Source organism: Suncus etruscus, chromosome 1, assembly GCF_024139225.1.
Source record: "Suncus etruscus isolate mSunEtr1 chromosome 1, mSunEtr1.pri.cur, whole genome shotgun sequence".
Lineage (NCBI taxonomy): Eukaryota > Metazoa > Chordata > Mammalia > Eulipotyphla > Soricidae > Suncus > Suncus etruscus.
The window spans coordinates 65506554-65578642 of NC_064848.1; the positions used below are offsets into that span (position 1 = coordinate 65506554).

General features: G+C 40.7%; 1 protein-coding gene, 1 long non-coding RNA gene, 2 other non-coding genes and 1 pseudogene across 4 annotated transcripts; 2 read left to right on the forward strand and 3 right to left on the reverse strand.

The window, feature by feature from the left end:
• Window positions 1–4066: 4066 nt before the first annotated feature.
• On the reverse strand, window positions 4067–57532 carry RCL1 (RNA terminal phosphate cyclase like 1). Its single transcript, XM_049773735.1, has 9 exons — window positions 57290–57532; window positions 44818–44889; window positions 39750–39925; window positions 35735–35809; window positions 34891–35015; window positions 27930–28055; window positions 25292–25448; window positions 21830–21933; window positions 4067–4283 (listed from the first exon to the last, which is right to left on the reverse strand). The coding sequence occupies exons 1-9, from the start codon at window positions 57423–57425 to the stop codon at window positions 4136–4138; spliced, it is 1119 nt and encodes a 372-aa protein (XP_049629692.1). The 5' UTR covers window positions 57426–57532; the 3' UTR covers window positions 4067–4135.
• Window positions 7798–8464, forward strand: LOC126012593 (ribulose-phosphate 3-epimerase-like; annotated as a pseudogene).
• Window positions 13555–13661, forward strand: LOC126029958 (U6 spliceosomal RNA). The gene has a single exon (XR_007503062.1). It is a non-coding gene; the product is annotated as a U6 spliceosomal RNA (small nuclear RNA).
• On the reverse strand, window positions 25560–25666 carry LOC125995964 (U6 spliceosomal RNA). The gene has a single exon (XR_007491192.1). It is a non-coding gene; the product is annotated as a U6 spliceosomal RNA (small nuclear RNA).
• LOC126010097 (uncharacterized) lies at window positions 28050–33403 on the reverse strand. Its single transcript, XR_007496238.1, has 3 exons — window positions 33231–33403; window positions 29326–29485; window positions 28050–28082 (listed from the first exon to the last, which is right to left on the reverse strand). It is a non-coding gene; the product is annotated as an uncharacterized LOC126010097 (long non-coding RNA).
• Window positions 57533–72089: the final 14557 nt, after the last annotated feature.

Genomic DNA, 72089 nt, shown 5'->3' on the forward strand with positions numbered 1-72089 from the left:
CCTTTCCCTTGTTTAGCACTCATCTAATATTCATTCATTATCTGAGCACGGGAAGACCTGGGATCAAACATTAGCAACATCACCTAAGACAGCAACATATGTAAGAGACAGAATTCTAATATGACTGTCAAAGATTCCCATTGACAGTCAATGGGAATTCAATCCCATTGGCTATTCAGTGTTCGCTATAATCTGTTGACCTCAATATAAGGAGATTATCCAGGTCATATCACTATGATGTATGTCACTGAAAAGCAGTATATCCCAACTGGCACCTCAAAAGGATGTCAGATTCAAGCATTTAGTACTCTAGAGCAGTGTCAGCAACCTGCGGCTCGCGAGCCACATGTGGCTCTTTATACTTTTTTTTTTTTGGGCCACACCCGGTAACGCTCAGGGGTTACTCCTGGCTATGCGCTCAGAAGTCGCTCCTGGCTTGGGGGACCATATGGGACACCGCGGGATCGAACCAAGGTCCGTCTCCTAGGCTAGCGCAGGTAAGTCAGGCACCTTACCTCCAGCGCCACCGCCCGGCCCCGGCTCTTTACACTTTTAATTTGGCTCTTCTGTGCGCTGAGCCGCCGCTCCAGGAGTCAGGACTCTGCTCCTAGCCTGTCAGTGTGCGCCCTGTGTGGCTCTCAAAATAAATTTCATTCCTGGTTTTGGTGAGATTTGGCTCAGTTGGAAAAAAAAGGTTGCTGACCACTGCTCTAGAGGAAACAAATTACAAAAAAAAAAAAGAGGCTGGAGCAGTGGTGCAGAGCGGCAAGGCATCTGCCTTGCTGGCACTAGCCTAGGATGGACCGCAGTTTGATCCCCCAGTGTGCAATATGGTCCCCCAAGCCTGGAGCAATTTCTAAGCACATAGTCAAGAGTAACCACCAAGTGTCACCGGGTGTGGCCCAAAACACCAAACAAACAAACAAAAAAAAAGATAGAAAGCCGTTTTAAGTTGTCCCCCTCAGACAGCCACCAAAAATAAGGTAGTCCAGTCCTATATTCCGAATCCTGTCAACACTCTGAATAAGCACACTATGTCTCAGAACTTTTAGATGAGTCCTGTATAAAGAAGAATTTAACAACCTGTGAGATACAAAACAGATACTTGAACAAATTCCATCTGACTTTTTTTTTATTTTATTTTTTTGTTTTTTGGGTCACACCCGGCAGTGCTCAGAGGTTACTCCTGGCTCTATGCTCAGAAATCGCTCCTGGCAAGCTCAGGGGACCATATGGGATGCCAGGATTTGAACCATCAACCTGCATGAAAGGCAAACGCCTTACCTCCACGCTCTTTCTCCAGCCCCAATGGGTGTTGTCTTAAGCTGATAAATCGGTGGTAATTTACACAGCAACAAGATTAATGCAATATACAGGGCTCTCAATAGTAGAGTTGAACAAAGTTCAAAATAGCTAGACCTCCAATCTCCATATCCACTCACAGTCTGATGAGCCAAAGACTTGTCCTTATTCTAGAAGTCCATACAGATCAGAGAATACTATTTGGAATCTGAATGAATAATTAGATCTTTTCCCCTTCTACCAAATCAGCCCCAAACACACACAATTATGTGAATTGCATTAGTTGGTAGGATGGATCTGAGTGTTCTGATACTGACAAAACTGGGCCCTGTTTGCAATAAACAATCTTAAATGATTAAGTTCAGTCATTTATCTCTTAATTATGGAGCTATATGCTGAGAAATGTGATCTGAGGTGATTTTATTGATGTGTGAACACTTTAACACTACCTTGTTAAAATGGCTACAATGTCACCTGGAAACAGAAATTTGGGAACCACCATTGAATAAATGGTCCTGAAGCTTTGCTATGTAGCTCCAGATATTAATGCATTTTTCTTGTGCAAATTCAATTACATTGCTGCACTGTTGCAAGAGCTAAAAAAAAAAATTGGGGGAAGAGTGCTAGGGTGCTTGCCTTGCACATGGCCAACCTTGGACTGACCCAGGTTCAATCCCCAGCATCCCATTTGGTCCCCGAGTCTTCCAGGAACAATTTCTGAGCACAAGAGTCAGGAGGAACCCCTGAGTGCAAGGTATCACCCAAAAACCAAAAAGAAAAAAACAAAACAAAATAAAAATTAGGGTTGAATTCAGAAGAAAGGAAGGCAGAAAAACTCCCACATAGTAAAAGGTCTCCTTAAATACAATTCCTGAAATTAAAACATTTTCAAATGTGTAGCACAATGGGAATATAAAACACATCTAATATCGGGTTTGGAGTGGTGGCACTAGAGGTAAGGTGCCTGCTTTGCAATCAGTAGCCTAGGAGGAACCACGGTTCGATCCCCCAGCATCCCATATGGTCCCCCCAAGCCAGGAGCGATTTCTGGGCGAATAGCCAGGAGTAAACCCTGAGTGTCACCAGGTGTAGCCCACCCCCAAAATCTAATATCTAATACCTATATACTCGAGTATAAGCCAAGTTTTTCCGCACAAAATTTGTGCCAAAAACCCGAACTTAGCTTTTACTGGGGTCATACAGTTATTTGATTCAGTGCACGCACACCTAATCAAATGCACGTAGTCTCTAGTCGGCTTTGGCCATCTGCTGGAGGGGGTGCTGCTTCAGCTCAGTCCACAAGTCACTGCTGAGCTGAAGAGGTAAGTGGCTAAACTGAACTGTATGCCACTAGACTATTTAACCCACAATATTCTGCGCTTTGTATGAGACCGACAGCAGTGATGATATCTGCGAACTCAGTGATGATGACAATGTTTATGCTGAGACCCTCACATCAGACAGAGTTCTGAAGTTCTATTTGGACATAAAGATGATGATGAGAAAGAATCCAGTTTTGAAGGATTTTTAACCTTTGTGATTAAGCTTGATTACCCGTTAATCTACAGTTTTTCTGCACTTTAAAGTTTTAAAGTTATTGTTGCTAGTTTAGTTTTTCTTTAGCAATAAATATTGAAAAACATTTAACTTCATGAATCCTCAATTATTTTAATTGTTTTGGGTATATATTTTTATTTTTGAAATTTATTAGTGTTTGCTGCATTTTCCACCTCGGCTTATACTAGAGTCACTAAGTTTTTCCAAAATTGGGGGGAAGTCGGCTTATATTCGAGTATAAACAGTAACAAGTTGAACCTCTACCCTATCCAAAATTGCTGATATCATTATCTGAAACAGGCTTCTAGGAAAAGAGCTACAGTGTCCAAACATGTGTGGTTCTTGGGTGTGATATAAACCTAAATAAGTACATGGTGTCCACCCAGGTCCCTTTACATCACCATTCTGGGTGATGTCTTTGACCCAGAACTTTTATTGTTTTCTCTTAGCATCCAGAAGGTAATAATAACCTAAGTAATTTGAAGATTAGATGAACACTTGACACTTTTACATTTAAATCTCTAATTTATGAGGTTGAATGCCTTTACATTATCATTTTCAAAGTAACAAAAATATCTGTTTTGTGTTTCTTATGTGGATAACATCCACATCATTGGTCTATCATGAGAATAAAAAATTTAAATGTATAGCACAAATAATGTATAAAAACATCCATAATTTTAGAGCATCCTCCCCAGGCCACAATCTCCTATATATAATAAGACAATGAAACAAATGGAAATCTTATCTTCTAGACAGCATTAAATTCAGAAGGAAAGGAAAAGCTTCTATCTATAAATTTCTGATAACTGAATAGCACTTGTACTCTTCAAAGAGCTTCCACTCAATCTCATTTAGTTCCTACATAAAAATCAAGGATCAAAAACTCCAGTTTCTGTAGAGTAAACAAAAACAGACTCCATAGGTCTGGAAAACAGTCACATGATACAGTCCATGAATACAAGCTGAGGAAGGATTGCTGAAAAGTATGAGATTATTCTTGCTGTTTGAGTGTGTCTTGAAGATATATTCTTCATCCGGTTAGCTTTGGGAACGCTCCAGACTGGGCCTCCACAGGAATGTCAATGTCACTAGAAATAGCTGGATATAGAAATGTCTTTTAGACAAGATGACTTTTTTTTCTAAATGTGAAAAACTGGGAAGCTCTTAAAATAAAAGACTATCCTGTCCTGGATAAAACTGGACTTATTCCTCTTTTGGTGTCCTTGGCAGTTTTCTATTTTGTAGGTGTTGGGGGTCATAGTTTGTGACTGTATCACTTGAGAGTCTTACTAAGGTTGGAAAAGCCAATGCCAACACAAGTCATCAGTACTTTATCCCCACCCTTGAGTTCTTCACATGACTTGGTTTCAATTTTAAACATAATCTGGAAAAAGCTCTTCAAATGTCGCAAAAACTCTATCCTAAAACAAAAACAAAGAGGAAGCAATGAAAAAATGAATTCAATACTTTAAAAAACCTATTCTTTCCACCGAGAACCAAAAGCTTTTAATTTCCTAGATCAGAAGAATAACTAAAATTAAAACTTCTATTAAAGTTGATTGAATAGCATCTATAACCTGCCAGTTTCTAAGCATAAGATTTAGAGAACTTGAAGAAATATACACAGCATAACAAATATAAGTTTTTGTAAGGATTAAAGTTAGCATGCAAAAGAGTCATTCGTTTACTCCTAATAGTTAAGAGTAGTATAGTATACACACATAATATGGTATTATAAAAGTATTTATTAACATTAATATAATGATCAATTATTAATTTGTGGCTTACACAATTATGTACTCTCATGATTGACAGCATCATAAGGAAAAACCAAGAATGACTGTTATTGGTATCAAAATACAGAAACCTTCACTTCTCAATTTCAACAATATTCTTTCATTTACTTAGCAAATAGTTTAAGTGTTCACTATGTGCAAGACACTGTTCTTGGTGCTACTGTAGTCAACTAAAAATTTCTTCTCTTGTGAAGTTTTCAACCTGGTGGACCAGACAAGACATGTTAAAAAAATCTTTTAAGTTATTTAGAATTTTGGGGCAAGAGAGTTTAATACAGCTGATAAGACATCTGCCTTGCACTGCTGTTAACCCAGGTGTGATCCTTGGCATCACAAACACGCCCATTCTCCAGCCTGCCAAGAGTAAGCCCTGAGAACAGCCAAGTCAGCCAAAAACCAAAACCAAATAAACAAAAAGTATAATGGAAACTTAAGTAAATAAGGCATATTTGGAGAAAATAAAAGTATAATATTAGAGTCTATAAAACAGGAAACAATATTAAATAAAGTAGCTACAGAGAAGTTCACATAAGTTTCACAGAGCTATTTCTTGTCATTGCTCTTAAAGACAGAATGAGGTTCAATACCCTCAAAGTACCTCAGAAACAATGCTGTACAAAGACAATGCTTGTAGATATGTAGGATTCAACTATTCTGGTCTAGCAGAATCAGTATCAGCTGAGCTAGCATGACTCACCTGGAGTGTTCATTAGACACATACATTCCTCAAGATCCTCTTCAATGGTATTTTTGTTTGTTTTGTTTTTGGGGGCCATCCCCAGTGATGCTCAGGGGTTACTCCTGGCTTTGCACCCAAACATCGGTCCTGACTTGGGTGGGGGACCATATGGAACACTGGGGATTGAACCAGGTCCACTCTGGGTCAGTCATGTGCAAGGCAAATGCTCTACCACAGCGCTAACGCTCAGGCCCCAGTTTTTTTTTTTTGTTTTTTTTTTGGGGGGGGGGTGCTCAGAGGTTATTCCCAGCTCTGCGTTCAGAAATTGCTCCTGGCAGGCTAGGGGACTCATATGGTATGCTGACGATTGAACCAGAGTCCATCCCGGGTCGATCACATGCAAGGCAGAAGCCCTACTGCTGAGCTATCACTCCAGCCCCTGAAGATCCTCTTCAACTGTATGGTAATAATGTCTACACAGAGAGTGTAGACCCATAGGCCACATGAAAAGACGTCCCTTTCTATTTCCCATGCCCTATTACTGGACAAGATAACAGATTTATTTGTAAAATAATGTGCACTCAAAGAACAGAATGAAATATTCCAACAGACTATTGTACAAACTGTAGGGTACCTATCTGAGACCCACCCATTTCTGGGAGAGGTCTTGGGAACCGGATATTAGGTGTGACCTTACCTGCAAGACCCGGCCCATTCCTGGGAGGGGTCTTGGAAAAGTTAGATAAGCCTTGGACCGAGGGAATTCGGGCCCTTTCGGCCCTGCTGAGCTCGCTGGCTTTGGGGTCTCTGTGTTCTGGTCTTGGACCAGCATGGAGCCCAAAGGGAAGATGGCTGAAAGGAGTTTAAGATGCAGGGCCAAGAATAACTAGTGCTTGAAAGGTTATGAGTAGGCCACACACATGTGGTGAATAGGGCATGAATAAAGTTGTTGCTTCCTAATGCCTGCCTGTAAGTGAGTCTTCATTACGCCGTTCACCTGGGCCTGGGACCTGCGGCTGGATGGGGGATGAAGCCACGTGGCTGGGGCCTAAGCACAAAGGCATCCATCCATCGCCATCCAGCCCCATCTTTAATTATTTGATACAACAACAAACTCTTTTAATTATTCTAACTCCCTAACCCAGCCAAATGGTTCTCAACTCTCAATGCACAAAGAGCCAGAGGAATTCAAAATCCTGATATTAGATATGCAAATTGATGGCACAGAATTGAGAGTCAAGAATAAACCTATAGGGGCTGGAGCAATAGTACAACGGGTAGTGTTTACAAACTCGAGTTCAATCCCAGGCATCCCTTATGGGGTTCCCTGATGACTGCCAGGAGTAATTCCTGTGTACAAAGTCAGGAGCAATCCCTGAGCATAGCCCGGTGTAGCCCAAAATAAAAACAACAACAAAATAAAATAAACCCACACTTATGGAGGATTTTCATTAATATCAAAATTTTAAAGTAACTGGGGTGGGGGGGGGTTTGGGCCATACCTGGCGGTGCTCAGGGACTACTCTGGGTTCTGCATTCAGAAATCAATCCTGACAGGCTCAGCGGACCATATGAGACGCTGGGGATCAAACCCAGTTCTGTCCCAGGTTGGTTGCGTGCAAGGCCCTACAGTTGTGCTATTGCTCTGGCCCCTAATATAAATGTTTAAATTGACTTTTTACAGTCCTATGATAATTCAACAGAGAAATAATCTTTTCAATAAATGATATTAAAATAATTTTACATGTGGCTTGTTATTATTATCCCCATATATACCAGTAGTATCATGTGCATTGTTTCTTTTTGCATAGGCACATTAAATCTTACCTGTGGAAACAAGTTCTTATTTAATAGGAATAGAAACACAATATAAATTTTATATTACAATGGGGCCTTATACCCTGAACACTTGTCACAATGACTAGGCTTAAACTCATATAGTGGTTCTCAAAATATGGCCTGCAGACTACATATCGTATTTGTTCTCCTTTTGCTTTTTCACTTCAAAATAAGATATATGTAGTGTGCATAGGAATTTGTTCATAGTTTTTATTTTTACTATAGTGTGACCCTCCAACGGTCTGAAAGACAATGAACTGGGCCCCTGTTTAAAAAGTTTGAGGACCAGTGCTCTAAAAAATTGGACCATTTACCCCTGAACCTTGGATCCCATCTATGAAACCAGCATTGGTTTGCTACACCAGCACCAGGAATGACCCTAATACTGCCTTGGCATTGACTTGCTCCAGAATGGGTTCATATGATACCCTGATGATATGGTACCAGCAACAGTGTGAGATGAAACCAGAAGATGCTCCAAGTCACCCTGACTTCAACATAGGGTTTGTACAAAAAACCAGGATCTTTAACTATAGAAACCTGACCATGAAAAACCTTGATTGTGAAGAATTTTTACTTGGACCACAGAAAAAACTTGGGGGGAGGGGGGAGACTCGCAGCATGGCGTCCGGTTGCAAGATCGGCCCATCCATCCTCAACAGCAACCTGGCCAGTTTAGGGGCCGAGTGCCTCCAGATGCTGGACTCCGGGTCTGACTATCTGCACCTGGATGTAATGGATGTAATGTTGTTCCCAACATCACCTTTGGTCACCCTGTGGTAGAAAGCCTCCAAAAGCAGCTAGGCCAGGACCCCTTCTTTGACATGCACATGATGGTTTCCAGACCAGAACAGTGGGTAAAGCCAAAGGCTGTTGTAGGCGCTAATCAATATACCTTTCATTTGGAGGCCACTGAGAATCCGGTGCTTTGATTAAAGATATTCGGGAAAATGGAATGAAGGTTGGCCTTGCCATTAAACCTGGAACTACAGTTGAATATTTGGCACCATGGGCTAATCAGATAGACATGGCCTTGGTTATGACAGTGGAACCTGGGTTTGGAGGGCAAAAATTTATGGACGACATGATGCCAAAGGTTCACTGGTTGAGGACTCAGTTCCCGTCTTTGGACATAGAGGTTGATGGTGGCGTAGGTCCTGACACTATTCAGAGATGTGCAGAGGCAGGAGTTAACACGATTGTGTCTGGTAGTGCCATTATGAGGAGTGAAGATCCCAGATCTATGATCAACCTGTTAAGAAATGTTTGCTCAGAAATGCTCTCTTGATCGATAATACCACAAGGAGGCTGTTTTTTCTTAGAAAATCTGCTTTCTACTGGAAAAATAAAAGTATTAACTACCAAATCATAATCACAATTGAGACAGTGCTGCTTTGCCAAACAATTAATTCATTCCAGTGTTCTGTTCTACAGAATGTTCCCCAAAAGGTTAGAAATTGTTATGTACAACTTCTTTTAAGTGATGAAATTTAAAGTTTAGTGTGATAAAAATGTCATTTTTATTGGTAGGCTTGATTTTCATAAAATTTTATAAAGAGTAAAAAAAAAAAAGAAAAGAAAAGACTTTGGGGTTAGACAACTTAGTATGTCTGGAGCCTGTAATTGGTCTTAGGCGAGGATGCTTCATTGGTAAGGTCTCTCTCTCTGTTTTTAGGCCACAGGTTTTTCCTTTTTATTTCCCCATATTTTGCTGTACCTATACAAACAAACAAAACATAACCAAAAAACTTGCCCCCCACACACACCTTTTTTTAATTAGATTTTTAAAAATCTCTTCTCTTTTAAATTGGGGCTCCTGCCCTATTCAATGAACCTTGGGACACAAATTACTTTATTTCACCACATATTCCTGCATTTTTCTATAAAACTGAGATGAAAGGATCAAAGAAAGGCTGGGGATCAGGAGCCAAGTGGTCTCAGATGCATTGGAGGGGAAATAAATAAGGACAGAAATAAATATCCAAGCCAAAGTCAAAGACAATAGAATCAAGAGACCTAAACTTTAACCATCTAAACTTAAAAGGCCTGTTATATTGGCAGGCCAGGGGGCAAAGAAATGTGGGATAGGGTGCACTCTGGGGCCAATGGTGGAGGAAGGTTAACACTGGTGATGGGAAGGGCCATGACTCATTGTTTATCTTAAATTCAACCATTAAGGATTCTGTTGATCACAACTGTTGTAATAAAATAAAATTATATAATAAGTACTAATTTCACAAGCATAGATATCCAAAAACAAAACATAAAAAAAAAGAAATTGGTCCCGGAGAGATAGCACAACGGCGTTTGCCTTGCAAGCAGCCGATCCAGAACCAAAGGTGGTTGGTTCGAATCTGGGTGTCCCATATGGTCCCCAGTGCCTGCCAGGAGCTATTTCTGAGCAGACAGCCAGGAGTAACCCCTGAGCAATGCCGGGTGTGGCCCAAAAACCAAAAAAAAAAAAAAAAAAAAAAAAAAAAGAAACTGGACTCTCCTCGAAGCATACACATAATGAATCAAAAAACTACATGTAAAAGCCAAAATGAACCTCACAGAAAAAAAGCATTAAAAAAGGGATGGGGCCGGCAAGGTGGCGCCTAGAGGTAAGGTGTCTGCCTTGCAAGCACTAGCCAAGGAACGGACCGCAGTTCGATCCCCCGGCGTCCCATATGGTCCCCCCAAGCCAGGGGCGATTTTCTGAGCGCGTAGCCAGGAGTAACCCTTGAGCATCAAACAGGTGTGCCCCTCTCCCCCCACAAAAAAAAGGACAACAGAGCCTCAAAATTAATGGGCAAAGTGTTTTCCTTGCACCTGGCCAACCAGTTCCAAAAGTAAGCCCCAAACACTGCTAGATTGGCCACCAAAACAACAAACACAATTAATGACAAGCAGATAAACTGGGCTACTTCATTACAATTAGTCTTTTTCAAATAATAAATCAATTAGGGGGGGAAAACCTTTCTGTGTATCAGAAAATATTAACCATATCAAGAAGATGAAAAGAAAACCACCAACTTGAGAGAAAGTATTTGCAAATCCTGTATCTAGTACAAGTCTTGTATTGACTATCTATGTACATTAAAAAAACCTCTTACAACCTCAATTTTAAAAACTCAATTTAGGGGCTGGAGAGATAGCATGGAGGTAAGGCGATTGCCTTGCATGCAGAAGGACAGTGGTTCGAATCCTGGCATTCCATATGGTCCCCCAAGCCTGCCAGGAGCGATTTCTGAGCATAGAGCCAGGAGTAGCCCCTTAGCACTGCCGGGTGTGACCCCAAACAAAAAAAAAATAAAAACGGGGCCAGTGAGGTAGTGCTAGAGGTAAGGTGTCTGCCTTGCAAGCACTAGCCAAGGAAGGACCGTGGTTCGATCCCCTGCGTCCCATATGGCCCTCCCAAGCCAGGAGCTATTTCTGAGCACTTAGCCAGGAGTAGTCCCTAATCATCAAATGGGAGTGGCCCAAAAACCAAAATAAAATAAAATAAAATAAAAATAAAAAAATAAAAACTCAATTTAGGGTCTAAAGGAACAGACAGTGCTTATCTTGCAAGTGTCTGACCATCCATTTAAATCCCTGGTGACCTCTAAGCATCACACACAATACTAAAACTAGCTGTTCTGCTATTCATCATCCCTGGTGTAACATTTCAAATGTACCATAGTTAGATTTGCTCAAGCACTATAGGGAAAAAATGAAAAACCAAACCAAACAAAACAAAACAGGTTGCAACCATTGGAGAACATTTTAATTTGAAGAGGAGCACAGAAAATACCATGGCTAGTAAGTGCTCCCATGACAGCACATGTGTAAGCACCAAGGTGACCCCTGGCAAACAATATACTACTTGTGTGACTAAAAGAAGAGCATAATTCAGAACGTGTGCAGGCAGCAGGATTAAATAGAATGCAAACTTTGATGAGCACTGTGGCTAAGGATGAAAAAACCCTAGTCATTGCAACAACAAAATGGAAAGAAGAAAAGAAACAAAGGTAAATAACAGTTTAAAACTCAATTAAAAGAATGGAAAATTTGGGACAAGAGCGGTGACGCAAGCAGTAGGGCATTTGCCTTGTATGTGTTGATCTAAGATAGACCACGGTTCAATCCCTCCCGTGTCCCATATAGTCCCCCAAACCAGGAGTGATTTCTGAGCACATAGCCAGGAGTAACTTCTGAGCGTCACTGAGTGTGACCCAAAAAAAAGCCAAAAAAAAAAAAAAAAAAAAGGAGGAGGAGGAGGAAATGGAACTATATAACATAAGAAGGGAAAGGAACTTTAACAATCAAGATAGGCAAAGGATCTGAAAAAGCACGTCTCCAAAGAAGATATACACAGACATCTTTGTACCCTTTTTACACTCCCTAAATAGGCCCCTGATGGGACTATAGGATCAGATGCCCAGAAAAGCTAAGATTCAGGCAGGGCTCAGATGCACCAACAATGACAAAGTTCTGAATACAGGAGATGGCCCACACTCATGTGGCAGTGGCCATAGATAAGGAGGCTAACTAAGGTCAGATGACAAGAATTACTGGCATACAGCTGAGAGAGGCCCAATAATAAATAGGTAAAGAGCAGAGGATGTGTAAATCATTGGGGTATATATAGTCCAAGAGAGATCCAGCAATATGCTGTACCAGATTGAGACAGAATAAGGACATACAGAATAAGGAGACACTTGGACATTTGAGATGAACCTGAACTCATCTACTTACACTATACAACAAATTCAACTTCTTAATCTTCAAAAAAAATGATAGTCAATAAGCATGTAAAATTGTGGCATTGCTTCTCTTTTGCATAGGCACATAAAATGGGAAAATAATACATATGCAAACAAGTTCTTATCTAATAGAGATGGGGACACAAATTTTGTAATGTAATTAGGCCTTTTACCCTGAACATTGGCATAAAGATTTGGCTTAGGCCTCAGAAGAATGGGCACAGCCCACACACACACCTGAACAATGAATACCATCTATGGAAACAACCACAACTGTCTATAACATTACCAGGATCCAAGCCTCTACAGGGAAGACCTACCACTGCTTTGGCATTGACTTACTCCAAAGAGTGCTCCCAACACCCAGATGACTCAGCAACAGTCTGCATGCAGGGCAGATCGCTCCGCATTTAATGGTATGCTGAAACTAGAGGATGATCCACATCAGCCTGACATCGATGAAAGAAATGCACAGAATACAGAGTCTTTAAATATAAGAATCTGATACCAACAATAGCTGAAGTGTGAAAAAGTTTCACCGGGACCACGGAGGATGACTCCGGTTGGTCGGACTGGTATGCCTGGAACCCAGAGTCGGTCTTATGCCAATAAACTTCTGGGGTGAGGCTTTTTTGTAATCAGGTCAAGGATTTTTTTCCATTTTCCCCATTTTTCTGGACCTATGCAAACAATGGCGATTGCCACTATCATACCTTTACTATATTCTTTTACTCTTATCCTTTAAGGAAAAAAAATACAACTTGGGGCCGGGAAGGTGGCGCTAGAGGTAAGGTGTCTGCCTTGCAAGCGCTAGCGAAGAAAGGACTGCGGTTCGATCCCCTGGCATCCCATATGGTCCCCCCCAAGCCAGAGGCGATTTCTGAGCGCATAGCCAGGAGTAACCCCTGAGCGTCAAATGAGTGTGGCCCAAAAACAAACAAACAAACAAACAAAATACAACTTATTGAACTTAAAAACAAATAACTGTAGTAGAATGCCTGTCTAGAATACAGACAGGGGATAGGAAGGGGGAGGGGGTAATGTTACACTGGTGAAGGGAGGTGTTCTGGTTATGACTGTAACCCAACTATGATCATGTTACTTAAATAAAAAATATATTAAAAAAATAAGCATAAAAAATAAGCATGCAAAAAAAGGTCAACATCAATTAGTCATTTAGCAAAACAAAAGTAAAAAACACATAGCATAAGCGGCCAACCTGGGATGGAGCCAGCTCGATTCCCAGCATCCCATATGGTCCCCTGAGCCTCCTAGGAGTAACTTCTGAGTGCAGAGCCAGGAGTAACCCCTGAGTGTTGCTGGGTGTGGCCCAATCCCCGCCTCCCAAAATAAGTAAAAACCACAGAGATACCATTTCACACCTAAACAAATGGCCTGTAACCAGAAAGACAGTATAATAAAAGTATGGGTAAGAATGTGAGAAATTGGGCCCGGAGAGATAGCACAGCGGCGTTTGCCTTGCAAGCAGCCAATCCAGGACCAAAGGTGGTTGGTTCGAATCCCGGTGTCCCATATGGTCCCCCGTGCCTGCCAGGAGCTATTTCTGAGCAGACAGCCAGGAGTAACCCCTGAGCACCGCCGGGTATGGCCCAAAAACCAAAAACCAAAAAAAAAAGAATGTGAGAAATTAGTGCATGCTTCAGCATCACATATACTAAAATTAGAATGATACAAAGATTATTAGCATAGCTCCTGTGCAAGGAGAATGTGAGAAACTGAAATCTTCCTCTGCTTCTATGGGAATGTAAAATGGCTCTGCCACTGGGGAACAGTCTGGCTATTACTCAAAATTTGAAATAAGGAATTACAATAATGCCCAGCAATTCATTCCATTCTCAGGTCTATATATAAGAGAAATGAAAACAGACCCACACAAAATCTTGTACATGAATGCTTGCAAAAAAATTATTTCTTTTTCTTTTTTGGGGGGGCCACACCCATTTGATGCTCAGGGGTTACTCCTGGCTATGCACTCAGAAAACGCTCCTGGCTTGGGGAGACCATATGGGATGCCAGGGGATCGAACCGCGGTCTGTCCTAGGCTAGAGCTTGCAAGGCAGACATCTTACCTCTAGTGCCACCTTCCCGGTCCCAAAAAATTTATTTCTAATAATTGAAAAATGGAAAAGCCCAAATACCTACCAATTGGTAAATGAGTAAACAAAATGTGCTATAATTTAATATGAATCTACAATATAATGTTATTTAGATATTTAAAGGAAATCACTAACGTGTTACATGGATAAACCATGTATGATGTAAACAACATCATACTAAGTGGAAGAAGGCAATCACAAAGACCCACGTAGTATATGAGTCTGTGTATACCAAATGGGCAGAACAGTCATAACTACTACAGATGAGAGGGATAAAGTAGATTATTAGTTGCCTGGGGCTGAGCTGGGAGAGTGGGAGGACTAGAGAACAGCCATGACTGGACAAAGGGTTCTTTGCTGGGTGGTGGCAATGTTCTAAATTTAGACTGTGGTTATGGTTATAGAACACAACTAATACACTAAAAAAATTAGCTGGTAGAGTTAAATGGATGAAATATGTGGATTATATTATAATAAAGCTGTTAAAATTTTATATGTATACACATACACACATGGATTTGTGAAGTTTTAGAAAAGTATTGATGCTGGCTCCCACTTGCAAATCTAGACTAAGAATAAAACCAACTGAAAAGAATTTTCTACCCTCTGCTGTCTTTCTGTCCTGATTAGCCTAATCAAAGGTCAGGAAAAGGGGGAAGAGCTGAGAGCAAAGCAGGTAGGGCATTTGCTTTGCATGCAGCCACTCCAGGTTCAATCCCCAACTTCCCATATAGTACTCCAAACAGCACCAGGAATAATTCTTGAGTGCAGAGCAAAGAATTCGAGCCTTTGCAATGTATGGCTTAAAAACAAAAGCGAGGGAAAAGTCAAATATAAAGGAATAAGGACTGAATATTTACCCTGTCTGGCTGAAGGCAAGTCAGGGGATGAGAAAATCATAACTATTTAAGAAAGTATGGGGCCGGGTAGGTGGCGCTGGAGGTAAGGTGCCTGCCTTGCAAGCGCTAGCCAAGGAAGGACCACGGTTCGATCCCCCGGCGTCCCATATGGTCCCCCCAAGCCAGGGGCGATTTCTGAGCACATAGCCAGGAGTAACCCCTGAGCATCAAACGGGTGTGGCCCAAAAACCAAAAAAAAAAAAAAAAAAAAAAAGAAAGTAGAAATTATGTCGAGTACTGTATGCTCACAGAAAAAAATTCCTACTTCTCTCCCTCCTGCTTAGCTGTGCTACTAAGAATTCAAGAATTGGGGTTAATTTTGAGAAATGGCTTGAATGTACTTAGCAATTAAGGAAAATCAGTTCTTCCCCAGCTGGTTTTCCTATTTTAGTATTTAATTGAATTTATTTTTTAACATTTTTGCTGTCTCAGCCTTAGATCCTTCCTATCCTGTCCAATAGTATAAGAAAACAAAGACATCAAACAAACTATATGTTAATCGTCTGTATTTGTGTGCAAAGCTACCAGTAGCCAGCAATGCAGGAAGTCTGCCATCCCTCCCACTCGTCTGCATTCTAAGGACAAAACAGTTTGTTTTCTTATTGCTCTTCAGCTGCTGTAACACAAGTTGGGGGCACATTTTGTGCCCAGAGATCAACACACACTCCCAGTATATTGTGATTCATGCACTGTGTGGAAAACAGGAAAGCTTCCTGGCTTGCAGAACTGCTACAGAGGAGTTTTGGACTATTTCTTTTAACTTTTTTTTTTTTTTGTCACACCCAGCAATGCTCGGGGATTACTCCTAGTTCTGTACTCAGGAATCAGTCCTGGTGGGCTCAAGGAACCACATGGGATACCAGGGATAGAACTCAGGCTAGCTGCATGCAAGACAAATATCGTAACCACTCACTGTATTATCTCTCTAGTCCCCTCAAATTGTTTCTGATTTTGGAGAAAAATGCGAGAAACAAATGAGTGTGCAGGCCTGCACAGTTGCAGTCTGGGGGAATTAGAGCTTTCAGAACAAAATATAGTTGGTTCCACTTTCTCACAAAATGTTCTGCCAGTCAATGAGGAAGACCATGTATGTAAGAAACTAGAACTTCAGAATGGCTTTCCCTTGCTTCCAGTCCCTTCCTCTATTTCTCTATTGCTAGACTCCAATATCAAAGACAAACATGATTAGAAGCTGAGAAGGAATCACATATAACACTAAATCCTAACCAATACTCTGTCCCTAAGAAGATGAGAACGAACAAAAGTAGCCTCCCCCTCCCCCCACTTCATCACATCTGGAGGTAATCTACATTTCTCACTACAGCCACACACAAGCGCCCACCCAACCAAATCCCATACTCAGATCCACCCTTTCAAGACACAACTACTTTGCCACACATACAGGTCAAAAGGACCAACTGCATGTAGAGAACAACTCCACCCTTCAATGGAGAAACTTTCAAGGTGAAACTGGTGGCTTTCAGCTAAATTGCATTTCTTTAGGCACCTAGGCTGCAGAAACCCCTGTGAACCATTTTTCAGGGCAAAATGATTTATTTTCAGTACAAACGAAACCCAATCCCCACCTCCAAACCACTCCCATGTCATCCCCTAGGGCCTAGCCTGACTCTATGTCCTGCTTCAGTTATAACCAAATTAAGTAACTTCCTTCTTGGAACAGAGATCAATTGGTATCTTCATCTGAAACATATGATTATCATTTGATCTACATTATGCCAAATATATCCTAGTGATCAAACAGCATCAGAGTTGATGGGGCTTTGAGATATTTAAAACACTTCACAGGGGCCGGAGAGATAGCATGGAGGTTGGGCTTTTGCCTTGCATGCAGAAGGACGGTGGTTTAAATCCTGGCATCCCATATGGTCCTCCGAGCCTGTCAGGAGTGATTTCTGAGTGTAGAGCCAGGAGTAACCCCTGAGCACTGCTGGGTGTGACCCAAAACAAAACAAACAAAACACTTTACAGGGCTGGAGTGATAGCATAGCAGAAGGGCATTTGCCTTGCATGCAGCCAACCCAGGGCAGACCTGGTTAGATGCCAGGCAGCCCATATGATCCCCAGAGCCTGACAGGAGCGATTTTTAAGCACAGAGCTAGGAGTAACCCCTGAGCACCGTCGGGTGTGGCCCAAAAGAAACAACAATAACAAAAATAAATAAAATAAAATAAATCTCTTCACAAAGGTTAGGTATAGAGTATTTCTTTTTAGCTCACAAAGAAAAACAGTCAAGCAATGGAACCCAAACAGCAGTAAGCTATGCCCCTTCCCACTTCTCAGTTTCCGCAAGCATGATGTCATTGGATACTCAGTGCTATGAACTTACAACCTTCAGTCACTGTTTAGAACAGGCAGGTTCCCCAATATTTTAACAAGTAGTGGGGCAAGATCATTTATTAGTTAGGAAAAAAGAAAGTGGCATGATTTAGTTCAGACTCTCAACAGAAGCCTATCATATGGCAAAATTTGAAAGAAATCTCTGAAAAGATGTAGCTGTGATATCAGTATGGAGGAAATACAGTTTTTACTAATAGTAACAATGTCAAGGAAGCAAGGGCCCTGTACTAGACAGTCTAGGACTGAGCCTCAATTGCTGTATGACTCCTTCTCTTGTGCTTTAAATCCCAGTAAAATCGGTATCTGTCTTTATTATATTTATATGGACACGAAAGCAAATGAGTTAATAATTGTAATTTTAAAAAAGTGACTAAAACGGGGCTGGAGAGATAGCATGGAGGTAAAGCATTTGCCTTTCATGCAGAAGGTCACTGGTTTGAATCCTGGCATCCCATATGGTCCCCCGAGCATGCCATGAGTGATTTCTGAGCATGGAGCCAGGAGTAACCCGAGTGCTGCTGGGTGTGACCCCCCCCCAAAAAAGTGATTAAAACACCTGGCACACAATGCACAATTAAAAATTTGTTAAATATCTTATAAATTTCTTGTGAATGGGGGATGGAGGATAGGGCATTTGCCTTGCACAACTGATCTGAATTTGATGCCCAGCATCTTATAATGATCTCCCCCAAGCACAGTCCGGAGTGTTTCCTGAGTGCAGTGCCAGGAGTAACAACACTGAAGATGTGGCCCAAAATCAAACAAACAAGTAAGAACTGCCTGCAATTACCCAAAAAATAAACTTCAAGACCTTGTACTGTACAAGAAAGATCATAACAGCCACTCTGGAAAAGAACTAGATGCTGAAAGGAGATAAAGTAATATGCAGGAGAGAGACAGCGAGAGAAACAGAGAGGGGGAGAGAGAGAGAGAAAGACAGAGACACAGAAAGAAGTAGAATACCTGTCCCAGAGACAGGCAGGATGTGGAGAGCAGGAGAAATGGGAGACATTGGTAGCAGAAAAGTTGCACTGGTAAAGGGTGGTGTACTGAACATTTCTGTAACCACTGTGCTTAAATAAATTATTTAAAAATAATAAATAAATAAATAAATAAATAAATGAAAGAGAAATCATAACAGGAGACTGAACTTTCTAGATTTGAGCAGGATGAGGGATAGAGGTATCCAGCACCAAATGAATTCTGCACTCAGTTGCTTAAGTCTCAATCCACGGGACCATAAATCTTCTCTATCACTGAAACTGAGGCTCAGAGATTGCTCTCTACCTCGTTCAGATAGTTCATGACAAAGAGCCAGAAAACAAATGAGGGGTTGGGTTCAAATACCTGTGTACTGGCAGAAAGTTTTGGTAAATACAAATTCTGGATCAATTCTTGAAAGTGCTGCTGCTGATGACATTCAAGACATATCTGCTTTAATGCAATTTAAAAACAGAACATAAATCCTCTTTAAACTGATTAAAATCAATCTTTTTGAAAGTAAAGTAGAACCACAGGCACCAAATGTAAACCACCTAAAACGCAACAAAATTAATAGAAATAGATTCTGCATAGACTAGCATATTGCCCACTACTATATAATTCTACTGAAAAAGCTATTTCTGGGCTTCCCAAGGAATTCTACACATACAGACTTTCTCAAATAACAAAGCAAACCAAGAACAGCACACTCCTGAAGTTAGAAGGAATGGGAAAATGAGGAAAGAATATGGAAACCAGCTTCATTTTCCAGAAAGGCTTTGAAAATAAATAAAAGGGGGGGTGGGAGAGGGCTGGAGAGATAACATGGAGGTAGGGCATTTGCCTTGCATGCAGAAGGATGGTGGTTCAAATCCCTATAACCCATATGGTCTGCCGAGCCTGCCAGGAGTGATTTCTGAATGTAAAGCCAGGAGTAACCTTTGAGCACTGCTGGGTGTGACCCAAAAACAAACAAACAAACAAAAAAATTCAAATCACTTTTCTTAATCCTAGTGTTCACTTTCTAAAGAAAAAGTTAAAAAGCTATTTATAAAAATAAAAATGAGCAAACTGTGACTAAAAATGTTTTTTCACCACCTCTTAACTAGGAAGAATTTTTGTTGTTTTCTAAGAAATTGGAGGTTTCAGAAAACAAATGTCTTTGACTTCAGCTGCATAAAAATAGTTAACTCACCAAAAGCTCTTGAATCTATCTAGGTTAAACTACTTCCTCCACTACATCTTTTTAACTATCAATTTTGTCTCATCTTTATCCTTAATTGTATGTACAAACTCAAAGTTGCCTACCAGGTCCCAGAAGAATGTCTAAATCTTCCCAGCCTTGTTCTTTTATCCCTTGAGTCAATGAAGCCTTGCAGCACAGTGATGAAGGACAAAAGGAGTCCTGAAGAGACATAATTTTCTTGAAAATAAACTCCTTGCCCAAAGAAAGGCTGTCCTTGTCCACCTCCTATAAGACTCTTTGCAATAAACTAGGAAGCAAGTAATCCAAAGGAATCCACCAAGTCTCAAAACATGTAGAGAAACTTAGCATTGGGGGGGGGGGGGGGGAAGAGTGTCCTACTTTTTTTAGTCAAGCTCCACTCAGCAACAGACACATTGCTTCCCCAGGATATGTAGTAATTTAAGGCTAAGTTTGCACAACAAACAACCCTGCAACTAATGTTTAATGAAGGGGTGTGTGGAGAATGAAGAAACTTAAAAAAATCTAGTCACATCTTAACCATCTCTCTACTCTCTACAGAGACTGCTGACTTTAAAAGAAAAAAAAAGTAAGAAAAATTTCTCTGAACATCCCCTCCCCAACTCAACCAAATATTTGACCAAAATAGGGTCAAAGATAATTAAGGGAGAGAGTTCCATTTCTTAAAACAATATTACCAAAGCTTGTTTGCACTTCACAGCTCCACTATCTGGACTCTATATCTCATGTTATGAAGTTGTAAAGTAGCAGCAAAGAGACTAAAATGAGACATCAGCCACTAACAGCAAATTACCAATTAAATAGAATCTCAGCATATAAGAATGCTCTAAGGGGCCGGAGTGGTGGCATTAGAGGTAAAACATCTGCCTAGGGTGGACCGTGGTTCGATTCCCCCCCCCCCCCGGGTGTCCCATATGGTACCCCCAAGCCAGGAGCGATTTCTGAACAGCCAGGAGTAACCCCTGAGTGTCAATGGGTGTGGCCCAAAAACAAACATACAAAAAAATAAATAAACAGAAAAAAAAGAGTGCTCTACTTCTAGCCCTTACCTATCCAAAGTCTGTTTTAGTAAAGTAGACTCCTGAGGTTTAATGTGGCATTAGAAATACTCCATTTCAGGTTTTCTGTTCTATGAAATACTTTTACATTAGCTATTAGAAGGTAAGGTGGAGATTTCTTACCAGTTTCTTAAATATCAGTCCCCCCCCACTGCCAATAAAACGTATTCTCTTCCCCAAAACAAACAAAAACAATCCCCAAACTCCTAACAAAAATTAATAAATAAAAAAAGACAAGGCCTCCCAAGGAATCTTAAACAACAGGTCCCCACCCACCCAAAATTATCATCTAGTGGTCACTGTCTGGCAGCAGATTCCCCCTTTCTCAATGTGATGGCACCACCATTCTTCAGTTATCACAGTACTGTACCTTTCAGATATACAGCATCGGTACCATGATAACCGAAAAAGGGCAGTTCAGTCTCTTAGCTAGCTGCATGTGTAACTCCACCCATACATGTCCCCTAAAAACTCACCATCCCCACCACATAATGCTCTTCAAATACATAAGCCACGTCACACAAGTACTTCTTCCAAAGTGCTCTTTATAATCCAGCTCTTCTGAGCAGCTGCTCTTTTATTAGTGCTTACTTGACTACCTCAGCAACATTCTGATAACATATGAATAGCCAATAATCTCAAACTCACCTCTAAAATTTACCTCCTAGCCCAGTAGCATTAATTATGGCCTTGATCTTTGCCATCATTTTTCTAGTCTCATTTTATTCTCACATCCTGTGCAAAAAGGTAAATATTTTTTGTCACAGCTAGGGAAAAGATTAATAAAAACAAATAGAAAATTTTTTTTAAAAAGTCTAACCTAAAATAGACCCAGGAGTTCACTTCACCTAAAATGAAAACAAGAGCTAAAGCCAGACAAAAAAATTTAAAAAAATCGGGCTAAATAATAGCACAGAGGGTAGGATGTTTCCCTTACATACACGCGACTGACCAGGGTTCAATATCTGGCATCCCATATGGTCCCCCAAGCCTGCCAAGAATGATTTCTGAGCATAGTACCAGGAGTAACCTCTGAGCATCACCAAGTGTGGCCCACCCCCCAAAATTTTTAATATACAAAATATATCACCCTACTTTAAAGCCATAAAATGAGACTGAAATGATAAAAGTAAAGAAAGACATAATCCTTATTAAATACCAGGTAACATCCAACTTCTGACTCATTTAAGGATCAATAAAAGTAGAAATTTAGTAATGGGCTGTGTACAGTACAACTACTTTATCATCTAAACTACTAGAAAATAGAGGCTGGAAAGAAAGAACTCACGTATAGGGAGAGAGTGGTCCAAGCAGGACTTTGGAAACATCCTGCTGTCCGAGGGTCATGAGCAACAGAGCCAAGCTTTGATTGGTTGAGTCCACACATCCACCCTGTAAATACAAATACTCTGATCACTTCATCAACTGAAAAAGAGTAAGAACCACAATGCCAGAATCCACACAACAAACTTCCTAAACAAAGTTAACTAGTAAGTTAACCTGATCATTCCCAACGGTTACTTGCTACCCAAGAAGTGCTCAGGGGACACAGTGCTCCCTGCGACTCCTGGCTCAGCAACTGTGTCACCAAATAGTTCAGTGCTTGGGTCCAGCAGTTCTGGAGGCAACGAGAGCCATGGCCAGTGGAGCCGAGGAACCATGCAGCAACAGGGATTGAACATGATGCCTCGAGCATGGCTCGAGTTATCTCCCTGGCCCTGATACTCATCTTCTATTTAGATATATTTTTTGTGTTGGCTAAGAACCTCCAGGAGGGCCACGGGTCTCCTGAACACTGCTTGGGAGCCCCCCAAATAAATCAATAAATTAAAAAAATAATTATGGTGTGGAGTATCAAACTCAAAGCCTTAGACATGCCAGGCCAAGTTTTCTAGCACTGAGCTACACGGCATCCATTAACCTCCTTTTAAAATCACTAAATTGGAAATCAAACATAGGGCTGATTTTAACATCCAAAGAACTGAGGAGAGCACTAGATTGCACAAGATTTGTGAGAAGATACTTCTACCTTCTGGATTATTTCATTCTACCACTATTCCTAGCTAAATGGTCCGTTGAAATGGTCATACCACACTAAAAGCATAATTATAAGCTCTAAATCTTTCATTTTAATAAAATAGAGAATAAATAATGCTACTGAAGAAAAATTTTAATTAGCTCTAAAACAGTTCCTTCTCGGGCTGGAGAGATAGCATGGAGGTAGGGCATTTGCTTTGCATGCAGGACAGTGGTTCAAATCCCGAGTGTGACCCAAAACCCAAAAATAAATAAATGAAATAGTTCCTTCTCACTGATTCCACCTTGTGACAATGAAAGCTTTTCAAGAATGCTGACATGAATCAGGAAGCTGTTTTCCTTTGTACAGATCAACGCCCATGTCCCCAGGTATTAACTTTTCCAAAGAAATTACTAAGTTACAGTGGGCAAAGAAAGATTTTTTTTGTGGGGTGGCTGAGGGGAGTCATACCTGGCAGTGCTCAGGGGTTACTCCTGGCTCTATGCTCAGAAATTGCTCCTGGCAGGCTCGGGGGACCATATGGGATGCCGGAATTCAAACCACCGTCCTTCTGCATGCAAAGCAAATGCCCTTACCTCCATGCTATCTCTCTGGCCCCAGGCAAAGAAATATTTTAAAAATAAAATCATTACACTGCCTTACTAGTTATATTTTATAAGGCTCAGAGTTTTTTCCTATTTTATTTTGAATTTCAGGGATTCCCAGACAGTTCGGGAGTTACACTCTGGGAACAAGAGCTCAAGGAATCTATCCCTAGAAATACAGTTTATCCCATGGGATGTTCAAGGGACAATGATAAGAACTAACCCTGGGAAACAGCACATGGTTAGAGCTATCTTCCAAGTCAGGTTTTTTCTTGGGTGTAGTTTAATTAGCACATATTACAGTGGCAGCACCAACATGTTAAACAAAAGAAAAAAAAATCTTTGAAGGCTTCAAAGAAACAGAGATGACATTACCTAAAAATAATATACCCATAAACAGAGATCAAAGACTCTTAAACTGGAGACAACTTACTAAACAGACAATTTATTGGATATTACAATGTTCAGTGGCAAATCACTGAACTCTTTTGCTCGTATTCAATTCAAGAATTGCCTCACACAAAGGGCAGAGAAAATACCATCACTCCATGTAGGTCCTAGATTCTGAATATCATGGGAAACCTTTTACCTTCCTAGTGTAGACTTAATGGAAAAGAGAACATAAACTAACAAAAATCGAAATGACTCTCCTCCCAGCAAGAGAAATCTAAAAGAATATTTTAAGGCAACTTCATTTTATTCCTCCTGTTCCATTTTCGTCCTTGATATTTATATCACCTCAACCATCAGTGGCAGTAACAGTGGCTCTATGCATATGTGCATGTTTCTAGTCAAGAGAAACACTGTGGCTACAGAGAGGACTGAGTGGTTGAGGTAGATTGGTTTGAATTGCATTCTACCTGCAAAACTACAGAAGCAACCAAGCAAGTGAAGACTTTTTGTCTTTAGTATAATGTTGCCTTTTAAGGGGATTCCAAATTCTTTAGCTTTCCAAAGCCCGTACCTGGTTCTCATATAGGTCGACCTTCCCAAGACATTTTTTTTTTTTACCAAGTCATTCTTGGTAAAATCTCCATGTTCTAATATTACTCCTTGTTTTCCACGGGGTAATATAGCTCCCTCAGGATGTGCTAAAGGGGCCATAAGTGAAAAATATATAAGTGGAAGGTGGGAGAGATACATAACACAGGAGACCCCAAGAAAGATACAAGGTTAGAAAGGGACTATGATTAGAAAAAGGTTGATTGAAATCCTCTGGAAGGACTCCGCCTATTTTCAGCATATTTGAGTTCTTTATTTTTTTTCTTTTTCTTATTTTGTACCCCAGTCTATTGCTTTTCTTTCCTTCAAACAAAGCTACATAACTCGATTTATCTTGCTCCGCTTCTTAAACAGAGTGGGAGACAGGGGAGGGTACCAGGACCAAACAGATATATGATCACTAATAGTGAGCTGGACAAAGAGGGGACCACCTACTCTAGCAGTCCAGGGGGTGATGGTGGGGTATATGGGTTGCAGAAGGGGAACTGGGATGGGGGGAGGACAAATTTGGTGATGGGTATTCCCCTGATTCAATGTTGATATGTACCTAAAATACTACTGTGAAAGATATATAAGCCATTATGATCAAAATAAAAATTAAAAAAAAAAAAAGGTTGAGAAACATTGTTCTAAGGCAAGTTGCAAAATCTAGCCTACTGGCATCATCTTATATGTGAGTTGTGACTTGATCAGACATGCAAATGTGCTTTTTTTTTTTTTCTCTTTTTTCTTCTTTTTGCAAATGTGCTCTCTTGAAAGGCCTGAAAACAATGACAAAGACTGGAAGATAATACCTACTTTGGACAGGGTGGTGTGGGTCTTCAATGATTAGTCATCATCATCATCTAGCTTTGTTTTTCATCTTCTCTCTACTGGATGACCAACTTCTATTCTTCCTTCTATTCACCATTAACAATTACCAGCCCTCACCAGTCAAGTTGATCGCTTTTTATGGTTAGTAGAAAACCATTAAACTAGACAATGCTAAACTGTAATAAGGGCTAATAGGCGACCTCCTAGGCTTACATCCTTGGAAGGGAAGGAGCTCTGTCAAAGACTAAGAACATGAACTAGAGGACTGCTTCCTGATTGCTCCCTTACAAAAGCTGGAGATGGAGAAACATACCCTGTAAATTTCTTCAAGCAGCAGTTTGGCACAGTTCCTGCCGAGGTCCTCTGGAAGCACCGCTGATCCCTGCCCTTGGGGATTAGAAGCCAATTCAGCACTGAGGAAAGTGCCATTGGTAGTCTCAGCAACCAGTGACAACCCAAAGCCTGGAGATCTGGGGATTCAAAAGCACAGACACTGAGCAGGAATAGTGGTTTGGAGTTCATATTCAGCACAAAAGAAAAGAGCAGGTCGACATTTTTCTTTTCTTTTTTTTTTTTTTTTTTAAAATATGGAACGCTTCACGAATTTGCGTGTCATCCTTGCGCAGGGGCCATGCTAATCTTCTCTGTATCGTTCCAATTTTAGTATATGTGCTGCCGAAGCGAGCACACGGTCGACATTTTTCTGATGCATTCTGTCCTGTTATACCGAAGTCTGAGTTCCTACTGTCTTCACTGGAAATGCATCACTCAGTGAAGGGATGCTTAGCACAACTGAGGGAGAGGCAAGTCTACACTATTTTCTCCTTTGCTAACCTTCTCTTTCCTCCCAAAGATTCTACAATGAGAATCTATAATGATTAGCAACTGGGAGAGACTGAGGAGACCTGTTGCCTTTGCTTGTTTTTCTACTCTTCTGTCTCCTGAAACTCTCCTGAGAGGGCCAAAAAGGGCCCAGCAAAAACTGTCTCCTAGAGGCTCCAGAAGAAAATTTATAACAACGCATTAGCAATTTTCAACATGACTAATTTTGAACACTTACTTTCTACCACTTCAAGCTAGGTACTCTGACATTACAGTTCTGCAAAGTCAATAATAAGGCCATTATTACTGACATAATCCATTACTTACCTACATTTTCCAAGAACTTCTAAATGTTTCCATTCATCGAAAAAAATTTAAGATGTGTATTTGTTAGTACCACAAATGTTATATTTAATTCAAATTCTTCCCATTTAATGATGTTTACAGAAAATAAATGACTATACCATATTAAGTTCTTTCTATGTACATCAATACTAATAAATTAGGTCTGTTCTAAATATGCTGTCAAAGGCTCATAACAGATGGTCTCTCTAAAGGTGAAGTTTATAAATGTAAGTATCCAAAACTTTTCAATTGGCCAAGGAAAATCTTTAATTTTTTAAATCAGTAGAAACAAAATGGGATCACATAAGTCTGGAACTACTATGCCCTTGGGTTTCTAGACCACAGATAAACACACAAACTCTCCTAGAGTTTATTAAACTTACCTCACACTGACACTTGGCTTTTTAGACCAAGAAGAATATTCACCTATGATTTTACAAATTGATAAGAGGGAGGTTTCTGTATGCCATCTATAATTTAAAATTTGAAAACAAAATACAAACAACATCAACCACTAGTTTCAGGTGAAAAATACTTTTTTAGTTTGATGACCCAAGAGACTCAATCATGCTGATACTGATCTGTGTGGACTTCTGCCTCACAATGAACAAATACAGGATTCGATTATGAATTAGGGACAGCTGATCCAAAGGTTTTATAAAGTGTTACATCGTAATTTGGAGAGCAAGGCCTTCAGACATATGAACCATAAAAAAGAATAAATCTGGTACTATTTAGAAGAAAATTGGTGCCATAAACTATTATCAGTACCCTAGATACTTATTTTATTAGTATCTGGAAACTTAGTAATTGAAAATTAGTAACTGAAAACTTAGTTATGATACCATCATTTATAATGAAACAGATTAACAAAAACAAAAGCAAAAAATACCTATAAACAAGCAAATCAAAACCAGCAAACACTAATTATTAACTGTGTTAGTTTATTGATGTTCACTGTATTATTAATGTTTCTGTTAACTTTTCTTTCTTAAAACATTTTTTGTCCCTAAATTTACTGATTCCTAAAATAGGCAACCGAAGTAAAAAATCATTATTTTCATAACACAGATCTTTATTAACTTTTTAATATCTAAAATGAGGCTTTATACAAAGGTTTTAGCTACACAAAATTCAAATCCAAGAACAACTTTGTTTGGCTCTCTCTCTCTGATGGGAAAAGAAGCTGACTAGCATCAGGTTTTTTTCCCTGAAATTGCTCATTATGCAAGGGTGAAGAGTGCCTTTAAATTTTTTGAGGGGAGAGTGAGTGAAGCAAGATAGCTTTTGTTAAAACTTATTTAGAAAAACGTGAGGGGAGAAAGAAGTATGTGTTTAAGAAAGAACACCGGCATTCCTAGCATATAAATCAAGCAAAACAAACAAACAAACAAACAAACAAAAAACCAAAAGCATGAACAAGCAAGCAAGATACATAATCAAGGAAGAACATGGGCTTGAAAACCAAGCCCTTTTCAATTTCTTGTGGGAGCAAAAAACAGATGGAATTTAAAGCTTCAAGTGCTGTTTATTAATAGCTAAATTTTCATGCCCCAAAGCTAGGGACCAGACTCCTTGGCTCTAAGCAGTGGCCAAATGATGTTTTCCATGTGAGAAACACTCCAAGGATGTCTAGTGATGACAAAAGCAGTCAGATAGAAGAAAATTCATTTAAAAGCCTTTTTTTTCTGGCTACCCAATTGAGAGCTGAGAGCTTTAACTTCAGCTAGAATAGAAAGAAGCAAAAACAGCTGCATAATTATTCTCTAGAGACAAACACTTACTTCCCAGAGTTGGCTCCCTTCATGTGGTCGGTATAAATATAGATATCAGGTATAAACTTGTTGAGGATGCTCCTTGCAGAATCCACTATCCGATTTGCCATCTGAGGTGAAACACGTACAGAATAACTGCAACCTAGTTAAGGAAACACTCTACTGGGTACCAAATCAGAAAAAAAAAAAAAAGTCCATTGTAAATATAGAAAATATTTTGGAACTGCAATAACATTCTGCTAATTCCAACCTATTTTCTACCTGTATACAACCATTATATAGTAGCATAACTAAATTTTAAGTTGTAAAAATTTTATCAGGTAAATTTTAGATTGCTCTACTAAGTCAGAAGTTCTCACAGTGAAATATTTCCAAAATGTAGACAGAGTTGAAATGTATGAAGTAAATGTTGCTCTAGACTTTCTATCCATATCTTTTTCCTTGGAAGAGATACAACTTTGAAAGAAATGAAGCATGGCATGAAGCCTGATTTCCACTAATGATCCCACTACTATAATCTATGAGTCCTTTTCTTACGAATCAAAGATCAGAACAGGCACCATACGGGGTGGATTTGGGCCAATTCCAATTCTCTCCTGGCCTGTTACAGCAGAAAATGATTAGCCGGAACATATGACTGTTGATTATAAAGATCTAACTAGGTGGCTTTTGTCTTTTAAGCTTACAAGGCCTTATTTCAATTTTTTAATATCAATTACTCTATATGTGAAAGATAAAGTTCCCCTCACAGGTTGCTGATTTGAGTCAAAATACTGAACATTAACACTTTCAACAGGGTACCCAGAAAGGAAAAAAATTAAAAAAAAAAAAAACAGCAATATGTAAAAAGGCTGGTGCTTAAGAAAGTGAAAACTATTATCTAAAATTAGACTTTATTATAGAGATTGGTTCTCCATCTCACGAATCAAATAAAAATATAAGTATATACCGCTAACTTTCAATATGGTCAAGAGCAGCATCCCTCTACCCTTAATACAAGAACCAAACAGGATTTCCAACATGAAGGACATGGTAGCCCAGTTCAACTGTAAATAACACAAATTTCATTTCACGTATGATGCAGAAACAAAACAGACTTGAATCTATTCAAAGAATTTCACTGGCATCCAACTAGGTCCCCTTTATAATCATCTTTAGCACTCCAAGAAAAGACGAATGTTCTTATTAGTGAGAAAATCCCCTAGTAACTCCAGGTCCTACCAGATCTCACTGTCAGAATATCCATCCTGCTTAGTTTGTTCCCAGCCTGGAACCATCAACACCTCTAACCCATATACATTGCCAATTTTTCTGATCAGAACCACTGTTCTTCATTCTTCCAATCCAGAATTTCTTCTCTCACAAAATCCTTCAGCAAACACCTATGATTTCCACTTGAACTTACCAGAAATCTCCCTTCATGTACACACATTTTGCTCTTATTCTCCCACAAAGCAAACTTCATAAGGAAAAGAGCTCAACTTCTGTATCACTCATAGCTCTTAGGTACACCACTTTTGTACTCAAATATTTAATAAATGTTTAACTTGACTCAAAGGACAAACCTAAAATGAGGAAAGAGCAAAGAGGGATTTTTCAATACACACAGAGTTCAATTACATCACAACCTCTTTTGCCCAGAACGTACTTTTGACCACAGAAAGCTTAGACAAACAGTCCTGGGTCTCATACCCTTTGGACCTAATGAATGATTTCTTTTTGAGTCTCAAGGCTATCCTCTCTCTCTCTCTGAAGAGCACAGATACCCTGTTCTGATACATAACCACAGATTCTCAGACCTCCCTGCTCTTCCAGGTACATTATTTTTATTTTATGTCTATTGTACTCTTGTGGCAAGCAAGGACTATTTTCCTTGTTCTATTGAGAGCAATTGGATCTCAAAACAAAATTTCAAAATTAAACATCAATTTTCCAAAGACAACTTCCTCCCCCAATCTGCAAAGATGTGGAAACCCAGCTGTAACAGAGCGAACTCAGCAAAAGCCCTACAAAAAAACTTAGCCAGTGAAGGGGAAAAAAGGAAGCTTAAAAACAGCTACATCAGAGTCACCATGGAGTCACCTGGCTTAAAGTAGAAATCCTACCAAGAACAACTAAGAACTCTAGAATCAGATAATCTACATTAAAATCTAGGCTTCAGCAAAAAACCAGTATGGTCTTTCGTGATAGTCTCAGTCTTCACTTCCTCCTCTCTGAGAAGGATAATCATTTTTTTTAAGTTCCTTCCTTCCTTCCTTCCTTCCTTCCTTCCTTCCTTCCTTCCTTCCTTCCTTCCTTCCTTCCTTCCTTCCTCCCTCCCTCCCTCCCTCCCTCCCTCCCTCCCTCCCTCCCTCCCTCCCTCCCTCCCTCCCTCCCTCCTTCTTTCTTTCTTTCTTTCTTTCTTTCTTTCTTTCTTTCTTTCTTTCTTTCTTTCTTTCTTTCTTTCTTTCTTTCTTTCTTTCTTTCTTTCTTTCTTTCTAATTAAACACCTTGATTACATACATGATTGTGTTTGGGTTTCAGTCATGTAAAGAACACCACCCATCACCAGTGCAACATTCCCATCACCAATGTCCCAAGTCTCCCTCCTCCGCACCACAGGCTCTCCATTTCCCTCATACATTCTCATTATTAGGACGCCAGAATTGAGGCTCAAGTAAAATCCTGTGTGTAAAGCTCTCAGCAATGCCTGAGATGTGATAGAAACTTATTAAGTATCAGATATAGCCGTTATACTAAGGAGCACAATCCTTTTGGAATTCAAAGACTCTTCTTAGAATGTTAAGAGGGCTAAAGGAGCCTCACTTAAGTAATGCACACACAATTTTGTGGTCATTTGAAGATTTTATGTCAAGATACATAGTGAAGGGCCGAAGTGATGGCACAGCAGGTAGAGTATTTGCCTTGCATGCAATCTACCCAAGTTTGATCCCAGCATTTCATATGGTCCCCATAGCCTGCCACCCTCCAAAAAAGCTACATAGTGAGAGAGCAACAAAATGACCAAAGGCAACAAAACCAAAAAGGTGGTCCACAATGAGTGGTGAGTGTAGAGAAATAACTACACTAACAACTATCATGACAATGATAAATGAGAAATAAATGAGAAATAAAATGCCTGTCTTGAATATAAGCAGGGGGTGGGGGAAGAGAAAAATGTGAGCATTGGTGATGGGAATGTTGCATTGGTAAAGGGGGGTGTTAGTTTTAATGAATGAAACCCAACTACAAACATGTTTGAATCATGGTGCTTAAATAAAGATATTAAAAAAAAAAAGGTGGTCAACAGAACTGAGCAAAGGGGATCTTAAGTGGGAGGGGGGATACTTTGAGATATGGGATATTGGTGAGGGGAGGTGGATACTCTGATGGCAGGTGTGGTGTTGAAATAATGTATACACAACTAAACCATCATTAGTGATATTATAAATCGCAATAACTCAATAAAGATTTTAGAAGAAAAAGAATTCCTGTCAAGAGTGAAAAATGCACAGCTAAACTTCTGCTCTTCACTCTCCTTGGTGTTCCAGACCAGAGAAAACTAAGGAGCATGGGTATGCATGTGAGAAAGGAGAGAATTGGATTTTTTAAGAATCTTCCCTTGGGGGGCTGGAGAGATAGCATGGAGGTAAGGCGTTTGCCTTTCATGCAAAAGGTCATCGGTTTGAATCCCGGCATCCCATATGGTCCCCCGTGCCTGCCAGGAGCAATTTCTGAGCATGGAACCAGGAGTAACCCCTGAGCACTGCCGGTGTGACCCAAAAACCACAAAAAAAAAAAAAAAGAATCTTCCCTTGGGGCCAAAGAGATAGCATGGAGGTATGGCATTTGCCTTGCATGCAGAAGGACGGTGGTTTGAATTCCAGCATCCCATATGGTCCGCCGAGCCTGCCAGGAGCAATTTCTGAGTGTAGAGCCAGGAGTAACCCCTGAGCACTGACGGGTGTGACCCCAAAACAACAACAACAGAAAACAAACAAAATAAAAGAATTTTCCCTTACAAGTAGATAAAAACAAACAAATTCTAACTCTCCTTTTTCTTTTGCCTTTACCACAGTTTCTTTTAAAGACAAAATCAAAACAAAACAAAAATTCTCCAAATCTATGTCCCAGATACAGGGTAAGCAGCAAACCAAAACAAAATACTTGTTTCTCCTGGTCCCTGTTTCAGGAGGACAGTGGTCAGCATTAAAAGAACTACACTGTCTAGGCACAGGTGCTGGGAGGAACCGATCCTAGCTCTCTCTCTCAGGCCATGGCTACTTGGTGAAAAAAATGATGCACACTGTGTGGTGATTCAGTTAAAACCAAAAACCCAACAGAGCAGAGCTAAGAGAGCCTTCCTCTGGGAACTACAACCTCTAAACTCAGACCAACACTTTTTTTTTGGGGGGGGGGGCACACTCAGCAGTGCTCAGAGGTTACTCCTGGCTGTCTGCTCAGAAATAGCTCCTGGCAGGCACGGGGGACCATATGGGACGCCAGGATTTGAACCAACCACCTTTGGTACTGGATCAGCTGTTTGCAAGGCAAACGCCGCTGTGCTATCTCTCCGGCCCCTCAGACCAACATTTAACCATCCTCACAAGCAAAAAAACCCAAACCCAATGAAAGCTTTTTCAAAAGAGTGTCATCCTCCCCAGCAGCTCCAAACCTGAATAAAGATTCAAATTGCGTATACTGTTGAAACTGGAAGTTCTACAGACGAATGATTAGTTACAGTGGCCATAAAAAAAAGAAAGGGGCTTGAGGCATAACCAGTGCCATATCCAGAAGGTTCAAATGACAGTATTAAAAAAGGCAGGAAGGAGTAAACTTAACCATAGGTGCCCAAGGCTTTACCCTTCCCCAGCATCATATATATATATATATACACACACAGAACTTCTGATACAGAGAGCATCATCTAACTCAGTATGATGGTCTGTGACATCTAGGTTATTCACGACACTATTTTTCAAACCTCAGTATACACTGAAAATGACATCTCTAAACTACAGAGAATGCATTTTGAGCAGAGCTCATAACCATGATATAATAAAGAAGCTAATCTCCAATTGAGGAAGCTGATCTTCAATTGAGAAAAAAAAATTAAGCAAACCAAAAACCTGAAACATTTCTAAGAACATGTAGGAATTCATATACAAGGCCATTATCATAGTATTTTCAGTAATAATTGGAAAAAAGGCGGATTTTAATGGCAATCACTAGGATTAAGCTTCCCTTGCTGCCTTTGTAATGACCAGAGATCACATATACCTGATACCTGACAGCAATGCTCACACTTGGTTATGGTTATGGATCACTAACCAAAATGGCACTGGGATCATACTTATGTAGGGTAAGGAGAAGGCTCAAAGGTATGACCTCTATCATTGGCCTATCCCTAAAAGAATAAACAGAATAAGCATCAGTAAGGAAACAGTAAGTTTGACCACTGTAGACAAAAGGACCCTAATATGCAGATTATACATACAAGTATAGAATATTTCCTACCCTAAATAATCAAAATACACTTTTAAGTGCAAAGGAAATGTTCTACAGATACACATGCTAAATCACTAGCAAATTTTAACAAATTTAAGATTTACAAAATCAACCTATCTCTTTTCCAAATCAAATTACATTATCAGTAAAAGAAATGGAAATTATACAAATACATGACAAAAAGCATTCTTGCATAAACATTGGTTTAAAGAAAAACAAAGATAAGTTTAAAACAGAGTCAAATGAAAAGAAAATAGTATGTTAAAACTATTAGATACAGGGAGTCGGAGACATAGTATAGCAGGTAGAGCACTTGACTTGCATGCAGCCAACCTGGATTCAATCCCCAGCATCCTATATAGTTCCCAAGCATCATCAAGAGTAATTCCTGAATGCAGAGCCAGTAGTAACTCTGGAGCAATGCCAGGTATGCTCCCCCCAACAAAACCACTAGATGCAGTGCAAGTAAGGGGTGCGGCTTATTTAAAATCATACACATCATTTTTCTACTAAAAAAGATGCCACTAACTATGGCCTTAAGAACTAAAAGAGTAAGCTAAATCCAAAGCAATCAGAATGTAAAAAATAGTTAACATGGTAAGAAATAAACAGAATCAAAAAGGAAGATATTAGAGCCGAAGCAATAGTACAGTGGGTGGGCACTTCCCTAGCCTGCAGCTGACCCAAGTTTGATCCCCAGCACAACATATAGTCCCCAAAGCCTGCCAGTGATAGTAGTAAACTAGAAGCATTGCCAAAAAAAAACAAAACAAAACAAGAAAAACAGCAAACTGCACACACATTAAATATATATAGTTTTGTTGTTTTGAGGTGATGCTCCAGGGTTACTACTGGCTCTGCCCTCAAGAATTACTACTAGTAGTGCTCTGGAGACCATATGGGATGCTGGGGATCAAACCTGAATAGACTATGTACAAGGCAAGAGCCCTACCCACTGTACTATTGTCCAGCTCCCTAACTATGTACGATTTTTATGTCAAGCATATCATACCTCAGTAAGAAGTTTCAATGAATATACCAAGTGACTATCAAAGAAGTAGGCAGAATAAGCACTTAGAACATATGGTCACTATTATTGTTCCAGCTCACCCAGCCCACTATGCATACATCTGTCATTTATATATTATATTGGAACTATCTGCATATTCATCTCATTCACCAGGTAATAAACTTCTGAAAAAGAAACTACAATACAATTGATAACTTCCAAATTTAAGTTGCAGAGAACATAACGTTCATGAAGTCATCTGCTTAAACATTAAATGTAAAATATATATATATGTATAAATATAAAGTCTTTGTGAGGCAGGTAATAATAAAATATAGTAGAGATCAGCCAATGATTTTTCCAAGTCGTCTGTCTAAAATGCAAATAACCTTCAGAAGAAATAAAATTATTATGAATTATTATCTTAGTGAGGTGAGAAATAAGTAAGAATTTTGAACCCAAAGCAAAGGATACGCCATTCCTCTGATACGCTTGATTTTCCCAGGATCTGTGAGCTGGATAGGCTTCAGGAATTTCCTTACAGGACATGAGAACAACACCTCCCCTCCTCCTCCTGGAGGCATTCCCCGTCGCATGATCTACGTGGGCAGAAAACAGAAGTGAGGATGTAAAAAAGAAAAATGATCATCTTGGGGCTGGAGAGATAGCACAACAGTAAGGCATTTGCCTTGCAAGCTGCCTACCCAGGGTCGATGTTTATTCAAAACCCAGCATCCCATAGTTCCCCTGTGCCTGCTAGGAGCAATTTCCGAGCACAGGGCCAGAGTAACCCCTGAGCACCAACTAGTGTGGCCAACCCCGCTCCCCCCAAAGGATCATCTTGACACTCCATCTGGTAAACATGTCGAATATCCGGGGGCAACGTATACATTCAATCTATCGTTCTCTTAAAGATCAATAGACTAACATTAGCTTCACTGCGAGCATCGCAAATTCAATCCACTTTACCACTGGGTCCTATTCTTCCTGGAAAGGAAGGGTCTAACCCTGGCCATTAGCTGATCTGTTTCTTAAAGCTCAAATCCCCTCTCCCCTCCTATAATAACTGTTCTAACAGAGTTCTGTATTAAATAAAAGCAAAATCACTTTTTTTTTTATTTAAACACCCTGATTACATACATGATTGTGTTTGGGTTTCAGTCATAAAAGGAACACCACCCATCACCAGTGCAACTCTTTGTTTAAACACATTGGCAAAGCAGCTGGGAAAAAATGCTCAGCATACAGTTCTACCATTGAGTTCATAAGAAAATATTTGATACAAAAAATATACAACCAATAGTTGATAAATTTGTACCTTTAGCTCAAATGATTCTCCATCAATCCCGAACTGTTTCAAGAGAGGGATGGCAGTTGCCTTAAGGACATCAACCTGTAGAATTGTTTCAGGGAGAAAAAAAAATGTTTAATAAAACTTTGAGCAGATGAAAAGAAAAAAATTTCATGAAGGAGAATGAGGCTTAGCAACCAGGTAGATGATGCAATCTGGTGAAGAAAAGGGAAGTGGCTAAATGAGGGTAGGGCCAGGTCTGCTCCCAAGTATGACTATTTAAACCACTGGCTTCTCTGAACTCCCCTTTCCTCACTTATGACATAAAAACCAAGATCTGCCTCATGAGTCACCAAGATCATCATATAGATCATGAGAAAAAGAACTAAGAATCTGATGGGGTGGCGGTGGGGCAATAGTAAAGTGGGTAGGGTGCTTGCCTTGCACGTAGTCAACCAGGGTTCGATCCCCGGCATCCCATAAGGTCTCCCAAGTCTGCCAGGAGGATTTCTGAACACAGAGCCAAGAGTAATGCCTGAGTACCACTAGGTGTGACCCAAAAACTAAACACAACAACAAAAAAACCTTAGGGGCTCACACAGATAATTAACTGGAGACACATACCTATTTTTGTCATTAATTTTTACAATATGGTAGTTTGCAGTTTACAGCTGTGACTCTCTAAATCAGGGTGTCAAACTTTTTAAACAGGGGGCCAGTTCACTGTCCCTCAGATAGTAGTTGGAAGGCCAGACTATAGTTTAAAAAAATTGTGAATAATAGTGGCCCTCTTAAAATCTTTCTTTCTCCATTATGGTTTTAGCCTCAGACTACAACCAAGTTCATTAGGGGGTGAAGAAGGAGGGGAGATCTACTTCTTCATAAAAAAAAAAAATCTTGGGGCCGGAGCAGTGGTGCAAGCGGTAGGACTTCTGCCTTGCACGCACTAACCTAGGACAGATCACAGTTCAATCCCCTGGTGTCCCATATGGTCCCCCAAGGAGTGATTTCTGAGTGCATAGCCAGGAGTAACCCCTGAGCATCATCAGGTGTGCCCCCTCAAAAAAAAAAAAGCATAAAAAAAATTCTTGGGCAAAGGTTGTAGCTCGATGAAATACGGCATATGTCACAAACAAACTCATAAAGAATCAATCTTTCCCTAGGTAAATTCCCTGCCTCCTTAAAACTCAACTCCTACCGAACTATTCCAAATATTTCACCATCTCCTCTTCACCTACTCACACCTTACAGACTCATTCTCCATCCCTAAGACTATGGGTCAAAATTCTTAAGACTACAGAGGCTAGAGAAGGGAACTTAAATGAGCAACAAGGCTAGTGAAGATCTATGTCACACTGCTTAATTTAGGCCTTATCCAAAGATAGCAGCTGCCACTCTGGTTCAACTTATGACGGCTGTGAAGGAAAAGCCTCCATGTACCACCACAAGAAAGAGTATAATTTAAAATTTGTGGAGTTAAGCTTGAATAATCAATTTAAGGAACAATACCTGTAGGATTAATTCGAGCAAAAAGCTGTCGTACTCCTAGAAATTAGTAGGTAACTACCTGATGGCCTCTCTACGGCTGCAAACAAGTTTCTTCCTGCCAACTTGGAGTGTCTTGTACAGGACCAAAATCAAGCATACTAGTCATCGTTCTACCACAGATTCCTATTTCTCTGTGCCAAACTCTTTAACTGTCTTTCAAGTCAACTAGGACAGAAATCTTCCCTACGTCTATTTCCTACAAGTCTTTTTCTGACAGTCCATTTATAAAATCTCTGTCCATACTACCCTTCGTATATGTTCCTAATCCTCAATTCCATTTCCATAATATTCCAATTAGTTGACAACTCTTCAATTCAACCTATTCTCACTCTGCTCCAGAGGTATCTTCCTAAAAAGTAGACATTTGGTGGTTTTCTGACCTCTACAACTACACTTCTTAAACTTTTTCCACTTGCAACCCCCTTTTATCTAAGAAATATAACACCGGCAAGCTCTGCCAGAAGCACCTAGATTCTTTACGCACTCATGTGATGTTGAGTTAACTTTTGGTCATTGTGTATTTAGAACCTTTTATACTTGCCAAAGTTTTGTGACCCCCATTCAGTTATGCAACACTATTTGAGGTCATGATTCAATTTATGAAGCTAATTTCTAGAATAACTGGCCATCAGCACAGATGTCTCCTTAGCTATGGTCATAGCTACTCATGGAATCATTCCCTAAGGGCAGAACTCATTGTTTTCATCCCTGTGTGCAGAAAGAAAATTCATTAACGATGGGAAAACCACACATTAAGGAAAGACTTAGAAATAAAGGAGCCACAAGCTATAGAAGTTACTTGAGCCAGGATTAGGCATATTTACTTTATCCTGGGCTGGGGCCAGTTACTAACCAAGGTCATTTTATTCCTGTAGCTAGTAAAAGCACAGAACCCTGCAGCATATAAAAACATTATTTAAAAACAAAACAAAAATACTCCTCAAAAAACCAAGTACTATTTCTATGGTATTAGTTAACTAATCTTTGTCACCATTAATATATGAAACGTTTTAAAAACTGCTAATATTAACAGCAACAGGGACTTTATATCATTATCTATTATCTATCTATATACAGATGCATAATATAAGTCCAAAATAGGGACACCTGTGCCAGTCTCTTGAATGCTTCAGGAACTTTCACATTATTTAAGACAACAGTTCCAACCTTCAATTGTTAACATATCCTCTCACACTTATAAACAAAGGACCCATTTCTTTGAATCTTACAGAAACTATAAGAAACAAAGAAACTTATTAGAAATTAGTTTAAAATTCTACTGTTTATACAATGCTCCTTTACAGCCAGGAACTTTGTATCATGAATGTAATCAGGAATCAAGGAGAAAAATATTCATAATTAAGCATCTAAATTCCTAAGAAGAGAAGAATTTATCTTTTAATGTCTACAATTAATCATTCAGGCACCATTGTGGTATCTTGGTGAATAACAACAGTCTTTTGGAGTTCACTGGACTTGATATTCCCTTGTTAGAAAACCTAAATCCTTCATATTTTGCCTCAGTGGCTGCCCCTTTACTGATGTTGGTCCAGTGTTTATAAAGATAAGAAAGTACAATCAGGACATCACATAATGGCCCTCAGTTTTAAGGTACCTCTTCTGAACAACAGAGCATCCAAAGGTGGGGTCCTCCCATCCCTAGGAGTGATGTAAGACAGACCTGGTCAGGACTTTAACCACTTTTATATATATAACAAAATCCATCCTACAGGAACTAAGATAACTAAGGTGGCCACAGTGAAAATCTAGCTGTATGTGAAAGTATGGTCCCTATAGAAATTAGCATACTTAAAAAGCTTATTGGCACCCATAAACCAAAGCTGAAAACTCTTATTGCCCATTCTCTAAATCGGCAAGTTTTTCTTGGAAGAAGTCCTTAGGTTTACTGAAGGGTAATAAAGTCAAGATTATGCAGCAACAATGCCAAGGATATACTAATTTCTGTCTAAAATCTATTCTGTTTTTTTGTCACATGACCTCAGGCAAACTCCACTCACAGCACATCAACTAACAAAGTAACTCATGTCAATCATAGCAAGATTCAAGCATCTATTCCAAGTTTATTTTTAATCACAACAAAGAAAATCCCCATGCTCTATTAGCAAACAACTGGCACTACATTTAAAACTTAGATACTAGTTAATGCTTTCCTTAAGTGATGAACCTCTAAATCTCAAGGCAAAAATGAAAGCATACTCAACAATAAGCTTGTATTTACTAGGGCCTTATTTTTTAAGAGACAAGCTATTTTAAGAAACAAAACAAAACTCACACTACAGGAGCCAGAGAGACAGCATGGAGGTAAGGCATTTACCTTGCATACAGAAGGACATCGGTTCAAATCCCGGCATCCCATATGGTTCCCCAGCGTAGAGCCAGGAATAACTCCTGAGCACTGCTGGGCGTGACCCAAAACCAAAACCAAAACCAAAAAAAAAAAAACCTCACACTACAAGTTAGGTTCACTACTCACCGATGGGTCAACCTGGTCATTGGTCACTCCTCGAAGAACTATTCTTAATGGGTGCTTCATAAATGGAGCCAGGCAAAGAAGACTCTCCAGGTAATAGCCAATGCTACGAAGGACGCTACAGTCATGTTCCAAAGATCCACCATACAAGAGACCAGGCTGATAATATAATGTTGTTCCTTACACCAGAAGAAAGAGAGCCATGTTCAACAGAGAAAAACATAAATAACTGTCACAAACACAGTGAGTCCCAAGGTGACAATGTGACAAGGGCATCCAGAGAATTCAAAATGTCACTCTTAAGAGCCCACATGTCACTCCAAATGCTGACTCATTACTGTCAAGCCCGTTAAAAATAATAAACTGTGAATGTAATTTATTAAACAGTAATTTACCTCTAATAGAACTAAAGGACATGTTAAGTGAATTCAGTCACAATGAGACAAATACACAATGGTCTCTCTCAGTTATGGAATATAAAATTATAGATAGGAATAACAAATGAACAATAGCACCAGATCCTGAGAGGTGGCCTACAGAACTTTGTTTACCAAGGAGAGGGGTATGAGTGGGGACTGCAGGGGACCTAAGACACTGGTGGAGGAACAATGATACTACTGGTGTTTAGGTATTATGTAAGTACACTATATACCTGAAACTTTGTTGTAAATTATTGTAAATCACAGTGCCTCGGTTTTGAAAAAATTTAAAATAAACAGCAATAAATTAATCCCTTCCCTAAGTCTTCAGAATTGTCAAACTTGCGCTCTCAAACTGCTAATGAAGGATTTACAAATGATGTCCTGAAAGCATCACATGAATCAATTACCAGCTTCTTCTAGATCAGGGGTCTCAAACTCGTGGCCTGCTGGCTGTTTGCAGCCCTCCGTACAACATTTTGTGGCCCTGCCCTAGAGGAATCTTTTTTTGTTTTGTGTTGTTTTAGTTGTTTGGGTCACACCCCACCCCAATGACTTTGCACTCAAGGATCACCCTGACTTTGCCTCCTGCGGCCCCCAGGTAAATTGAGTTTGAGACCCCTGTTCTAGATCCTTGGAATAAGATTATTCATATACTACATTCATCAAAAAAATGCCTAGTGAGGACAAGCACTTTAATTCATTAATAGTAACTACCTTAAGAGTAAAAAATGGGGGGCCCAGAGAGATAGCACAGCGGCGTTTGCCTTGCAAGCAGCCGATCCAAGACCAAAGGTGGTTGGTTTAAATCCCGGTGTCCCATATGGTCCCCCGTGCCTGCCAGGAGCTATTTCTGAGCAGACAGCCAAGAGTAAGCCCTAAGCATCGACGGGTGTGGCCCCCCCCCAAAAGAGTAAAAAATGGAAATATGAAAATTATTTAATTGCTTTAGTAGAAACTATTAACTTTATAGTCTCTTTCACTTTCATTGATTTGCATCATCCTCAAAGTTTCTTTTTGGATTCCCATATTGAACAAAGAGCAAAGCATAAAATCTAGATGATTAGTAGTATATAAATGGGTGAATAGGAATTTTTGCTGTTCAGACTCTTTTGCCCATGCTTTTTGGCACAACCAATTAAAAAACATTAGAATCACTTGAAAAGAAAGCCTTAAAAGATTCATATTTGAAATATAGTGTTTCCTACATTGAAAACAGTTGTTATCAGAATCAGACTCTGACCAAAGTACTAGTTTTCTCTATCAATTACACAATATAGTCACAATCACAAAATGAATGTTTCATGCCCCCTTCCAAAAAAGGACTGTATTATGATTAAAATCTACAAATTTGTTTATGCTTACAAATTAATGAGACTGATCACATCATCAGAAAAAAAATTTTCACTATAGGATATAAGGAGAAGGATTAGGGTTGAGGGAAGTGTGAGACCAGGGACAGTACAGGGTTTATGATCCATGCTGGCCTATGTTTGATACCTGGAACCTCATGGCCTCCTACCACTGAAAGGTGCAGCTAGGACTGTTTTGGTTTTCTTTTTTTTGTTGTTTTGTTTTGTTTTGTTGGTTTTTTGGGTCACACCCGGCAGTGCTCAAGGGTTACTCCTGGCTCTATGCTCAGAAACCGCTCCTGGCACACTCGGGGGAACATATGGAATGCTGGGATTCGAACCAATGACCTTCTGCATGAAAGGCAAATGCCTTTCCTCCATGCTATCTCTCCGGCCCAGTTTTCTTTTTTTTGTTTTGGGCTTTACTTAGCAGTGTTCAAGGCTTATTCCAGGCTCTCCACTCAGGTATCATTTGTGGCATACTAAGGGAAATAAACCTACTTCAGGTCAGCAGTGTGCAAGACAAGAAACTTACTGCTGTAACTTTCTCTCCAGAGGCCTCCAAGCAGCTCAGGGCTGGAGCAGCACCGCATCCTATGTCTAGCACTGAACTAAATGGTCACTCAGCAAGCAATATTGCCATGATAACTGCTAAGCCCCATGAGGAGAACACTGCTTAGGAGGCCACCAAAAACAATAAAAAAAAAAAAAAAAAAAAGAATCTTACTTTGGGGCCTAAGCTGCAGGTGTGAGTTAAAAAAAAAAACAAAAACAAAAAAACTCCATTGCCAGAGTAGCAGAGGTAAGGCATTTGCTTTGCATGCAGAAGGATGGCGGTTTGAATCCTGGCAGCCCGTATGGTCCCCTGAGCCTGCCAGGAGCAATTTCTGAGTGTAGATCGAGGAGTAGTCCCTGAGTGCTGCTGGATGTGACCCCCCCAAAAAAGGAAAAAAGAGAAAAACTCCATGAAACTGCTGAAAAAACTCACCCATTAATTTCAAAGTAAACAAGCTAAAGAAGGCTAAAGGAATCACAGCCCACAAAGGGCCTCTGAAAAAATCTCGTGCCTGCAACATGTTCTTTGAAAGATAAGTTTGATGAAACTATAGATCAAGAGTCTTGTGGTATAGGGCCACTTAGGAAGTCAAGCTTATCTTCTTGTAAAAAGAGCTAATATGTGGGAAATTAGTTTCCTTTGTTAAATAAATGTGCAAGATGCTTAACTTAGAGAATTAGTCTAGAATGTTTGTCTCATGGAACCTTCTGCATTCATTAAGTGTTCACTTAATGACATAATAGGTTCTTCAAAACTGTTGTGACTTCCAGCGAAATGCAGAATACCTTTCATTTAACTTTGAAATTGAATTTCAAATTGAGCGAAAGGATTGTTTTTTCCTGTCGACATTATAACAAAATGAGGTTGAACAGACATTATTTCAAGACTTACTATACAAAAATTTCTAAAATCAAGATAAATGTAATGCTAGAAGTAACAAATATGCTGTCAGTAGGAAGCAGTGAAATAAATTATCTTGCACAGAAGCAATAGGATGCTATGTTAGGGCCGCTGAATTCCTGAGAGGCATGTGTGTGCCAGTCGGGAAATTTCATATGCCTTTTTACTGCGAACAAGAGAGACTACAAAAAAAAAATATGACTCTAATAATGACTTAAAATACAGAAGTGAATATGCAAGCAAATACATATAAAGAACACATACCAGGCTGTGACCTGGATGCCCTACCTAGGCAAAGGGAATGGAGGAGGAAACAGCTGAAGAGATTTTCATTTTCTTTTCTGCATATTCCTATGTAAACTTTCTTAAAAAGACAAAACACCAGGGCGGAAGAGATAGCACAGCAGCGTTTTCTTGCAAACAGCTGACCCAGGACATAAGGTGGTTGGTTCGAATCCCGGCTGGTCCCCGTGCCTGCACGGGCTATTTCTGATCACAGATAGCCAGGAGTAACCCCTGAGCACCACCGGGTGTGGCCAAAAAAAAAAAAAAAAAAAAAAAAAAAAGGCAAAACACCGGGACAGAGCAATAGTCTATTGGGTTAAGGTTTGCCTTGCACTCAACAAACCCAGGTTCAATTCCCAGTACCACATAAGGTTCACCCTGATATCAACAGTGATGCCTAAGCATAGAGCCAAAGGTAAAGAATAAGTCTTGAGCATGTCCAGTGTGACCCAAAAACAAAGGGAAGAAAAATTCAGTACACGCAATTGGCTCAAAGTTTGCCAGAAGATTTCAATGCACCAATATAAGCAAATGGATGTTAGGAAGTTATATATAAAAGTCACTATCAAAAAGAAAAGAAGACGGGCCAGAGAGATAGCATGAAGGTAAGGCATTTGCTTTGCATGCAGAAGGACGGTGGTTGGAATTCTGGCATTCCATATGGTCCCCCATGCCTGCCAGGGGCGATTTCTGAGCGCAGAGCCAGTAGTAATCCCTGAGCGCTGCAGGGTGTGACCCAAAAACCAAAAAAAAAAAAGAAAGAAAGAAAGAAGAGAAGAAAGCTGAAGTATTAGGAATCAAGTCTAGTAGGTACCAGGCCCTGAGTGGGATCTGAAGCACAGCCATATCTCCAACCCAAGCACTGCTGGATAAATCTGCTGGCCTTGAACTATACCTGATGGTGTGATACCTGATGTTGTATTAAGCGTTGCCAAGAGTGATCTCTTCATGTAGAACAGGGGTCTCAAACTCGTGGCCCACAGGCTCTTTGCGGCCCTCCGCACAACATTTTGTGGCCCTGCCCTAGAGGAATCTTTTTTTGTTTTGTTTTTAGTTGTTTGGGGTCACACCCCCCAATGTTCAAGGCTTACTACTGACTTTGCACTCAAGGATCACCCCGACTTTGCCTCCTGCAGCCCCCAGGTAAATTGAGTTTGAGACCCCTGATGTAGAAGGACCGTGGTTCGAATCCTGGCACCCCATATGGTCCCTCGTGCCTGCCAGGGGCGATTTCTGAGCATAGAGCCAGGAGTAACCCCTGAGCACTGGCGGGTGTGACCCAAAAACAAAACAAAACAATAAGAGTGATCCCTTTCAAAAATATATTTTTTAAAGTAAGAAAAAAAAAAGTGAAGGTGCTTGCTTGTTCATTATTTCAGTCTTCTAAAGTTCTTAGAGTCTGCCCCTTAAATTGACAATTTTCACGTACATTTCCATATTATTGTGGCACCAAAAAGGGAGATCATTTCTTTCCATCTAAATATAATGTTTACACCATAAAAATAAATGTTCAGGTTGTACATGTTAATTGCTTTGAGGAACAGGAAGAAGGAACTTACCTGTTTGGTTTATTTCAATTCGAGAACCATTAGTTATTTTGTCCAAAAGCCTTATGAAGCTGGCTTCAAAATCTGTGGGGAACAGTTGGAGGAGGAAAAAGAGAGAATTCACTTCATGTTAAGTCATCAGAGAGTATGTCGCACTCATAAACTGTTACAAAAGCTACTAGCTATAACACATCTCAGTTTTTCTTCAGATCTGGCTGGAATCACTAGTTGAAGAAGCTAATACAACTGACAGTACCAAATAGTAAATAATAAGTTCGTAGAACTATTCCACCAAAAACAGCAACACTGGGTCAAGAAGATAGTTCAAGTGCTATGAGCATGTGCCTCACATGTTGGAGGCCCTGAGTGCTGCATGGAAGCCCTGGGTATGGCCCTGGTGGTCCAGAAGCATCACAAGCAACTCACCATCAGGCTAGCCACCAGGCTGAGCATGACTATTAGCAGCTTCTGGGGCTCCATAGCACTGCTGATGTGTCCTCTATAAAATTAGGGTTTTTTTTGTTTGTTTGTTTTTTGTGGTTTTTGGGTCACACCCGGCAGTGCTCAGAGGTTATTCCTGGCTCCAGGCTCAGAAATTGCTCCTGGCAGGCATGGGGAGGACCATATGGGACACCGGGATTCGAACTGATGACTTTCTGCATGAAAGGCAAATGACTTACCTCCATGCTATCTCTCTGGCCCCAAAATTAGTTTTTTTTAAGGCCAGAACAATAGCACAGTAGTAGGGTGTTTGCCTTGCATGCGGCCAACCCAAGATCAACCCAGGTTCCATTCTCAGCCATATGGTCCCCCGAGCCTTCCAGGATTTCTGAGCTCAGAGCCAGGAGTAACCCCTGGTGTGGCCCAACAACAAAAACAAGATTTTATTTTTTACAAAGCTAATGTAATATTAATTTCAGCAATTTAATATCTATAAAAACATGTTCTGATCTTGGAAATACATACTAAATAAGGAAGAAATCTAAAGAGAGCAGATTCTTTAGAAACTTTTTTTTATTTTTTTATTTAAGCACCATGATTACAAACATGTTTGTAGTTGGGTTTCAGTCCTAAAAAGAACATCCCCCTTCACCAGTGCAACCTTCCTACCAACAATGCCCGCCATCTCCCTCCTCCCCCCACCCCCTGCCTGCATTTGCTGGAGACAGGCATTCAACTTCTCTCATTAACACTGTCATGGTAGTTGTTAGTGTAGTTATCTCTCTAACTGCACTTACCACTCTTTGTGGTGAGCTTCATATCATGAGTCCGTGAGTCGGTCCTTCCAGCCTCATCTCTATTGTCTCTGGGTATTATTACAATAATGTCTTTTATTTTTAAACCCATAGATGAGTGACACAATTCTAATTTTCACTTGATTTGTTCAGAATATCTTACAAGGTAGACTAAATCATGGATCATCTTTTAGTCTCAGTAAGAGCTTAGTGTCTCTCCTATCCAACAAAGTGTTCTCCATTCCTGTAAGGTCATATTTATAGAGCTATCTAAGCAACTTAAGTTTTTTTTTTTTTTATTTCAGTACAAAGATGCTTGAACAGTCAGTATTAATGACACCTTTCTTTAAGTGCACCAACAAAGATAGGTGAGTAAAATTCAAATGTTAATAAATGGTCTTTTTTTAATGGTAGGAATTTTGATGAATGCGATTTTCTTACTTACATTTTAAAGTTCAGAGAAAAAGAGATAGGGCAGAAGACAGCATGCCTTCCAAGGGTAACATATACAGTCCCTAAGCACCACCAGGAATGATCCTGGAGCACTGCCACGTGTGACCCCAAAACAAAAATAAAACAATGGAGTGCCAAAATGAGAGAGTAAAAAGAATTTACAACGAAGGCCCAAAATTAAAGTCTATATAGCTCTTACAGACTAGAGAAGGGGGGGGGGGGAAATAACATGACTAACCTTTTTGTAATTCTCAAGGATCTAAAGCATAAATCACAATCAAACACATCCAGCAGAAAAGCAGGACCAAGAAGACAAGGTACCTGACAACTAAAAACTGGCCCTAGCACAAGTGCCTCAGAAGCTGTACTTCAAAATAACCAAAGAGCTAGTTCTGAACCTGACAACAATGGAGGCAGAGCTCCATCGCCTGGTGCAAAAAAGATTTCAAGATCAACTAATAATGGCCAGATAGAAGCCCCAAACTTCATTAAAACAAAATCCCTACCTTGTCCATCACTTCCCACACAATCACTGTAATTCTTGCAAAGGACAAAATTTCAGATGGCAAAGAACATTAAGGGTAAAGTTATAAAATATAATCACAAATTTATTGCTGTATAGGGACACACTGAGACAGTGGCAATCATCATGTGCTTGACCCTAAGCCCTTTCTCATTACTCAAACAAGAGAAGCAAGAACAGGAATACAATCTAAAGAGTCTATGCTTTACAGGGCTAGAGAGACAGAATAGCCAGTAAAGCACTTGCCTTGCCCACATCCCACCTGGACTCCAAGTCACACCCACAAGAAATAAGTGAATTCTGGGGTCAGAGCAATACTACAGTGGGCAAAATGCTTGCTTTGCATGTGGCCAACCCGGGTTCAATCCCTGGCATCCTACAAGGTCCCCTGAGCACCAGCAGAGTAATTCCTGAGCCCAGAACCTGGAGTAAGCCCTGAATATTATCGGGTACCCCAAAATTAAAAAAACAAAATAAACAACAATTGACTTCTGAGTCCAAAGTCAGGTATAAACACTGCCAGTATGACTGCAAACAAACTAACAAAAAAATTTTTCCTACTCTTTAAAAGCAAAGAGTAAATACAATCTCAACCGAAAGTTTATGATACAACTTCAATATCTACGAATACTGTCTACTATCTGCTTATCAGAGTATTCAGTAGCCTAAAACTTGATGATCTTTTTACAACATTATGATGAAACATCCACACAGCACATTAGAAAACGTAAGATGCTGGGGCTGGAGTGGTGGCACAAGTGGTAAAGCATCTGCCTTGCCTGCACTAGCTTAGGAAGGACTGCAGTTCGATCCCGGCATCCCATATGGTCCCCCAAGCCAGGAACGATTTCTGAGCACATAGCCAGGCGTAACCCCTGAGCGTCACTGGGTGTGGCCCAAACTACCCCCCCCAAAAAAAAAGTAAGATGCAGATGATCATTTGTGTGAAAATGCTAAATGTGAGTATACTGGCAGTGGGGGAGAGGAGACCAGCCCTGAAAAAAAAAAAGTCATTAACTGGGATGGGAGTACAGAAAGTAGGGCCTTGCATGTAGCCCAGATTCAATCCCTGGCATCCCATATGAGACCCTACCTAGGACCTCCCCCAAGAGTAATTCCTGAGTGCAGAGCCAGGAATAACTCCTGAGAACCACTGTGTATGGCTCAAACCCCCATCCTAAAAAACAGAAATAACTAGTAAGACTAGTTACTTCACAAGAAAGGAAGATAGGGAAAAAGAAAAGACTGTAAACTGTTCCCTTTTGAATGTTTTTAGTGCATAAATAATTTTTAGACTTATCTGTAAAATAATACAAATAAAGTAGTATGACACCAAGTTACTTCTGGAGGAGAAAGAAGCTGGTCATGCTTGGAGATGCAGGGGGCAGGGTATGCCTGAATCATACCTAGGAGTTCTAGAGGTAGGTATGTAGTGGCAAGGATCAAACTCAGGCTAGACATGTATCCAATCACTTGAGGCAAATCCCTGGCTCTATAAACCAATTTATGGCTGACAGACTGCTCTCATACATTGTCTATAAAAGGTTTTTATAAATAGAATGAGCTATCTCAGTGGTATAGAGGTATAGTATAGGCATATTTATGTACATACCGTATATACTCGAGTATAAGCCTAGTTTTTCCAGCACAAAATTTGTGCCCAAAAACCCAAACTCCGCTTATACTCGGGTCATATAGGTTATTTGATTCGGTGCGCGTGCACCCAATCAAATGCATATAGTCTCCAGTTGTCTTCTGCCATCTGCTGGAGGGGGCTGTGCTTCAGCTCAGTCCACAAGTTGCAGCTGAGCTGAAGAGGTAGGTGGCTGAACTGAACTGGATGCCACTGAACTATTTAACCCACAATATTCAGTGCTTTGAATAAGACCAATAGCAGTGATGATGATATCTGAGAACTCAGTGATGATGACAATGTCTATGCTGATACCCTCACATCAGATAGAGCTGAAGCTCTATTTGGATATACAGATGATGAGGAGGAATCCAGATTTGAAGGATTTTTAACCTTTGTAATTAAGCTTGATTACCTATTAAGCTACGGTTTTCTGTACTTTATTTAAAGTTTGAAAGTTATTGTTGTTAGTTTACAGGTTTTCTTTAGCAACAAATATTGAAAAACATTTAACCTACTGATTCCTCAATTATTATAATTGTTTTGGGCATATTTTTTATTTTTGAAATTTACCAGTGGCTGCTGCATTTTCCAGCTTGGCTTATAGACGAGTCAGTAAGTTTCCTCAGTTTTTAAGATAAAATTAAGGGGATCAGTTTATATGAGTGTATACGGTAATCCCTGACCATGCCAGATTTGAACCAAAAACAAAAAAAATTTTTTCTCTGCATCTATTAATATTGTCATCTTTTCTTTGATAGTGTGGTTTAGCATATTGATTTTTTTATGTTGAACTATCTTTACACCCCTGAAGTTTGGTCATGATATACATTTCTTTTCATGTATTGTTGAATTCAGTCTGCTAAAATTTTGTTGATAAAATGGCTGATGCATCTAAGTTTATCAGGAATATTTGGTCTCTAATTTTCTTTTTAGTGATCTCTGTCTACTTTTTGGTATTAGGATAATGCTGGCCTCATAGAAATTGTTTAAAAGAATTCTCGCATGGGGGCCAAAGCAATAGCAAAGGGTAGGGCATTTGCTTTGCATGCCCTGGCATCCCAGATGGTCCCCAGAAACTGCTTGTAATTTCTAAGCATAGAGCCAGGGTAACCCAAGGCCACCAGGTGTGGATGTATATATTTATGTATAGATGTATGTATGTATGTATGGATGAATGGACAAATGGATGGATGGGTAGATGGATAATCAAGAATTCTTGTTTCTTCTATTTTTTGGAAGAGCTTGAAAAGGGTAGCTAATATGACCTCCTTGAAGATTTGGTACCACTCACTAATAATTTGATATGGAACTGGACTTTAGATAATTTTAAATTACTGTTTTAATTTCCTTAAAATTAGTTTGATTAGGTGTTCTATTCTTGAATCTATTTTGGGATGCAGCATAAAAATAATATATAATAATTATATATTTCTTCTAGATCCTCCAATATAGTGGCATGAAGTTTTGAGTGGTGGTCAACATAAATGATCCTTTTTATTTCAATAGTATATAATATCATTTCTTTCATTTCTAATCTTATTTATTAAGGTTTTTTCTCTTTTTTTCCCATGAATTCAGCTAAGAGTTTGTGCATCTTTATTCTTTTAACAAACCAGTTTTAATATTTGATGTGGTCTTTTGTATTTTTATTTTTTTCACTTTATTTAAAGAAAATGCATCATATAGTTGACATAGTTGACCATAATACATTTGTTTCCAGTAAGTGAGAGCAAGGTTGTTTTAAAAAAATAGAAAGAAGGGGCTGGAGAGATAGCATGGAGGTAGGGCGTTGCATGCAGAAGGATGGTAGTTCGAATCCCAGTGTCCCATATGGTCCTCGGAGCCTTCCAGGAGCAATTTCTGAGCATAGAGCCAGGAGTAACCCCTGAGCGCTGCCAGGTGTGACCCAAAAACCACACACACACACACACACACAAAAAGGACCCGGAGAGATAGCACAGAGGTGTTTGCCTTGCAAGCAGCCAATCCAGGACCAAAGGTGGTTGGTTCGAATCCTGGTGTCCCATATGGTCCCCCGTGCCTGCCAGGAGCTATTTCTGAGCAGACAGCCAGGAGTACCACTGAGTAGTGCTGGGTGTGGCCCCCCCAAAAAAAAAAAAAAAAGAGAGAGAGAGAGAGAGAGAAAGAAAGGAAAAAAAAGTTCAAAAAGAAAACGTACAATATGGGCCAGAGAGATAGCATGGCATTTGACTTTCATGCTGAGGGATGATGGTTCGAATCCCGGCATCCCATATGGTTCCCTGAGCCAGCCAGGAACAATTTCTGAGCGTAAAGCCAGGAGTAACCCCTGAGCGTCACCGGGTGTGACCCAAAGCCAAAAAAAAAAAAAAAAGAAAGAAAAAGAAAAATTACAATAGCAAGCACATTTGTGAAAACTGTATCACCAATGAAGTCAAGTTAATACAATGGCAGGAGATTTAGTAAGCTCTTGTTGTTAGCTGCACATTCTGTTAAATTGGTGTGTTCTTACAGGGAAGAGCATCAAATAAAGAAAGTTTTCCAGAAATACAAAAGCACTATTACTGATACTGCAACTTTTAGAGGTGTGTGCTCAGCTGCCAGGCTTTCCAGAAAAAAGAGGATGCAGGGAGAAAGTGTGGGAAGAGGGTGCCTACACTTACTCCAAAAAGCCCCAGTAATTTCAGTCCAAATAACAGTAGTTGGGTCTGATTGGTGTTCCTGAAGAGAATTGTAGACAGGTGATGAGGCAGGGTCACTGGCAAATGGTGATTCTGGGTCATGGATATAGCAGGTGTGGCTACAGTCACATCAATTGCGGCATCAGGGATCACAGATGATAAAGCTGCCAGATTCATGCTAAGTTCATCTGGGATAACTCAAATTATAAGGTCTTCCAAACTTACAAGGTCAGCACTAAAACTCTTTGTTATTCTCTGGGTACAGTTAAACATGTTTTTCCATAGAATATATACCAAAAAAAAAAAAAAAAAAAAAAAAACCTTAGCCTAGAAAAACCTTCCAAAAATTTAAGTCATGAAATTATACACAGATCATGTTTTCCATCCTACATTCCTAGGGGCAATTTAGTAAGGAAAGGCTGGGGAAATAGTATAAAAGGCTGGAATTTGTGCTTTATATACAGGAATCCCAGCTTCAATCTTCATCACATGGTTCCCCAATGCCATAAGGTACAGTCAAAATAAGGAGTACTAATATTCATAATTTAAGAATAAAAGAACAAACTAAATCCAAAGCAATTGAAGGAAATAATTGAAGCACAAGGGCAAAAATAAGTGAAATCAGAAATTCGAGAAAAAAGGGGTGGTTATTTAAGGAAAACATATTCCGAAAAACTGGCAAGACTCTAGCAAGACTGACACCCCAAAAATTAGAGAGAAGAGAGTGGGTAGAAAGAATGAGAATAGGGGCTGGCGAGGTGGCACTAGAGGTAAGGTGTCTGCCTTGCAATTGCTAGCCAAGGATCAGGACCGCGATTCGATCCCCCGGTCCCATATGGTCCCCCCAAGCCAGGGGCAATTTCTGAGCGCTTAGCCAGGAGTAAACCCTGAGCATCAAATGGTGTGGCCCGAAAAACCAAAAAAAAAAAAAAAAAAAAAAGAAAGAATGAGAATACAGAGAGTATCAGGAATGCTGAAACAGGAGGTATCACTACAGATTCTGAACACATCAAAGAATAAGGAGTAGTAACAATTCTACACATATAAATTTAGCAATTTAGAATGTATCACTTTCTAAAACCTCTCACACACACACACATTATCACAACTCACCATATGAAATAGCCCTATCACTCGATATTCAGAAAATGTACCATTTTAAATGTACCACTTCTATAAAAATAAGATCTCCAGGCCCACATGGTTTCACTGGAGAACTCCAAAGGTTAAAAGATTAGAAACAATTCTATACAATCTCCTCCAGAAAACAGATGAGGAGACAGTATTTGCTAGTACAGAGAATTTTTGCTTTAATTTTAGGTGATACAATTTATGTACAACTGAATGTATTTATCCAAGACGAAGCATCTGATCAGTTACCAAATGTTTAATCTTTCAAAAGAACTCTGTAGAGTGTGTTCTCTCAGTAAATTTTAAAGGATTCTTCTGATTAAAATTCTACTTTTTAGGGGCCAGAGAGATAGCATGGAGGTAAGGCGTTTTTGCCTTTCATGCAGAAGGTTGGTGGTTCGAATCCTGGCATTCCATATGGTCCCCCATGCCTGCCAGGAGCAACCCCTGAGCGCTGCTGGGTGTGACCCAAAAACAAAAAACAAAAAAATTCCCACTTTTTAGTGGATCCTTTTTCAGAATCTTATCTGCTTAATTCATGCCAGCACTCAGTGGGGCCAAATAACTTGTCTTTCCAGAACAACAGCAGGGCTTCATCAGAAACCTAGTTACTACTAAGAAATACACAAAGCCTCAGGTTCTAATTGTTTGATCAGGGATCTTGCCCCAAGTCCTTTATTTCTGTAGTCTCACTTTAACCAATTATTATTCTCATTGACTTTCCATTCTAACTTCACTTTAACCAGAAACTGTTAATTCAGTCAAACCCAGCCGCAATATAACTCTCTGGAAATCCTAAAAAGAATTATAAAAAGGGGGCTGGAGAGATAGCATGGAGGTAAGACATTTGCCTTGCATGCAGAAGGACAGTGGTTTGAATCCTGGCATCCCATATGGTCCCCGGAGCAACTTCTAAGCATAGAGCCAGGAGTAACCTCTGAGCACTGCCAGGTGGGACTCAAAAACCAAAAACCAAAAAAAAAAAAAAAAAAAGATACACAAAGAAACACTCAGGAGGGGTTAGATTGGTGGTGCAAGTGGTAGGGCATTTGCCTTGCATGCACTAACCTAGGATTGACCGCAATTCAATTCCCCAGGACCCCACATGGTCCCCCAAGCCAGGAGCGATTTTTGAGTGCATAGCCAGGAGTAACCCCCGAGTATCACCAGGTGTGGCCCAAAAACAAAAAAACAAAAAAGAAACACTCAAGAATATCATTCAGTTAATAATCAAAAGACCTTTTAAACTAGAGTTAGAGACTAGAGTCCTTTCCAGCTGTCAGTTTCATCAGCTATATCTTGGTTTTCTCAGATTAGTAAAAAAAGAAATACAAAACAAAAACTTCTTTCACTGATAGGAAGAGTCTATTGAGATAACATAAATAAATGTTCATATTCTTCAAAATGTGGCTGTCTAGGGCTGGAGTGATAATACAGTGGGTAGGGTGTTTGCTTGCCTTGCATATGGTGGACCCAAGTTCAATCCCAGCATCCCATATGGTCGGTAAAGCACTGCTAGGACTAACTCCTGAATGCAGAGCTAGGAGTAAACCTTAGAGGACCACCAGGTGTGGCCCCAAACCAAACAAACAAAACAAAATGTGGCTCATTAACAAATGCCATTTCAGGATCATCTTTCTTTGGTGGCTAAAATTCTTACTACTTACTATCCCTCTATGTTGGAAGAAGACGTTTTATTTAAAAGATTTACTGATTGTTCTGAAATCATAATTTGAGCTGCATCTCATGCTATTTTTAACTTTGATACTATTTTCTAGCTATCATTCCCAATAATTATAGATATGGGGCAAGAAGAATTAAACATTAAATCCAGCAAGCCAAATTTTCAGCAGCATACTTAACTGATATTTTGAACAAAATAATTCATGTTGGGAATTTTCTAGTGATAGCATTATTAGAAACATCCCTGGTCTTGCCAGTTAGATGCCAGTAGTCTCCGGTTTGTGACAACTAAAAATTTCCCCAAACATAACCAAAAGTTCCCAGAGGAGCGAAACTGCCCCTAGTTAAAAACCACTATGCTGTACATAAAACATATAAATATTCAAAAGTCATCACTTAAACAAAAATATTAATGCAGAAAAGGACATAAGAGTATATATAAATATTTTTTCATGTTTCAATGTAGCAGATTTTGTCAGGAACAAAAACTACTTGGAGTAGAAACTAGAATAATAAAACCAACTAACATTTATTTTCATATATGCCATCCACTGCTTAGGACTCTCAGGAGTATCTCATTTAGTCTTCACAATAATAGTGTGAAGTCTCACAGTAGTAGTATGAAGGCCTCTGGGTCGACTTCAAAGTTCAGAAAGGTTCGAAAATTTTACTCAGGAGCTAATAGCAAATGGCAAAAATAGAAGTCAAATGAAGATTTAACTCAGAGTCCAAGTTCTTAACAACTGGACCACGAAAACCATGGCAAATTAAGGTTTTTACTTCAACGTTATAAAGAACTTTTTGACTTCAGAACACTCATGTTTTGGAGAAGCAGCTTGGCTTGCATGCAGCTAACCTGGGTTCCATCACTGGCAACCCCTATGGTTCCCTGAGCACCACCAGGAATCACCCCCTAAGCATCATCAGGTGTGCTTCAATACCTATCCTTCAAAATACACACAAAGAAGTATGCTTGAGTAAGATCCTACAAAGGCCTCATTTTCCATACACACACATATATGGCAAAGCAAATAATGCTCTACATAGTGATCCTATGAAATGGTCAACACATCTGCCAGCAAGTACTACCAGTTTACTGGCATTCCTTCAGAAAAGTGTCCTGCAGTCAAGACATGCTGCAAAAAATAAGAGTTTTTTGTTTTGGGGCCACACCCAGTAGTGCTCTGGGATTACTCCATTCAGGAATCACTCCTGACAGGCTCAGGTAACCATATGAGGTGCTGGGATGGAACCCAGCACCCAGGTTGGCTAATGCAACACAAAGCAACTTACCCGATATGCTATCACTCCAGCCCCAAAATAGCCTACAGTATTGGAGAGGTTTACAAAAAGTGGACTATGGAAGAAAGGAAAATGTCCTTTGAAATACTATTAGTTGAGGCTAAACACTAAACTGTGGAGTTTTTATTTTTTGTGTTTAGTAGGACTCTACTAGCTTTTTTTTTTTTTTTTTTTTTTGGTTTTTGGGTCACACCCGGCAGCGCTCAGGGGTTACTCCTAACTCTAGGCTCAGAAATCGTTCCTGGCAGGCTCAGGGGACCATATGGAATACAGGGATTCGAACCACCGGTCCTACTGCATGCAAGGCGAATGCCCTACCTCCATGCTATCTCTCTGGCCCCCAGGACTCTACTAGCTTTAAAGCGTCCACCTCTTGGGCCAGAGAGAGCACAGCACGGTAATAAGGTGTTTGTCTTAAACACTGCCTTCTCTGTTTCCGACTGGTTCTATCCTGGTTGTTTCCAAGGTAAGTGGACCCACGATTGGGGAAAAGTATCTCAAAGCTCCTTTACTCTGTTTATCAATTGCAGTCGCAGCTAAAAACACAGAATTTGCTTCAAAATCCTTTAAGCCAGACCTGAAAAATGTTAAGGAAAACAAGAAATTATGGTGAAAGGGGCAGTGATATGAGAGCATTGGCCTCAAACCAGGCAAGCGGGCCCTCATGTTTTTGAGCATTGACTGAGAGTAGGAAACATGTTCCAACATATATTTTTCCTGCTGTCATTAGGCTCCTCTCTAAGTATTTCTCTCTAGTTATCTCTAGGAATCTAGGTACCTCTCTAGGTATTTAGGTCTAGGTATCTAAATACCTTTCTAGGTATCTTTCTTTCCTTCCTAATTTTCCATTTCCATCAATGACATGGCATTTTCCCCTTATAGTATCACCATTCAGGAGGCAGACACATAAACATACATAAAAAAAAAAAACTCAAAACAAACATAAAAACCCCAAAATATGTATTCTGACGTGAAATGATGAAATGGGCTATAAATCACCCAAAACCAATCACAAACTCTTTCCTCCTTCAACGTGCAGGCAGGCTTCCCCCCACCCCACCCCCTCTTCTTTCACAAAATCTCCCAATTTAGGAAAACTGGTCAGAAGCCTTTAAAACACATACATGTCTTCAACTCCAGGAGAATGAGTCAAATAGTCACTGAAGTCCAAGCGGGTATAAATGAGGGCCTATCTTTCATCTTCCTCTAGAGCTTCGAAATTCTTCAATCCACACACACCCCAAAAATAAATAAATACATAAAAAAAAAACCAAATAAATAAAAAGCAAGGCGTGAAAGCAGTCAAGAAATCATGGCGACAGGGACAGGCAAAATATCCAAGACCTCATGAGACAGGACAGGCAATCAATATCCAAGATGAGAATAGCTTCTAAGATTTGTGTTTGGGGGGGGGGGTGAGCTCGAAACCCACCTACTCGCCAACAAATCTCGCCCAATCTTTCCATCCACCCACTGACATCTCTCTCCCCTAAATCGGTTCACCCCAGGTCTCCCCCTTGAGAGAAAGATGACTGATTGAAGGCAAGCAAGGGGTGGGATTTTATTATTTTTTTAAAATCACACGTAATGCACGAAAACGTGGAGCTGTTTACTAAGCAGCGCCTGGGGGGGAGTCGCAGAGCCGTGCAACCAGAACCGCGCCCGACCCCGCCTCCTAGGACCTGCCAGGCTCGGGTGGGTGGGTGCATGGGTGGGTGCGTGAAGGGGGAAGACTTGGGGCGACCCACACCGCGGGGCTCAGGACCCCCGCGGCCCTAGAGCCAGCACCGAACCTCAGCGCAGTCCTCATCCTGGGGGCCCCGCGCCCACCCAGCGGCGCTGCCCCCCGTGCACGCGTTACCTCGCAGGCCCGGGCTGTCGTCTCGGGCCCGGATCTTTCGGATTTTGACCGCGCGCCCGCTCAGGGTGGCCAGGACCAGGCGCTGGCGCAAGAAGTTGCAGCCCGTGTAGCTGAGGGAGTGCGCCTGGCTCGCCATGTGCGCGGTCGGGCGGGACCCCCGGGGAGCGGGAACTTCGGGTGCGCGCGCGCGCGAGTCAGTCACGACCCCAGAGCGGTGGCGGCTACGGCGGTTGTTGTTTTTTTAGGGGGGGACCCGGCTTCCCCCCTCCAGGTAGCCCAACAGCCCAGCAACCCCGGGAGGGCGCGTGCGTCCACGTGGTTTGGAACAGGAAGACAGCAAGACGAGACGCCGGGTCAGAGGGGAGAGGGGCGGATCCTTGACCTCTGGCCCCGCCTCCAAGGCCCCTCCTGGCTGTGATTGGTGCGCGTCAAAGCAGGAAGACGCCCGCGCCGCACTGCTATTGGTTCATGCTCAAGCGGGGGCGGAGCCCTGTTCCTGCCGCCATTGGTTCCCGTTGGAGTTGGGCGGGACTTCAGCCCCGGCAACAGTGCGCTGTGGGCGGGAACTTCAGGAGCGGCGTCTAGAAAACCCCGGCGCGGGAAGGCTTCGTCGCTGTCTGTCTCTCTCCCCCGGGCTGGCTGGTTGGTGGCTCTCAACGCTGAGGCGATGGAGAGTTGGGGCTGGCTACCTGTTACAGGGCCTCACTGCTTAGGGTAAGCAGTGACGAAGTCTGTTGCATTTCCCCTGCTTCATTACTAGGGGTAAAAACGAGGGTTGGCGCTCAGAACCCAATTTGAAGGCCGCTAGTTGAGCACGCTATGAGGAGCTTTCCCCCTGTACTATTCCCCATTTTATACTTGCAGATCTGGGAGTAGTCCAGTTTTATTAAGACCAGTGTTTCAGAAACCAGGTATTGCTTTTGGGGTTTCTTTGCTTTTTATTGTTGTTGTTGTTGTTTATTACCAGACATCAAGCTTTGCCCCTTTCACTTTGGTTCCCTTCTTGACACTTGGGTTTGATTTGTATTGTTTTTGTTTTGTTTGGCGCTCAGGGGTGACTCCTGACTCTGTACTCAGAAATAGCTCCCGGCTGGCTCCAGGGATCTTCTGGGATGCCGGGGATAGAACCCGAGTCCATCCCGGATCGGCCGGGTTCAAGGCAAACGACTGACCGCTGTACTATCCATCTCTCTGGCCCCAACACTTGACACTTTGAAATTAGGTTCTCCCATCACCTTGCCTCAAAATGGCCAGTTGTTTTAAGTTGGCACACAGCTTTTCCCGCATTCCTGACCTCTTCTAATTCACACACCAGAATCTTCCCAAAGATTTACTCAAAATTCTTCATAGGGGTACAGTTAACTAGCAGATGACTATAAGCCTCCTATATCTATCAAAGCATTTGCAACTGGGTCTCTTTTCTTTCTGGGGTTAAAAGAAAGGTTAAAAACAAACTGGCCTCGGGCTTACTGTTTAGACTGGGAGTGAAGACATCTCCCCTGGAGAAAGCCTACCCACTGCATTCTATTCTGAGCAGACCCTTCAAGAACACTTTTGTGCTGATAAGGATCCCATACACCTGATCGACAGTAAGGGTTAGTGAACAGTATGTAATTGGACTCTGATTTTTTTTTTTTTTTTTGGTTTTTGGGCCACACCTGTTTGACGCTCAGGGGTTACTCCTGGCTATGTGCTCAGAAATCACCCCTGGCTTGGGGGGACCATATGGGACGCCGAGGGATCGAACCGCGGTCCTTCCTTGGCTAGCGCTTGCAAGGCAGACACCTTACCTCCAGCGCCACCTACCCGGCCCCTGGACTCTGATTTTTATATTTCCTTTCTCTGTCATACTAAAAACATAACATCCCTCCTCCGTTGGAGGTCATAACTATAGTACAGCAACAGTGTGTCTTGCACAAGGCCGACCCTGGTAAGATCTCCGGCATTCCATGTGGCCCTCTGAGCAACCAGTAATTCCTGTGTGCAGAGCCAGGAGTAACCCCTGAGCAATGCTGAGTGTGCCCCCCAAGTTAATTAAAGACACACACCACACCCCTGATGACATTTCTCTGCAGTGTTCTATACATGCAAAGAATACAGTATTTATTGGCCCCATTCTTTTTGTCTTCCTTCTTTCATTCCTTCCTCCTTCCTTCCTTCTTTTATTCCTTTTTTATTTTTTTCTAATAATATTTTTATTTAAGCATCAAGGTTACAAACATGTATGTAGTTGGGTTTCAGTCATAAAAAGTACACCTTCCTTCACCTTCCTTCAGTACAACCTTCCTGCCACCAATGCCCCCCATCTCCCTCCTCCCCCACCCCCTGCCTATATTGAGACAGGCATTTTTATTTTTATTTATTTATTTATTTATTTTGGTTTTTGGGCCACACCCAGCAGCGCTCAGTGGTTACTTCTGGCTCTATGCTCAGAAATCGCTCCTGACAGGCTCAAGGGACCATATGGGATGCCAGGATTCCAACCACCATCCTTCTGCATGTAAGGCAAATGCCCCACCTCCATGCTATCTCTCAGACTCCTTAGACAGGCATTCTATTTCACTCACTGCCACTGTCATAATAGTTGTTAGTGTAATTATTTCTCTAACTGCACTCACCAGTCTGGTAAACTTCGTATCGTGGCTGGTCCTCCCAGCCCTCAACGCTGTTGTCTCTGGCTATTATTCCAATAATGTCTTTTATTTTTCTTAGATCCCATAGATGAGTGAGACTATTCTGTGTCTATTTCTCTTCCTTTGACTTATTTTATTCAACATAATAGTTTGCATGTCCATCGATGTATAGAAAAATTTCATGACTTCATTTTTCCTAACAGCTAAATAGTATTCTATTGTGTGTGCGTGTATATATATGTATGTATATATATGTATATACATAGATACATGACAATTTCTTTAGCCTCTCATCTATTGCCTGGACCTCTGGGTTGTTTCCAGATTTTGGCTATTGTAAATAGCGCTGCAGTGCACATAGGTGTGCAGAGGGCATTTATGTTTTGTATTTTTGTGTTCCTAGGGTATAGCCCTTGGAGTGGTATTGCTGGATCATATGGCAGTTCAATTTTTAGTTTTTTGAGGAATATCCATTTTGAGGAATATTCCAGAAAGTCTAGACTAGATGGCATTCCCAGCAGTGAATCAGAGTTCCTTTCTCCCCACATCCCTGCCTTTTCATGAATATGTATAAGTTTCCTGAAAGGCTACTACAATATGTATTAACTACACCTCCCTCTAACTCTGCTGAGCATAAAACCAGACCACCCTACCCCTCTTCCTTTGAAACTCTTCTCCAGCTCATGCTGGTGGACATCCATCCAAACCTAAATTGTTTTCATTGCAAATAGGAACCCTTCTTCTATGCAGTTGTTCCTATACGTGTTTGAGGATGGCATATAATGTGAATTTGTAACTATTTCATGGGCCAGATCATGAGTTCCTGTGTACAAGGTAGATGAGGGGTTAGGAAGTAGAAAATGTGAGAAACTGTAAGATTTATGACGGTATCTAACCTTATTTGGATAATAGTTATAAGCAATCAGTGGCAGGGACAGAATTAGGTGACAAAGTAATATGGAAACAGCCTATGTGTATATCAATGAATAAAGGATGTGTGGTAAAGAAGGGGAGAGAAAATAGAGTCAATATTCATAAGTGGTCTCCCATTCCTGCTTCTCTATAGTTAGCCTCCCTGATAACATTCTACCTACCTATTTCCTTTGGCTAACATAAGAACTAGATGGAACAATTGAACAGTCAGCTTTAATTTAAAAGTCTCTGAGGGTGTTTGCCTTGTGTTGACCTGAGTTCTAATCCCAGAATCCCATATAGTCCCCAAAACCCCAAGAACTACCAGGAAAAATTCCTCAGCTCAAAGCAAGCAGTAACTCCTGAGCACTGTTGGGTGTGACTCAAGAACAACAACAACAACAACAGCAAAAAATGTCCCTGTAAAAACCAAGTTATTGTAGAAAATAAAAGATAATTTAAAAAAAAAATTATGGAGACCAGAACCATAGTACAGCAGTGCCTTGCGCATGGCTGACCAGATTTCAATTCCCAGCATCCCATATGGTCTCTGAGTCTGCCAGGAATGATTTCTGAGTGCATGGCCAGGAGTAACCTCTGAGTACGGCCAGGTATGCCCAAAACTCAAAATAGTAGTAGTAGTAGTAGTAGTAGTAGTAGTAAAACCATAAGTTTTTTGTTTTGTTTTGTTTTTGATTATTTGAGTCACATCTGGTAGTGCTCAGGGTTACTTCTGGCTCTGCGCTCAGAAATCACTCCTGGCAGGCTCGGGGGATCATATGGGATGCCGGGATTCCCTCCTTCTGCATACAAGGCAAACACCTTACCTCCAGGCTATCTCTCCAGCCCCAATGCCATTAATTTTGAACCAAGGAAAATTTGAAATAATAGTTCAATAATATGTTAAGGGAACTGAGGAATAGTAGAAAAGAGACTAACAAAAAGCATTTGCTAAAAAATTAGAATTATGATTTCAAAAAAAAAAAAAAAAAGAAGAAGAAGAAGCAATGGCAAAGATCTGATTGGCCGAGATCTGGGAGAAAGTAAACAGACCCAAGATTGACTTTCAGCCCAGTTTTTCTCCTTAGGTCATTTACTAATTCCAAATTTACCATTTAAGAAAGGGCTTAGAGGAGTGAGTGAGAAATGGCTGCATGTGGGGGTTTCCAGGCAGAGTGCTGATTGCTCTACCTGCAGAGTCTCCACCCGGCTGTGCTTCTTCTGAGGAAACTGAGCACCGGAAGGGAGCCCTGTCCTACTCTTCTCTGTCTTTCCTGAACTCTGGAAGCTCTCCTCAGAGCCCTGGGAAGCGAACCCCAAAGAAACTACATTCGGGAGCTACCCAGCGAGCCAGTGAGTGAGTGAGAAATGGCTGCATGTGGGGGTTTTCAGGCAGAGTGCTGATTGCTCTACCTGCAGAGTATCCACCGGGCTGTGCTTCTTCTGAGGAACTGAGCACCGGAAGGGAGCCCTGTCCTACTCTTCTCTGTCTTTCCTGAACTCTGGAAGCTCTCCTCAGAGCCCTGGGAAGCGAACCCCAAAGAAACTACATTCGGGAGCTACCCAGCGAGCCAGTGAGTGAGTGAGAAATGGCTGCATGTGGGGGTTTTCAGGCAGAGTGCTGATTGCTCTACCTGCAGAGTATTCACCGGGCTGTGCTTCTTCTGAGGAACGAGCACCAGAAGGGAGCCCTGTCCTACCCTTCTCTGTCTTTCCTGAACTCTGGAAGCTCTCCACAGAGCCCTGGGAAGCGAACCCCAAAGAAACTACATTTGGAAGCTACCCAGCGAAGCAGAAACTGAGCACCTGAAGGGAGCCCTGTCCTACTCTTCTCTGTCTTTCCTGAACTCTGGAAGCTCTCCTCAGAGCACTGGGAAGCGAACCCCAAAGAAACTACATTCGGGAGCTACCCAGCGAGCCAGTGAGTGAGTAAGAAATGGCTGGATGTGGGGGTTTCCAGGCAGAGTGCTGATTGCTCTACCTGCAGAGTCTCCACCCGGCTGTGCTTCTGAGGAAACTGAGCACCGGAAGGGAGCCCTGTCCTACCCTTCTCTGTCTTTCCTGAACTCTGGAAGCTCTCCTCAGAGCCCTGGGAAGCGAACCCCAAAGAAGCTACCCAGCGAACCAGTGACTCTCCTCAGAGTCCTGGGAAGTGAACCCCAAATATACAGCATTCTGAAGCTGCCCAGCGAGCGAGTGAAAACTACGCCTGACCAGTGGGGCCCGACTGTGAAAAACTGTGAGTGCTGCCTGTGTGTGTCTCTCTGCTATCCTGTTGCGTGAACCCCCTGAGAGTGGGCTGAAAAGAGGCTCCAGAAGGCACTTAGCTCCACTTCGCTACGCAGCCGTGCACTCTTTCTAAAAAAAGAACACCATCACAAGAAGAAAAAAACCACACTAAGAACAGTGCTGGATCACAGAAGCAAGAATTTCTCTCCAGACTGTCTTCTCTGCTGCGTGCTTGGGCCTAAGATTTGATCCTGTGTGAGGCTTCATCCACGGAGGACTCCCCTACCTTGGAGGCAAGTCGGCCCATCCAGAAAGGGCGGAGCCAGAGAAGTGTGTTGCCTGCATCATATAACCAATGAATACCACCACAACACGTAGAAAAACCCACAATACAAGTGTGACAATGGGGAAACAACGCAGGCCAGCATCAGACATAGAGAATGAAGATGACAATTCTGATGACCAGTTAACGACCAACCAACTAATCAATCTCTCAGATAAGGACTTTAGAGTAGCAATATGGAATATACTCAAAGAACTCAAAGAAACCATGAATAGAATAGAACAGAACACTAATAAGAATCAAGAAAATATGAAGACAGAAATCACAAAACTCCAAACTGAAATAACATGTCAAATAACAGGCCTGAAAAATCAGTAAACGAAGTGAATGACAAAATGGATAAGCTCTGGGACAGGGTATCAGAAGCTGAGAATAGACTTGGTGCTGTGGAAGATGAGATACATAACAATTCCATACAACAGGAGAGATTGGAAAAAAAACTTAAAACAAATGAACAGACAATGGAAAAATTAGTCAAAGAATGGGAACAGATGAAAATAGAGGTCTATGATAAGATCAACAGAAACAACTTAAGAATCATTGGAGTCCCAGAGACCCAGGAAGAAAATTTCCAGGAAGAATCAACGGTCAAGAACATCATTAAAGAGAAACTCCCAGAGCTAAAGAATATATGTGATCAAATCCTGCATGCTCGAAGAGTACCAACCAAAAGAGACCCAAGAAAAACCACCCCAAGACACATCCTAGTCACAATGTCAAATCCCACACATAGAGACAGAATTCTGAAAACAGCAAGATCAAAAGGGGAAATTACATTCAAGCAAGCATCCTTGAGATTTACAGCAGACCTGTCACCAGAAACACTAAATGCCAGAAAGCAGTGGTGGGATATTGTGACAAGACTGAATGAAATGAATGCTTCACCTAGAATACTGTACCCAGCAAAACTCACTTTCCGGTTTGATGGAAGAATACATGGTTTCACAAACAAAAAACAGCTCAGAAACTTTACAGACTCAAAACCAGTCTTAAGAGAAAAACTGAAAGACCTAATCTAAGACAAGACTGACCAAAAGACACACCAAATTTAGATATAAAGATGGCATTAAATCCCAGGACAATTCTTTCTCTCAACGTCAATGGACTAAATGCACCAGTTAAGAGACACAGAGTGGCTAAATGGATCAAAAAACTCAATCCAACCTTCTGCTGCCTACAAGAAACGCACCTGAATAGTCAGAACAAACATAGACTCAAAATAAAAGGCTGGAGAAAAGTTATCCAAGCAAACAACACCCATAAAAAGCTGGAGTGGCCATACTAATATCAGATAATGCAAACTTTATACTCAGGAAGGTTGTAAGGGACAAAGATGGATATTTTATATTAATCAAGGGGTATGTAGAGCAGGAAGAAATAACTCTCCTAAACATATATGCACCAAATGAGGGGCCAGCAAAATATTTAAAACAACTGTTGACAAATCTGAAAAACAATATCAATAACAACACAATAATTCTGGGGGACCTCAACACTGCTTTGTCAACACTGGATAGGTCAACCAGATTGAAACCCAACAAGAATATACTAGACCTGAGGAGAGAAATGGAAGAAAGAGGCCTAGTGGATATATATAGGACACTTCATCCCCAGAAACCTGGATACACATTCTTCTCCAATGTACATGGGACATTCTCCAGGATAGACTACATGCTGGCACATAAAACATACCTCCATAATATCAAGAGGATAGAAATTTTGCAGACTACCTTCGCTGACCACAAGGCTCTGAAATTATTTGTGAATTCCAAAAGGACTCAGAAGAAAAACTTTAACACCTGGAAGTTAAACAGCCTCATACTCAATAACCAGTGGGTCCGAGATGAAATCAAGGAGGAAATCAAAAGGTTCCTGGAAACAAATGACAATAAAGACACAAACTATCAGAACTTATGGGACACAGCAAAAGCAGTACTGAGAGGAAAATTTATAGCTTTGCAAGCACACATCAGGAAGGAAGAAGGAGCTTACCTGAGTAGCTTAATGACACAGCTAATAGAACTAGAAAGTACTCAACAAAAGGACCCAAAAATAGGAAGACAGAAGGAAATAACAAAGCTGAGAGCAGAAATCAACGAAGTGGAAACCCAAAAAACAATCCGAAAGATCAACGAAAGCAGAAGTTGGTTCTTCGAAAAAATAAACAAGATTGATAGACCACTGGCAAACCTAACAAAGAAAGAGAGAGAGAGAAACTTGATAACTCGTATTAGGAATGAAAAAGGAGAGATCACTACTGATATGACAGAGATTCAAAGGGTAATCAGAAACTACTTTGAAAAACTCTATGCCACTAAAAATGAGAACCTGGAAGAAATGGATAAATTCTTGGACTCTTATAATCTTCCACGGTTGAAAGAAGAGGATGTAGCATATCTAAACACCCCCATCACCATTGATGAAATAAAAATGGTAATCAAAAGTCTGCCCAAAAACAAAAGCCCAGGCCCAGATGGATTCACTAATGAATTCTATCAAACTTTCCAAGAGGAACTACTACCAATCTTGGCAAGACTCTTTCATGAAATTGAACAAGTGGAAACACTCCCAAATAGCTTTTATGAAACCAACATCACCTTGATACCTAAACCAGACAGAGATGCTACGAAAAAAGAAAATTACAGACCAATATCACTGATGAATGCAGATGCAAAGATCCTCAACAAAATCCTGGCAAATAGGATTCAATACCTCATTAAGAAGATCATCCACTACGATCAAGTAGGTTTCATCCCAGGAATGCAAGGATGGTTTAACATCCGTAAGTCTATCAACATAATACACAACATCAGCAACAAGAAAAATAAAAACCACATGATTATATCAATAGATGCAGAGAAAGCATTTGACAAGGTCCAACACCCATTCTTGATCAAAACTCTCAGCAAGATGGGAATGGAAGGAACCTTTCTCAATATAGTTAAGGCCATCTACCACAAGCCAGTAGCAAATATTATCCTCAATGGAGAAAAACTGAAAGCCTTCCCTCTAAATTCTGGCACAAGACAAGGCTGTCCTCCCTCACCACTCCTATTCAACATAGCACTGGAAGTACTTGCTATAGCAATTAGGCAAGAAAAAGATATCAAGGGAATCCAGATAGGAAAGGAAGAAGTCAAGCTCTCACTGTTTGCAGATGACATGATGCTCTACTTAGAAAACCCTAAAGACTCTACCAAAAAGCTTCTAGAAACAATAGACTCATATAGCAAGGTGACAGGCTACAAAATTAACACACAAAAATCAATGGCCTTTCTATACACCAATAGTAATAAGGAAGAAATAGACATTAAGAAAACAACCCCATTCACAATAGTGCCACACAAACTCAAATATCTTGGAATCAACTTGACTAAAAATGTGAAAGACCTATACAAAGAAAACTATAAAACTCTGCTCCAAGAAATAAGAGAGGACACGCAGAAATGGAAACACATACCCTGCTCATGGATTGGCAGGATTAACATCATCAAAATGGCAATACTCCCCAAGGCGTTATACAGATTCAACGCTATCCCTCTAAAGATACCTATGACATTCTTCAAAGAGGTAGATCAGGCACTTTTGAAATTTGTTTGGAACAATAAACACCCTAGAATAGCTAAAGCAATCATTGGGAAAAAGAATATGGGAGGAATTACTTTCCCCAACTTTAAACTTTACTACAAAGCAATAGTTATCAAAACAGCATGGTATTGGAATAAGGACAGACCCTCAGATCAGTGGAATAGGCTTGAATACTCAGAAAATGTTCCCCAGACATACAATCACCTAATTTTTGATAAAGGAGCAGGAAATCCTAAATGGAGCAAGGAAAGCCTCTTCAACAAGTGGTGTTGGCACAACTGGCTAGCCACTTACAAAAAATTGAACTTAGACCCCCAGCTAACATCATGTACAAAGGTAAAATCCAAATGGATTAAAGACCTCGATATCCGACCCCAAACCATAAGATATATAGAACAACACATAGGCAAAACTCTCCAGGACATTGAGACTTCAGGCATCTTCAAGGAGGAAACTGCACTCTCCAAGCAAGTGAAAACAGAGATTAACAGATGGGAATATATTATGTTGAGAAGCTTCTGCACCTCAAAGGTAATAGTGCCCAGGATACAAGAGCCACCCACTGAGTGGGAGAATCTATTCACCCAATACCCATCAGACAAAGGGCTAATCTCCAAAATATACAAGGCACTGACAGAAATTTACAAGAAAAAAACATCTAATCCCATCAAAAAATGGGGAGAAGAAATGAACAGACACTTTGACAAAGAAGAAATACAAATGGCCAAAAGACACATGAAGAAATGCTCCACATCACTAATCATCAGAGAGATGCAAATCAAAACAACAATGAGATACCACCTCACACCACAGAGAATGGCACACATCACAAAGAATGAGAACAAACAGTGCTGGCGGGGATGTGGAGAGAAAGGAACCCTTATCCACTGCTGGTGGGAATGCCGTCTAGTTCAACCTTTATGGAAAGCAATATGGAGATTCCTCCAAAAACTGGAAATTGAGCTCCCATACGATCTAGCTATACCACTCCTAGGAATATACCCTAAGAACACAAAAATACAATACAAAAATCCCTTCCTTACACCTATATTCATTGCAGCACTATTTACCATAGCAAGACTCTGGAAACAACCCAGATGCCCTTCAACAGACGAATGGCTAAAGAAACTGTGGTACATATACACAATGGAATATTATGCAGCTGTCAGGAGGGATGAAGTCATGAAATTTTCCTATACATGGATGTACACAGAATCTATTATGCTGAGTGAAATAAGTCAGAGAGAGAGAGAGAAAAACGCAGAATGGTCTCACTCATCTATGGGTTTTAAGAAAAATGAAAGACATTCTTGCAATAATAAATTTCAGACACAAAAGAGAAAAGAGCTGGAAGTTCCAGCTCACCTCAGGAAGCTCACCACAAAGAGTGATGAGTTTAGTTAGAGAAATAACGACATTTTGAACTGTCCTAATATTGAGAATGTATGAGGGAAATGTAGAGCCTGTTTAGGGTACAGTCGGGGGTTGGGTGGGGAGGAGGGAGATTTGGGACTTGGGTGATGGGAATGTTGCACTGGTGATGGGTGGTGTTCCTTTTATGACTGAAACCAAAACACAATCATGTATGTAATCAAGGTGTTTAAATAAAAAAAAAAAAGAAAAGAAAAAAAAAAAGAAAGGGCTTAGAAGTCAGAGTTGTGGGGCCGGAGAGATAGCACAGTGGTAAGGTGTTTGCCTTGCATGGAAAAGAATGGTGTTTCGAATCCCGGCATCCCATATGGTCGCCTGAGCCTGCCAGGGACGATTTCTGAGCATAGAGCCAGGAGTAGCCCCTGAGCACTGCTGGGTGTGACCCAAAAACCTTGTTAAAAAAAAAGTTTGAGTTGAGGAAACTGAGCTAAGCGCATATATTCAAGCAAAAAGAAACTGAGCCTAACGAGCTAGGTTTAAAATGATTCTTTCCAAAACTGGAGGAGTAATTAATTACCTTTAAAGTCCAACATGTAAAGAGCATTTGGGAGTAGAGTAAATCCAGCCTTTCAGGTGATAATTCCAAAGGGCAAAACCCTAAGAAAAAGGACTAGCCAAATAGACCAGCCTTTAGTCACAAAGACTAAAGACCAGATTTCAAGAGATCATATGGAGAGTGAGCTGATTATCAAGCTCTGTAATTACTGCTTTCCACAAGCAAAAGTAAATCTGAACAGAAAGATAACATCCATAACGTAACTGAGTCTCTATAGACTTCTAAAATAAAGTATGCCCAGTAACCATTTAAATAAACAGTGGCTAAGAGCTAGCTCAATGGACTGAAATGCTGCAAGAGACCCCAGGTTTGATCCCTTGCACCACAAGATCTGCCACTTTAGCATTATCAGAAGTCATCCTTGAGCATAGAGTCAGGAACAACACCTGAGCCAGACGTGTTCACAAGCAAAACATATGAACTGGGGCCCAGAGAGATAGCACAGCGGTGTTTGCCGATCCAGGACCTAAGGTGGTTGGTTCGAATCCCGGTGTCCCATATGGTCCCCCTTGCCTGTCAGGAGCTATTTCTGAGCAGACAGCCAGGAGAAACCCCTGAGCACCACTGGGTGTGGCCCAAAAACCAAAAAAAAAAAAAAAACATGAACTGAAAATGTGGCTCAGTTCAGTGGTAGAAAAGAAGTCTTGCTAATTGTTTGATCAAATCAAAAAAACAGGAAGGCCTTTCTGGGAGCCGGGAGTCTAGCAGGAGGAGGTCTGGCAGACCCCCGCCATGCCGGAGGCCTGCTTGACCAGGCCTAGTGGGGGTGTGGGACTTGGGTAACCCCAGCACCCCTCTGCCGCCTTGCTCCAGATCTCCAGGGCTTTCCCGGGCCACATGCCTGGGCAAGCCGGTGAGTTGGGTCCCTTGGTAGAGCTTGAAGGTACCCTAGGCCTTCCCCCATCATCCATTCAGCTCCTTAGGGAGGGTCTGGGTGGGGCTCTGAACCTCTGGCCTCCCGGCTTCTTGAAGGATCTCTCCTTTCTGGGAGCCGGGAGTCTAGCAGGAGGAGGTCTGGCAGACCCCCGCCATGCCGGAGGCCTGCTTGACCAGGCCTAGTGGGGGTGCGGGACTTGGGTAACCCCAGCACCCCTCTGCCGCCTTGCTCCAGATCTCCAGGGCTTTCCCGGGCCACATGCCTGGGCAAGCCGGTGAGTTGGGTCCCTTGGTGGAGCTTGAAGGTACCCTAGGCCTTCCCCCATCATCCATTCAGCCTCCTTAGGGAGGGTCTGGGTGAGGCTCTGAACTTCTGGCCTCCTGGCTTCTTGAAGTCACTGGTAATCTGTCTAGTCTATATTTTCAGAATCGCGCGGGGGCTATCGCCCCCGCACGCACAAGAGACATTAATATCACTCACACAAGAAACATTAATATTACTCACACAAGAAACATTAATAGTACTCACACAAGAAACATTAATAGTACTCACTATCATTGAATTATATTTTTATGTATGCAGAATGTCCATTTTGTACTCTGCCCTTTTGCATACCCCTTCATAAGTTCATATTTCTCTTTAACTTCTTTAATTCCTATCATCATTACTCCTCATTTACCCTTTCTAAGTTAAGTACTGTAGAGTCCTAAGTCACAGACCAAAGTGGTGCCCTGGAGTTAATACCCACCCAACTACTTTAAAAGACATAAAAAAGACACATGTTTTCAACATTTTATGGGTGTTTTCTCTGACGTCTATACACTTTTGCTGAATATTTTCTTATACAGTGGCAATTCCCCCCCCCCATGTTTTTTATCTTCTGTTTGTGAACTGCTCAATATAGAATTTGATGTGAAAGAATCCCTCAGTTTAATACTTATGTTTGAACCAAGTCATGGGTCTTGTTGGAAATATTCTTACGCCCCCATATATCTGATAGCACCACGTGGCTTTATTTCTTGTTTGCTTAGGCACACTAAAATGGGAAAATACTATACATACCAATAGGTTCTTATCTAATAGAGATGGGAACACATAAATATTGTAGTGCAATGAGACCTTACACTCTGAACATTGACATAAAGACCAGGCACAGGCCTCTGAAGAATGGGCATTCTCCATTCACCCCTTGATCTACAGAAGACATTTTCAAAACATCCAAGGTTGTATATAACATCACCTGGTGGCATTCCTGTACCAGAGAAGACCCTACAGCTACTCTGACATCTATCTACTCAAAAGAAACACACCTTAACACTGAGAAGACAACAAGAACAATAACCTGCTTACTGGACAGGGCTTGCTGTATTGCCCTTTAATTGTGAGGTTTGTCTATAACATCACCTGGAAGCAATCCTCTACCACGGAAGACCCTACTACTGCTCAAAAGAGACTTCCCTTAACACTGAGAAGACTTAACAACAACAACCTGCTTACAGGAAAGGGCTTCCTGCATTGCCCTTTCTTGGTGAGGTGAAACGAGAAGACACTCCACATCATGACTTCAATGTAGGACATGCAGATTCCAGGATCTTTAATACAGAAACATGATACCAACAACAGAGACTGTGTGAAAAGTTGGTGGCACTACGGACAATGTCTTGGATTGGACGATAACTTGCCTGAAGCCTAGAGCTGGTCTTATGCCAGGAAAATTCAGGGGTAGGATCTCTTTGTATTTAGGCCAAGGTTATTCCTTTCCATGCTTCTCATATTTTGGTGGGCCTATGCAAACAACAATTGCCACTCTAACAACGTTTTTACTGTGCTCCTTTGACTCTTAATTCTTAAAACGCACCCACTTAAAATTTGAGGTTAAGTTAAGCTATTATTTATGTACATGGAAATGTAAAAAATACTATGCCTCTAATGTTAAAGGAGTTATGTAAGTTTGATGGCTTTAGATTGCCTTGTGTGCTGTTAAGAAATATTATAATGTGCTACAATCTGGGGACTCGAGGGACAAAATAATTGCACATGGATTCTGTTTTATTTTATTTTTTTTGGCTGAAAGTTCAAAGTTAAGATATCAGCAAGGGGATTTCTTCTGAGAATTATGTTACGGGTGATTGTCCTTCCACTGTAACATTACCTTGTCCTCTTTCTTTGCAGCTTTTGTTCTCATAATTCAAAATAAAAAAATTAAAAAAAAAACAGGAAGACTGAAACTT

Excerpts from the sequence above, each read along its gene's own strand:
- RCL1 (XM_049773735.1), bottom strand. The coding sequence starts at position 57,425 with ATGGCGAGCCAGGCGCACTCCCTCAGCTACACGGGCTGCAACTTCTTG. Across the intron at positions 28,056-34,890 it reads AAGCGTATCAGAGGAATGGC|TTATTCTGTACGTGTTTCAC; the intron begins GTATCCTTTGCT and ends ACTAGGTTGCAG. Across the intron at positions 21,934-25,291 it reads TGCTTGAAGAAATTTACAGG|GGTGGATGTGTGGACTCAAC; the intron begins GTATGTTTCTCC and ends TTGTATTTACAG.